General features: G+C 44.0%; 1 protein-coding gene and 1 long non-coding RNA gene across 2 annotated transcripts; both read left to right on the forward strand.

Moving 5' to 3' along the window:
- The first annotated feature begins 10168 nt into the window (after nt 1-10168).
- Nucleotides 10169-30760, forward strand: LOC119178375 (uncharacterized). Its single transcript, XM_037429578.2, has 2 exons — nt 10169-10459; nt 29368-30760. The coding sequence occupies exons 1-2, from the start codon at nt 10430-10432 to the stop codon at nt 30103-30105; spliced, it is 768 nt and encodes a 255-aa protein (XP_037285475.2). The 5' UTR covers nt 10169-10429; the 3' UTR covers nt 30106-30760.
- A 12082-nt stretch (nt 30761-42842) lies between these two features.
- LOC119178260 (uncharacterized) lies at nt 42843-47181 on the forward strand. The gene is made up of 3 exons (XR_005110670.2): nt 42843-43151; nt 43720-43782; nt 47018-47181. It is a non-coding gene; the product is annotated as an uncharacterized LOC119178260 (long non-coding RNA).
- Nucleotides 47182-72089: the final 24908 nt, after the last annotated feature.

Consider the following 72089-nt stretch of genomic DNA (forward strand, 5'->3'; position numbering starts at 1 on the left):
AGACGCCATAGTGGATGGCTCCAGAAATTTCGACCACATGGGTTCTTTCTTGGGCACATTAGCACAGAGACCTCAGTCATTTTTTACTGCATTGAAAATGCGGCCGCCGTGGCCGCGATTCAATCTCGCGACCTGCGGGTCAGCAACCAAGTGTCTGAGTGACTAGACTACCATGGCGGCTCCAGCACTTGGGAAAGAAAAGGGGAGAGTTACAATATTTATGTGATTTTGTGTACTGAAACCATGTTATGAGGCGCGCCGTATATAGTAGGCGCTCTATGTAATTTCAACCAGGGGCAGCAAAGTTTGAGAAGAGCCAAGAGAGGCCATCGCAAGGCCGGCGCCGTTGTAGAAGTTTTGTCACCGATGTCACACGCTGTCGAAAATATATTAGCCTTTAGAAATCACCGCTATGATTTCGTTGCTTTCAAGAACGTGACGCACAGTCTCATGATCTAAAAATATTATCGACTGTGAAGGCGTTTCCGTTTAGACAATTTAGAGCTGTACTGCAACGGATACAAAGGAGGGACAGTAGTGCGGGGCATGTTCGATAGTCTCCCAGAAAGCGCAATGGCGAAAAAGCTAAGGTACTCACTCTGGATTTAACGCGGGACATTGCGCTGATTCTGCTTTTTCTTGAAGGATGCAGGTGTGCTTCGATTCTTCAAGCTTCGACCATTCGGGACCTCTGTGCAAGCAACGGTTGTCGGGAAGAGAGCGGTTGAAGGCAGACTGCAATCTGCCTGCTCCTTAGCATACGATGGCTTGCTGATGATGATGATGGTCTTCTCCTCATCTTATGGCTCTTACCCAATGCAGGAGATCGGCCGAGTGTTAGGTGAATTTTTTTGTTTCTTCGCAATACTACTCGTATATGCTAGGGATAGGTTACACAAAAAATAATTACTGAATAATAATATATAAATGTTTAAAAAAATGAGGAATTTAGGTCTATATTCTTTTAGTCTGACTGATAAATTACTCTATGGCGTAGTAAACATCCCCGTGACTGTAGCCCAGAGTAGAGGCGCCGAATCATTGAACAACTGATTCGGATATTTCCAGACCCAAGTTTCGAAGAGGTGGTGCTATGAATCTTCTTCTCAATGACGTATACCGGCGTCAAGATAGAAGGTAATGACTGATTGTTTTCTCATCCTTACAGAAGATACACAGATGAGACAACACTTGACTTCCTCTATGCAGGTAAAAGTTGAGGGAGGTAACCCGGCAGCGAAGTTTGGTTATGGCCACTTCTATTAATCCCGACCGCGATAACTCACTGTTCCAAGGGAATAATAGGTGCTTATATCCTGGAGAAGCTGCCAAGATAGGATCTGTTAAGAATTTTTTGAAAGTTAAGGTGCAGAATCGCGCAATTGTAATGTATGTTGTCAGTGGAAGTACCGGAATGATTGGAAATCCAGAACCTTTGTGTCCTGGTACCCAAATTAAGTGGATACATTGTAGGTGCACGAGATTTAGTATTCTGAAAAGCTTAGAATTTTTCTACAGATACAGTGTACGGAGGAAAAAAGAAAAAAAAGACGGAACAGACATCCAGGTGACAATGGCCTAATGCGGCATCAATGTATTGTGCCCCGTTCTCGACTGGTCCTTTTCCAACCGCATTTCAGGTTTCACACCCATCTTCATTGCAGAATATTTAGCTGCAGGATTGGCCTTTCGAAAACTGGCAACATCATTAAATTCTGCCACAGTAATAACGGACTCGCGATAGTAGTTTTAGAGGGACCAGCTATCAATAATATTTTACAACAGCTTTTATAGTAGCGGATAGATTTCGGAGGCAAATTATGATGATAGAATTCTCTACACCATCTTTAAGAGATTCCCCAAATTTTATTATTCTAATGACACCCTCATAAACCTCCTCATGTCAAAGCAGAGGTCTCGTAGTTTTATTTACTATAGGTTACGCTGTCGTATTTCTCCAATTAATTTTCATTTATTCAGAGCAGGCTTGACTCTTTCTGTGCTTTGTTCTTTAAAGGAAAGAGAGAAAACGATAGAACACTTCTTTATCGTTTGTCCAAAGTTCTCAACATTAAGAAAGATATCCCTAGAAACGCCGTTACGAATGCTTGGAGCAGATTTAAATTTTCCACCCCTAAGTGCACGTACTCTTGGGCACAGCAACAGGAAAATATGCGAGGCCGTGCAAGATTTTATTGAACAGTCGAAGAGATTTACTGAATAAGCTCACTACTAAAGGTTTTCAGTTAACCGACGTATGCTACAGAACAATTCTTTTATATCATTCATTTATTTGCTATTCCTGTAAAAACTAATTTTTCTAATCTTTTAAGTAATCTACGAAGAAATCATTATTTGTGTTTTACTGAACGAGAAATTATTTTTTTTTGCTTGAATTGAAATATGCAATTACGATGATGATAAGTGGGGTTTAACATCCAAAACCACAAATGATTATGAGAGACGCCGTAGTGGAGGGCTCCGGAAATGTCGACCATCTGGGGTTCTTTAACGTGCACCCAAATCGGAGCACATGGGCCTGCAACATTTCTGCCTCCATCGGAAATGCAGCTGCCGCAGCCGGGTTTCGAACCCGCGACCTGCGGGTCAGCAGCCGAGTACCTTAGCTACTAGACCACCGGGGCGGGGAAATTAAGCATATAGGTTACTTTTTTAAGACTACCCGATTCTTGGTGACCCCCAGTGTGCGTGGTAGCCAAAGATTTAGGAACTGCCTCTACATCACGGTGTACGAAAAATAATTTAGGTGTGGACTCTCCATCCGACGGCGCGTTCAGATACTGCTCACCTCATTCCTCCTCTCGGCCCCATGTCACAGCGCCACCACTAAACCACGGCCGGCACACGTAGACAATCTGCGTGCGTTGCATCCGTAGTGACGTTGCTCCCTGGGAACCATAATGTTTCCTAAAATTAACCGGAGCAGACTCTGGTGCTGCGATCGTTCAGCGTAAAACTAAATGGAACGCAATTTAAACCATCCGAATTCTGGGGGCCCACTTCAATAGTTGGGCAACAACTAATTTGCTTTACATAAACTAAAAACGTCCTGCCTACAAATCTCTCGCATGATTCGTCGGGTGGCTAACCGACGACGAGGGATGAAAGAACACGACATAATGCGACTAGTCGCATTAACCTATAGCTTTCCTTACCTGAGGGTCTTGAAAGCAGACGAACACAAAATAGACAGAGTCATACGTGTGACTCTCAAGAAGTCTCTGAATCTTCCCCTGTGGACATTCACGGAACGTCTCCTTCGAATGGGGCTTTACAATACCGTATCAGAACTATTCCATGCACACCACACGAATCAAGTCATGCGCCTCACCATCACTAAAACAAGACGGAAAACACTACCAGAACTTGGCATCGGAGCCCTCATTGAGAAAAGGGGGAAATAACGTATCCCACATAAATGGAGGCAGGATTTAATCATCAAACCACTGCCACGCAACACGCATCCTCTATTCCGCGAACATCGACTACGGGCACGGGCAAAAGTTCACAACAACTACTCAGATACTGAGGGCGCCTCTTTCGTCGATGCAGCTGGACCAGTGAACGGCAAATATACAGCAAGCGTCATTCATTGTGGAAAACAGGTTGATTGTATATCAGCCCAGAAAACAGACACAACTAGTATGAAAGAAGCAGGAATCGCCCTCGCCCTACGATACCCAAGATCCACCTTCGTTCTAACAGATTCAAAAGCAGCCGACCAAATTTTTTGTTAAGTCTACATAGGGCCCATTGCGCAACGACTTCTTATACAACTCTCGTCCTCATGCTCAGAGTGTGTATGGAAACAGCTGATAGGGGTACCCGACCACTGTGGAGTTAGAGGCAATGAGCTCGCCCATGCCTCGGCCCGAGAAATGCTCATCCAGACCTCCGACCCCGACATATCGCACCCACCCTCAGCTGTGCGTATGGACCCGCTCCTAACATGGACAGATAACCTAGAACACCAAAGACTCGAAAGACAGAAACTTTCGCCCCCGGAAACAAAGCTCAGTAAAGAATCTCCGGTAGCGTGGCGTTGCCTGCAGACCTTGTCTTACTTCAATCTATACATACTGTCTAAGATAGATCCCGACACATACGCACCGCAGTGCAGGTTCTACGTCACTAAAGCAGCCACCCTGTACCACATGGTATGAGGATGCCCACACAATCCACCTCTACAACCCAGACCATAGCACAACAATGTAGGGTGGGAGGCAGCTCTGTCCAGCTCGGAGGCGAAGACCCAAGAGGCCCTCGTGAGACGAGCGAGGACAGCGGCCTGTGCCAATGGGATCCCGCACTAAGGATCCCACTCACCGACATTCCTTCCTCGATCGCAAATAAATGTTTTATTCTCTCTCTCTCTTTTTCTACCACGGGAATAATGGCTAGGACACTGATTTGTCAAGTCTTTGTACTTGCGGGCGGCGAATCACACTTGTGGCTCCGTTTATTGGTGTGTTTATTGCCGTTTATCACAGGCGAAGCTCCTCTTAGTCTAACCTTGTCAATGGTCACGCTTAACCGAGAGAAAAAGAGATGAAAAAAAAACACAAATAAAATAGATGACCATTTCTCGTCTCATTTCCTTGATGGCGATAATCTGCCACTGCTCCCTGAGTGGCTGCTGCGCGCGCTTTGCCTGAGTGCGTGGAAAACAAGTGCATCTCTCAGTCTCCTAGATAGTCGCCATACGTGGCGAATCATTGGTGGGGCATGGGCGAAGCAGAACGGCGGGTGCGTTGAAGACGCTTATTCTCGGCTTCCTTGGATCACGTCTCGTCGGTTTTACCCGCGCGCAGTCTGCATTCTCGAACGCGATAGCACGCATGCACGGAAGGATCGACAGACGAAAACTTCACCCCACTCATCATCATTCACTCCGTAGATATGCTGTTTTTTTTTGCTTTGATTGGCTGCTGCGCGGGCTGTTCCTGGGTGCGCGGAAAACGAGTGCCTCTCTCAGTCTTCTAGATCGTCACGGTGCGTGTTGTATCGTTGTTGGGGCATGGACTCTCCTGGATAATCGCCGTACGTGTCGGATCGTTGGTGAGGCTTTGACGAAGCGAATCGGCGGGTGTGATGGGCCGTGGCGGCTCGTGCTCGTTGACAGACAGACAGACAGACAGACAGACAGACAGACAGACAGACAGACAGACAGACAGACAGACAGACAGACAGACAGACAGACAGACTGATGGAAGGACGGGCACACGGACGTAAGCATGGACTGACGGACGGTCAGACGCACGGACGCACGCATGCACGGATGGATGCATGCACGTATGGACGGACGCATGAACAGACGGACGGATGCACGATGAATGAATGCACGATGGACGAACACACACACGGACGGATGGACGGATGGACGCTTCGCCTCTCTCATAATCATTAACCCCGTAGATATGCTGTGATATTTTATTACACCATGATCTACGTCTAATTCGAAGCATCCCAATGATCGAATACCTGAAATAAAAAAATCCAATCTATTTGAACTAAACACCACTTTAATAATGTTTTTCCGCAGTAGATTGGTGCCGTTGCACGATAAAATACTGGCCGATTGTTTCGTCCTTGTCGCAAAACAAACAACGAAAGGAAAGAGCTAGACCAGCGTACGCGACTGCGCAGGTAATCTGTAAACGTCATGATGAAGATGTTCGTGGTACTTGGCTTAAAAGCTGCAGTTTCTAAGACAACAACTGGAAAAAAAAGGTGACAGTAGACGCCATTGAATAGAGTCACAAGTAAGCACACTATCAATGAAAAGGGAAAACGAAGAAACGGTGCACATTTCATTCAAAAGAAGATAACATAAAAAACAGACTGCTGTAAGAAAAACGAAACAGTTTCTTCGTCGAGTTTCTACCGTATGGGCACGAGAAGGATGAATGAATGAAGGGGGGAACTTTATAGTCCGAGAAGGATTAACCAACGATACTTTGTTGGATTAACCAATGAGTAATGGTAGAACGTATTCCGTTGGAGATTGTATGTGGCGTATATCTGCATTTATGGCAGATCACAAGGTTCGAGCAACTTTGTAAAATTGGTCACTGAAGCAGTGTGTCAAGTTTTATGGCTTTTTTCTTTTGTTTTTCATAACACGATGAGACAAGATGACACAGCAGAGGCGTGTTTTACTCCTGCTTTATAGTGCACAATTTGGGATCATGACCACATTATTAGATCGTACTTTTCTCTCAAATAAGGGTGAGCTCCTTTTGCAATTTCGTATCTATGCTGGCGCCATGTATAATAACGCCCCGTTCAATTGTCCCGCAAAGTGGGTTTGCGTTATTTATGAAAGGGTCGTGATCGTCGTCCAAGATCATTGCCGTTATCACAAGAAACTTCAAATACTGATCGAGAGTAGTTTACGGTTTTTAGACGTAGTATAAAGAGAAGAATATATATATTTTTGGAGCTGTATTTTAGTGATGCCTGCTAAACATCACTTAGTTGGCTAAAAGTAGAGATATTGAGAAAAAATAGTCTGGATCTTTGGTTTTTGTCAATTTTGTGTAGCGCTTTGGGAAGCTGGATGCAAAACTTAACGACACAACGAGATAATCAGCGAAGATGTAGAGCGTAAACTTCACAAATATTTATGTAGTAACAATCACATAAATTACAGTGGACGAGAGGACACCCTATCCGTTCAAAGGGCCTGATTACACAACCATTAACTTCCGCGTGGGATGCCTTACCCGTTGCGCTGCTATATTTTTTACATTGTATGGAGGGAACACAGCTGGACAATTTCGTGTAAGGTGTATGGCTGTCGTGAGGCGAACTGACGCATTAATAACAATATAAAAAAGAATAAGACGAGCTACGACGGAGTGCATCTACCTGTACACTGTGTTGCATATTTCTGAGTATGTAACCAGTGAGCGTTAGCCAGTGCCAATTGTAGCCAGGACGCCACGTAACACGAGACCTTGACGAAACTGCAGCTGGTGAATAGGCCCTCCCTTTGGTTAACTGTCTGTTCGATTAATTTAAACGTGTCTAACAATGACCTCTCGGAAAATTTCTGAGTTTAGTTTTCAAACAAGGCTTGCCGGCCTGAAGATTTGAGAGCTTTGAGATGCATGCAAGCGTTATATGTCTGCGAAAAAAGACATGGATTTAAAGGCGACACACACACACACACACAAACACACACACACACACACACACACACACACACACACACACACACACACACACACACACACACACACACACACACACACACACACACACACACACACACACACACACACACACACACACACACACAAGGTTGCCACAGTGAACAAAAACGTAACATCCGATCGTTTATTCAAACAGTCCACTTCCCTCTAAAAATACGTGCGTTGCCTTCAAATCTTTGTCTTCTCACTTAGTTATTCGTTAATATAGGGGGGGGGGGAGTTATAGATGAAAAGCATCACGAGAGTTAAGTGGGCTTTGTTTCAAACGATTACATGCATGGTATACATTTAGCGTCACTGCAGAGCTCTTGTATTCCGCATGTTGAGGAACCGCCTTTTCTATGTGTGAGCACGTGAATAATTTTAACTGAGTTACCGCTGTACTGATCACCCATCGCTCAACCGCAAATGACGTTCTGGTCTCATCAGTCGCTTACGTACGCACAGTTAGCTCAGTTTGAATGTACGTCACCTTAGATTTGGCTCATGTTGAACAAGTGCAATGCACCTGTCAGACCGCTGTGCTTAAGTAGATTGATGTGCGCTTGCGAAGTAATTTCATTGTTCTCCGATGTACTTGGGACGATTATTGCAAGACACTCCAAATCGTACTTAATTTGCAGAGAGATTTTAGGTGGTTATTTATTTGATTGATATGTGGGGTGTAAAGTCCGAAAACTACCTTATGATTATGAGAGACGCCGTAGCGGAGGACTCCGGAAATTTCGACTACCTGGGGTTCTTTAACTTGCTCCCAAATTGGGTGACACGGGCCTACATCATTTTCGCCTCCATCGAAAATGCAGCCGCCACAGCCGGGATGCCATTCCGCGACCTGTGGGTCAGCAGCTCAGTGTCTTAGCCACTAGACCACCACGGTAATTCAGATTACCGAGCAATCTGAATTGTACTTATTGACAGGCAATGTCCTCTTTCATCAGAGTATATGCCAGATAACACAACACTTAAAAAGTATGGCCGAGTTACTTGAGAGTAGCATTTAGAACATGTTGAAGCTTGAGTTAAGGCTTACGATTACTATGAGGAGTGCCGTGTAACCTCGATGGTTTCTCAGCTCAGGTAAAAATAATGGATGAATATAATTATGCGTTTGGGTGCCATGGATGCGTCCCCTATATAATAGGACAGGAAACGCGCACGAGAAAATTAATAGTGATGTATAATTTCTTCTGTGCAGAAATCATCGACAGGGCTCATTCTGTCAGCTGAGTGAGACTCGTGGTACATTCGAAAGGGCAGTTTTTTATCGGTGTAATCGCATGTCATAGCGTAACCTGGTCAACTCGTCGCCCGAACATATCGCAGACGCGTTAAAACACTCTTTACTACTGCTTCTATTAACGCCATGCAAGGGCTACGCAAGCTTTACTAACACGTTTAATTCTTCGCTGTTTATGGTGGTTTTTGGGACGCCAAACCCCACATATCAATCAATCAATCTTCGCTGTTCAAGCGAAACAGCTTTCTTTTTTCATTCGCGCTTCAAAGAAAGGCGGCTGTTTTGACCAGAATTGATCCTGTCACTTCATGTAGAGAAGTGTGAAGCTCGGTGCGCTTCCGAAGAATTCCTTCGAATTCTATTCCTTGAAAGCTTCCCAGAAAAACACCCTCTGTAAACGGTGGTGTGAGGCTTTATATTATATCGCGCATAAATAACGTAATATGGCTCTGCTCGTCGCATACTATACAGTGTTCGATGTACACGCTGTCATCATTTGTCGTTTACACTTCACAATGTTTATCAATTTTATTAGCCTTAATGATTAGCTAGTCCTATATTTTATTATTAAGTAACATACATGAAATGCTGCAGTATTTTCGCTCAGATGCTGGTGAATTAAAATCACTTATACTTCGGTTTACCACGTGCATTCGCAATATACTAACCACCCCTATTGCTGGTACAATTGATGTTCCGCATAGTTGCTCGGGTCTTCTCATTCCTTTCTCTGGCGTTCCCGGTTTATCAGGGCTATGTGTTTATTTTTTCACATAAATAAAGCTGCTCGATCGTTTATGAAAAGGAATTGAAGAAAAAGCTAGCAGTCGTGTTGGCGAAACCCGCAGGCTGCACTGGTTTGCGTAACAAACCGCATACTCGATATTATAATTTGATACAGAGCAAACAGCATACGCTGCGCAGAACGTACGCCGATGCTCTGTGCTGCCTGCACACCCTCTCCCTCTGCTTGAGATCGTCCGCCGCGCTGACGACACCGTGCGACGGGAGCATCGCGCGACCATTGTCGCCAACGGCGCGGGGCAGCAATGGCGGCCACGCACCGCTGGTTTCACCGGGTGGCACAAGAAGAACGGCACGGCCTCCGCCACGCGCCTTCGTCATGCAGCCCTGGAGTCACGCTTGGGAACACCTTCCGTGCCAGCTGCCGCCTGTTGGTGCACTACCCCAGAAAGCCACACTGTACGAAAAGACGGCGAGCACTTTCACTTTTGAACTCAACTGCCGCTTGCTTGGAAGTTTTTATTCCCGCCTCATTGTTGCTCTGTATTCGGTTTGTAATTGCAGATGTGCTCGTCTTCTTTGTCCTGCAACTGGGACCTCTTCCCAATGCATCTAGCTTTGAATTGTTGGTGTAGTTTGTCGTGCTTGTTTTGAAAAAGACTTCATCCGCACGTGGAAATATTTGAAGCACAAGACGAGCTACGTCTGCCGCAGCGAGAGACGGGGAGAGGGCAAAGATGAGGGGTTTGCCGCTGTCGTGTCCGTGGTTGCTTGCGTGGACAAGTGCGACGCGTTGACGTCTATAGGCCGTAGCGTGCACGGTACGATGCTCGCGACCCCGCTCTTCTTTCGTGGGCATGTTTTTATTTCTCTGGTTTGCTTATGGCGGCTCCCCTGACTACCTGGGCTCCCCACCCGACGCTATTCATTACTTTGCGGCGCTCTCATCTTCTTACGCTTGTGGGGAGGGTATGGATGCACGTGACCGACTGGTATAAAGCGACGAATTGAAGGATTGGCTCGCTTTTTTGCTTGTCAAGTTGCGTGGTTATACCGTCGCGGAAGAGTCCAGAGAGGACATTGCGCGTGGTACATTGGTCATAACGGGCTGTTCTTTCGAGAGTGTCATTTTAAGCCGTGCGTCGTCGGGGCCTTCTTGCTGGCTAAAGTTTGGGACAGGTAGCCCACAGCCTGCCCCACCACTACAATGAGGCTGTGCAGGTTCGGATTATGGACGGTGAGTATTATGTGTTCTGGTAGGCATGGTTTCTCGCTTCTTCGTTGCCGTTTAGAATCCTGTCTGCTTACACTCCTTTATACTCGTTATACTGGTAAGAAAAGTTAAGCAGCAGCTTCCGAATGTATCATCACGTGACCACGGAGCATTGTTTTGAAGTGACTACAAGAAAAACCAAGGCTTCAATAGACACCTTTCTGCTCAGGAAGAATCAGTGAATAAATAGACGTGGGCACCGACCACAAAGAAAACCATGTATTGGCGATTCGGCATCAAGAATAGAAGCTTTGTTCAGAACAAAGAAAAATGTCATTCAGGGTGCTGAAGCGTCGGCTTTTCATCTTGTGGTCAGCGTGGTCATGTTTTTGTTTAGTGGCTACGAAACTACCATTTAGATAAACGGATGTTGCACTAAACAAATAGTTTATTCTTATGCAGTAGGATTTATTTTGTTGTGTATGTTTAAAAATATTCGTATTCCTAGTATCATAGAGAACTATGGGCAGGAATTCTAGTGACAATCGAATGGAGGAATCAATGTTATCATATTTAATTAGAGCTTTTCATGAGTTATTTTTTGCTACGCATTAGGATCATTTGCATCAGAGTTAGCTCTTAGTATTGTTTTCGAGTGGCACCAACGCATGCTTGCCCTTGGGCCTGGTAGTGCCTGTATTGATCGTTTTTAATAAGGTGTATATCTCGCACTTTCTTTGAAAAATAATGCTCTTCCGAAAAATAACATCGTCATCGAATAAAAACGAACAGCTTCCATACCACATTTGCGCTTAACATGTAATATACGTGTGTAATAGGAAACCGTTTATTGATTACTTCAGACAGCCTTATGTCATTGAGGTTGCTTATAAATCACGTGAAAAAATTTTCAATTTTTGTGAATAACATTCTGAAAATATATAGAATGAGAGGCGTAATAATTACTCCAGCAGTGTAAGTGTATTGAGCCGACTACGGTGTTTTGCTATGACGTGCTTAACGCAAGCTTTGTATAGGCACCTTACAGCACGACAAACTCTCGATAGTTGCTAACTCAGATAATTAAAACATTTTATTTATTAGAACAAAAACGTAAACTTTAGGTGGCATTTTGTGTAGTTTAGAGTGCTCCTTTGGCTTCATTAGGTGAATTCATACTGTTTTTTTCTTGACCGTTCCTGAAAATATCTACTGCTATTGGAGTTTCTTAATGAGCTCTTGTGTTTTATGGGACTAATGATTGCATATCAAGTCGACTGCTTACGAATAAGCCACCATTGCAAGCCATGTGCACGAACTGTCGATATTTCATGACAGGAGCGAGAGAGAGAAATAAACCTTTATTTCGAAATGATGTTCCGAGCGATGCCCAGTGTCACCCAAGATGGGAGGGCCGCTACAGTCCGGGAACCCTCTGGTGTCGACGGCTTTCGTGGCCCTGGCGACGAATTGTATGATCCTCCTAATTCTCGAGATCGAGCTTGGCCTCTCCCGTTTTTGAGAAGGCAAAAAAAAATCACTGTTTACGCAGAGTCACACAAGGCTGGAACACCACAGAGCTGGTCAACATTCGGCTCGCCCAGGCTTGAGTAGGCACACGTGAATTGACACCCTGATGCACGAAGCATTCGCGTAATGACACTGTATATCCCGAGTATTTGATAGGAATCAATAAGGTTCGAATTCTTCCTATTTCTTTCTTTCTCTCTACATATATTCCAAATTTATCTGGCATTCCCGCTCTCTGTATCATTTTCCCATTCGTTTTCTTGCTTTCCCTATTTCTTGTTTCTTGTTTCTTTTTACATCTCTATCTCTCGATAGTTTATTGTCTTTAGCACAAACCGGACAAACGGCGGGCATGACATTTCTGCTGTAAAAATGAGACAGTCATGCCATGGTTGACTACGTGTCAAACGATTCCAATATCCCAATACTGGTGTCACGGAAGAAAGCGCACTAATAATGTAAAGGGATCGCCGACTGTGACAGACTACAACATTTTGCCCTTTAATTGCACAAGCGTGTATGCGGTGTAAATAACAAGTGCTAGTACGATTGTCTATACTAAAAGCTTCACTGCCAACCATTCACAGCTATGTATTTTGACGCTGAGGCTCTAAGAAAGAAGGAACATTACAACGCAAGTTGGAACGATGCCTATAGTCACATTTATGATGAATTCTGATATTTCAGTTAAAACCAATTAGGCGCCCTGGAGGTTCAGTTATCCAGAGACTACAGTAACTCGGACGTTACGTTTATACGCTTTCAGGAACGTTTGAATCGTGCTGGCTTGGGATTTCTATTTTTCTAGCCATGCTGGGAATTCCCATTGTCAGGCATATACGGTGGGTACGTGTATACAGTTTAGCGCATCGTCTGGATAGATATACATGAAAAGCATACCTTGCCTGCTCATTTAATCTTGTGAGATAGCTTGATTTATTGGACGGGAACAATGTTTCGTGATATTTGCTATCTTCATGAATGTTTTTGCGTAACTTCTAAACTACTGCTGCATTTCGCAACTCCACATTGTCAATCGTCATTTTTGAAGTACTTCTTCCTGGGATAAATAATTTAATACACCATGAGAGAAAACTGTAGAGGCACTTTCCCTGTACGGCTCCATTTTTCCTGTGGTGTTTCAGCGTCTAAAATTTCCCCTTGTGATCTTTATTTTGACGTCACCATTGCACGCTTCAGATTGTCATCATCGTTCAAGAAAGTGACAAAAGAACACAATATAATGTCTTCAGCTTGCTTGACGCAGCCCCTCTTCCACAATAGAGATACGGAAGGATGCAGCATTGAATCTCAGCGTTGTTTGCTCACAGTGAGTCGTGGTCTGTTGACCCTGTGTCTTATAGTATGCTGCATGACCAATATGCAAGACGACCTGGATACTTGACATGAATTACGTCTACATGTTTTGTTACGGGTAGTAAGCACTACAGGGCAAGGCAGCGTGATAGTTTGATTTTGTTTTCTGCGATGGCGACTGACAGTGTTCACGCAGGACTTGTTGCATCAAGACGACCCGGTTTAGCTTCTAATCATGCATAATTGCAGGAAGAATAAATTTTAAACAAAGAAACAAGCAAATAACCACATATCAACGGCTCTTATTTCGACTGAACTTCATTGCATTAGATTCTGTTATAAGGGTGTAAAAATTGACAAAAAATGAGCAAACAACGCTTTGTGACAATCTAGCCACTCTGTAATTTTTGTCCAGCACGACTTGAAAACATCTATGCTTCTTTTCGTGAGCAATGTAGACGATAAACTGACATAATTTGAATAATTACGTTTTGTTTCAGCGGTCTGAACTATAAATATAGAGGCTGCCCTTTATTGCTCTACGCAACGCTTTTGTAAAAATAAGGAGCGCAGACATATTAAGGACTGGGTTGTTTAAGTTTAGGCCCTTGTAGAGTGTAAATTCATGAAAATCAGAAGGAAGGAACACACATCTTGCCTTGTATCCAGTTATTTTTATAAATGTTTGCTTTATTTTTACTCCTGTCAAAATAAAATTGTACCTTAAAATAAAGATCAATAACAACCACCGATTGATTGATTTGTGGGGTTTAACGTCCCAAAACCACCATTTGATTATGAGAGACGCCGTAGTGGAGGGCTCCGGAAATTTCGACCACCTGGGGTTCTTTAACGTGCGCCCAAATCTGAGCACACGGGCCTACAACATTTCCGCCTCCATAGGAAATGCAGCCGCCACAGCCGGGAATCGAACTCGCGACCTGCGGGTCAGCAGCCGAGTACCTTAGCCACTAGACCACCGCGGCGGGGCAATAACAACCACCGATTCCATAACTGTGTAACTGCGCTGTTCTATTGAGTCTTCTCTGTAAAAGGCCCCACCACGGTGGCCTAGTGGCTAAGGTATTCGGCTTCTAACCCGAAGGTCGCGGAATTGAAGCCTGGCTGCGGCTGCTGCACTTCCGATGAAGGCGGAAATGTTGTAGGCCCGTGTGCTCAGATTTGTGTGCACGTTAAAGAACCCCAGGTTGTCGAAATTTTCGGAGCCCTTCACTATGGCGTCTCTCATAATTATACGGTGGTTTTGGGATTTTAAACCCCACATATCAATCAAATCTCTGTAAATGATTGAGCAGCAGTTTTGCGATTGGAGCAATCACATGCAGGTGACCGGTAAGCGTTAAAGAAAATTCAGGCATTAAGAATATTCAGTGCGGTATACTTACCTGTCAAGTCATTCAGATATGCGTTTGAAAGGAAAATTTCACAGGGGGTCACTTCAAATGGGTATTCCTCCCCCAGCCTGAGTACAAGGCGGGCCAGGATCCTTATAAACCGCCCATGAATTGCTCCCCTATAGGCTCGTGTATTTCTAACTTAATATAACCGCGCCTTTAAAGTTGTGAACCTCGTTTATGATCACCCACTAGGACGTCTGAAGGCCACGTTGCCATCGTACAGCAAAGAAGCCTAAACTATGCAGCTAGCATGGTTAAAATACGAAGGTCTAGAAAAAAATTGCGTTTTGCATTCTCAACAAATCTGCATCAAGCCGCATCAAAATGCGTATAAGCAAAGATTTATTTTATTGATTTATACATACTGTCGATCCCAGAGATATTATAACAGGTGGACGATCTAAGGCAGTGATTAAGTACAGTCAATAGAAAGAAAAAAAGTAATAATAAAAATTAACAAAACAACAACAAAAAAGAAAACATATAAACACATTTGTCAAAGTATAATCATATTGGCACTTTACTTAGATAACAAGAAAGATCACATAGCACCATATTATGTTTGCGAGGCTATCAAGTCGCTTTCTACTAGTTTTGTGAAGGTGGCTAAGGATGTGCTACTGGTAATGGAGGGGGACAGGTTAATCCATTCTCTGATCGCAAGCGGGAAGAACGAGAATTTGAAGGCATCAATGTGAAATCTGTAAGGGGCAAGGGTATGAGAGTATTTGTAGCGGGTAGTTCTAGCTGCGGATAGCTTTATGTAGCGGGACTTGTCTATGTTTAGTTGACCATGTATCAGTTGGTACATCAGCTTTAGGCGCGCCAATATCGCCCGGTTTTTTATGGTTAGTAATCCAGCCTTTTTAAGCAGCTCCGTATGAATATGTTCGGTTAAATTTGTTAAAGATGACCCTAAGCGCTTTTCGTTGAACACCTTCGAGCTTGCTGGTTAGTTTTTTTGTGTACGGGAACCAGGCAGTGTTTGCGTACTCCAGGATGGGTCGTATAAGTGTATTGTAGGCCAGTAACTTTGTGTGTGGTGGTTCTTGCTGTAATCACCTTTTTATAAATAACAGTCTTTTCAGCGCAGATGATGTGATGTAATGAATATGAGCGTCCCACCGTAGGTCATGTGACAGAATGACCCCTAGATACTTATGTTTCGTGACTTTAGAAAGGGTAGCTGAATTGATGACGTTAATTGAAATTGGATGGATTCTTTTTTCTAGTTATAGATAAGAGCGCGGACTTTTTTTCGTTGATGTTCATTTGCCAATCACTGCACCAGGCTGAAACTGCGTCTAGCGCTGTGTTTAAGGCGATATGGTCATCGTGTGAGTGGATTTTTTTTGTACAGGATGCAGTCATCTGCAAACAATCTGCATCCAACATTTGGTTCATCAAAAATTAAGAATAATACCAGCGCCAAAACACTGCCTTGCGGTACTCCAGAGGTCACCGGTACGATTGAAGATTGGACATGGTTTAATTCCACGAACTGCGACCTGTCTGTTAGAAAGTTAGTAATCCAGTCAACAATTTGGCCCTTGCCTAGAAGAAGTTGGAGTTTCAAGATGAGTTTACTGTGCGACACCTGATCAAATGCTTTCGAGAAATCTAGCAAAATAAGATCAATTTGTTTTTGGCGATCGATGCTTAATGAGGCGTCATGGACCATTTCAATGAGTTGTGTTACAGTAGACATGCCCTGGCGGAAGCTGTGTTGAAAAGGGGACAGTATTTTGTGTTCTTTTAGGTGATTCGTTATGTGGTTTAAGATTATGTGTTCTAGCAGTTTACCAACCATACATGTTAATGAGATGGGCCGATAGTTGGAAGGTTCGTTTTTATTTCCGGACTTATGTATAAGAATCACTTTTGCTATTTTCCAATGCTTTGGTAGGGTACGCGACGACAATGATTGGTTAAAAAGCAGGCACAGGTATTTTGTTATCAATTCGGCATATCTTTTTAAAAATGCGTTAGGTATGTTGTCTGGCCCGCAACTTTTTTTGCCATCCAACTTCAATAGTAAGTAGAAAACTCCCTCTTCTGAAATGAATAATCGCTTAATATATGTCTCGTCTCTGATTTCTATGTGAGGCTGTTTTCCATCGTCAACTGTACAAATTGATTGGAAATAGCTATTTAATACGTTTGCAAAATAGGCACTTTCTTCAGGCGTTTCGTGGGTCATTTTAAGGACCTTGGAATTCATGTATTGCCAAAATTTTCTCGGGGAACTTTTTATGAACCGAGGTAGAGTTTTTTCAAAATAAGTAGACTTGGCCGCTTTTATTTTATTTTTCATGTCAGTTATACCAGCGCTCAGATTTTGTCGGCTATAAATATTTGGTTTCCCTTCTAGATTTTTCCTCAAATGCTTCACCTTTCTTTTAGCATGTATAACGACACGTGTGACCCATGGATTCATCTTTCTGGTCTTCTTTTTCTTCGAAGGAACGTGCTTTTGTAAGCAAAAAAGAACAATATAAGTTCAGCTAGGTAATAATGATCATTGCACTTATGTGATATTGTAACGAGTATTGATCGCGGTAGCCTAGCAAGTGACAAATAAAAAAGAATATAGTGGTCAAAGAGCCACTTCAATAAATAAAATAGACCAATAGAAATTGCTCCTACACACTAGGGAAAAGTGAACATACTTTAATTGGGAAGTTGCTTATGGTCGACGTTTTTCCGGAACTACCACCATAATAAAGCTCGTTGCTCATAGCAAGTATGTGCCACCGAATTCAAGCAAGCCCCATTGGTCCACTACTACAGATGAAGGTATACATAATTAGCGTAACGAGCATGTGCTTCGTAAACGTTTTTCAAGCAAATCACAAGCAGTCATAATTACTGATTCTATATCAGTATGTACTGTACCCTCTGCAGCAGCAAGGCTAACATTCATCGCAAAGTTTCGTAATTTATTACCAGCACACCTGAAAAAAATCGTGTGGCTATGGGTACGTGACCACAGCGAGATTTATCCGAATAAAATGGCAGACCCATTAGCCACACTATCTTTAAGCGTACCACTTTTCTCATTTCTACCTGATAGGGTTTACGTGAGGGCGAAAAAATTGGAAATGCTTGGTTGCACTAGGAAATGTGAATTATAATTCTAAAAAGTGAGAGGCTACATACGCCTGAGATTTTGCTTGAATAAATGGTGTAATCAAGCGTTTGACGAACCATCGTCTGGCAAGGAAACATAATTGTGCAATAAACTTACACTCGCCAAGGTAAATAAATAAAAGTAAACAAGCATTGACGTTTCGAAACCCCTACGGGTCCCTTGATCACAATGAGGATGTCAGCATGGGCATGCGGCTATTTATAGGTCAGGTGGCGCAGCGTGCTCGAGTATATCTCTTCGTCTTCTTTTAGAATCATTTTACATTCAGTAGACTAACCACACGATAAACAGGACAAACGGCTATCTACCAGAGGTATACGCCACACACTGCATGACCTGACCTATAAGTAGCCGCATGTCCATGCTGTACGGGACTCGTACGGGGCCAAAACGTCAATGCTTGTTTACTTTCATTTTTACCTTGGCGAATGTAAGTTTATTGCAAAATAAACAGGGATGTGTACGTAGGCAGTGGAAGTTACATTCACCAGATTACGATGTAGAATACCCACCTTTGAAATAAACTCTGTTATGTGACTTTCGCAACAAAATGAAAACAATGTACCCCTTCTTTTAACACGAAGGTATTTTATGCCGAGATCCACTACGGCTCTGCTCATGTACTTCCATCACGGAAGTGAAGTTGAAAGATGTATACGAGGAAATTACACAGGAAAAAAAAATGGTCCTGTACCTGCATGTTTCACTGCAAATGTCGAAAGGCGGAAGTTTTGCGTCTGGAGAGAGTAAACAAAACGTTTATTTGATGTCTTGAGCGAGGAAATTGGAGAATTGTATTCTGGAGGCCCTGCGTTAGAGTGCTTCAATCCGTGCAGTGAAGGCGAATGAGCACATCGGGGCACGTGAGACACGAGCGCTATCTGGCAGTTATCGTCTATCTATCTATCTATCTATCTATCTATCTATCTATCTATCTATCTATCTATCTATCTATCTATCTATCTATCTATCTATCTATCTATCTATCTATCTATCTATCTATCTATCTATCTATCTATCTATCTATCTATCTATCTATCTATCTATCTATCTATCTATCTATCTATCTATCTATCTATCTATCTATCTATCTGTCTATCTGTCTGTCTGTCTGTCTGTCTGTCTGTCTGTCTGTCTGTCTGTCTGTCTGTCTGTCTAGCCGCCTACGACTTTTAGTCCTCCTGGCTGTTTCAATAATGGTATCAATACCAAACTTTGTATGACATAACATGACTGTATGAAGTACATACTTTATTAGTCATAACATGAAAATCATGACGTGTGTGTCATGAATGTCATGACTTAAATTTCATGGTCCTGCAGCTCTGGCGGTGGTTCCGTTCACATGACATGTTGCAAAACTGGTATGATATGACATGATTACATGGCTAACACAAGCGACAGACCGTAACATGAAAATCATGACATGCCTGTCATGGAACAACATCACTACATGCCACACTCATGATGCGCTCGCGGCCGTTTCAGTAGCTTCACATACACTAAATTTGCTGTTACGGAACCTGAATGGAAGACGAAGGTATGATACTGGTGCAAACAAGATTAACATCAGATGCGTGTCATGCAACAACATGACTACACGCCACGCTCATGATGCGCTCATGGTCGTTTCGCTAGCTTCATATACACCAAAGTTGGTGTTGCGTGACACGAACAGACGACGAAGATAAACGAAGAATCAGAAGAATGGCTAGTTAGGCAAGTTGGTACTTATCCATAAGCACACACACAAAAAAAAAAAAACAGACGGAAACACGAAGTGTGTCCTTTCTTTCTCCTTCATGTTTCCGTCTGTTTTTGGCGCAGTGCACTTATGGATAGTAGATAAATGACACGCCCAAACATGATAGTTACGACATGCGTGTCATGTAAAAAATGACTACATGCTGCGCTCGTAGTACGCTTGCGGCTATTTCAGTAGCTTCGCATATGCCAAATTCTGCGTTACGTGACGTGAGTGGATGACTAAGCATTGTGACTGGCGCAGACATAATAATCATGATATGCGTGTCATGTAAGAACATGACTACATACCGCGTTCGTGTTGCTGTCGCGGCTGTTTCGCTAGCTTCACATGTGCCAGATTTGATATTACGTGACGTAAATGAACGGCGGGCACGAATACCAGGTGAAAACATGATAATGAAGACATAAACGTCATGTACGGCACAAATTACTTCCGCCATGGAAAGTTGTGCTGATTTTAATGTGACAATTCAACTTTCCTCATTCGTGCTTCGCATATCACAGATTCCCAGACTACGCGGGATATACCATTTTTTTTTCTGTCACCGATATTCTTACCAAGGAAAAGAATACCTTATCGATCAAGTTGAAAAGCTAGGATTAGCAATAAATGTTGCAGTAAGTTTATTCTAAGGAGGAATTCCAATAAGTTATATTCAGATGGATGTTTGCTCTGCTGTGTTGGCTTACATAACGAAAACAAATATATTACCTTGTAGTGTATTCTTATTTTTTACTATTTTTGACTCTTAACCAACCAGAGTGGCCGGCCGTTTGCTCGTGCAGCATTTTCATTCATTTACGATTTGAATTTTGAGACTTAATTTCTATAAAGTGTCTTTAGATTCATAATCCACAACTTAAATATCCTGCCACCCGAATCTCCGTTGGTCTTCCTTTGAGGGTGAATACCATGGTCGTCATAATCATCATTATGTGCCACAGAAGTACTGCAAACCCTAGAACTGATATCCAGCCGACTGAAAATGAAAGAGCTGTGCATAACGTCAGCCTGAACGTCCCGCTTACTGCGTACGAATGAATAAGAGCGAAATGCAGGCTATAGTAGGCCTCGACCTCGACCTCGTTTGTCTCCTGTCTTTGTCTTCAGTTCACGCTACAACACTCGTAATGACATACCAACCAGACCTAACCGCTAGCCTTCAAAGAGCCCAATAAGCGTTCGTTGGCCGGCACGAGTAAACATATATGATGCAGAAGCCCCGTTGTATTCGCAGAATTTTCTGTTGATCAACAACGTCGAGCGCTGTCGGCCAGAAGCTGCTCGTCGGTAACGTCAGCAGGAATTGGTGCATGAACGCATACGACGGCGTTGATTCGACCCAGAAGCCCGCACACGAGATGGCAACGCCAACCGCAAGCGGAGTAAAGAAGATCCACCGCATTGATGGAGAGAAGCTGGGTTTGGAGGAGAACGGCTTGCATCGGACGCTGATTTCTAATAGAGGCAAAACGCAGAGAAGGAGAACGCTTCGCCGTTTTATCACCATTCACAACAATAAGTCAGTGAATATGGGCTAGCATTTTGTATTTTGCACACAATAGGCACCAAAACGCATTGCGGAAGCTTTCAGAGCGTTCGTTTTCAGTGCACCAGAAGAGTGCGTAAAGGCAGGGAAGCTGGAGGAAAATCAACCAGTGGATCTAAGATTCAATTATTTAATATTAGTATTTCAAGAAAAGTAAATAAATGTAGGTGGTGCGAAAACTGATGACAGGGGACCGTCTGACCCGGATATTCTACAATAAACGTGTCGTGGCCTTTTGATTTTTTATACGCTTTAATTTCTGCTCACCCAATCAGTCCCACTTTTTGAATTAACAAATGTTGTCCGAGGCATCGCTGTCATTTCTTTCTAGCTATGACAGTAACTATAACAAATTTGCCTGGGACGTCAATTTACTTTTCTCGCATTGGCTTCACGAGCATCACACACTATGAAAGCACACGTGGAACGATGTTACGGCGGAATATCAGCAAGTTTTGTTTGCTGGTGCTTGATCGACCTAAGATGGGGAGGCAAATGTTTGGCGCCAAGTCTGTGGACGAGTCATATATTCGGCACATCCATCCGACATTGACGGAAGCAGACAGCTTGTGGTGGTTGGCGTTCTGCATACATCTTGGCCACTTACCCTGGATTCCTCTCATCCCTTAATATCCTTCCCTCAGTTCTGGATAGCAAACCGAGTATGTGCATGGTTTCATTCGGAACTGCGACAAAAATTTCAAAAGAAATCACGCATTTATTATGTTCTTTTTTTCTTATCGCATCCCGTGCGCCAGATAGTTGAGCGATTGCCAGTGCACCTCCTTTGCTTGTATGTTTGTGGGCCACTTGGGTTTAAACACAGCATGGTGGCGGTGGTGAAAAACATTTACTGAAACTATTTACATTTTAGAGAGAGGGACGACCTTAAGGGCCGACCCTTTACAAGCTCTAGGAGGAGTTCCAAGTCCGGTACCCCTGTGGCTTCTGCGGCGGCACGCGCCCTAGCCACGAGGGCTCTTTGGCCCGCCAAGGCCGAGCAGCCGAGCAGGATAGTGCAACGCACGGTGGTTTTACGCTGTTAAGCTCAAGGGTAGAGATTGGATTCCCAGTAGTGTTGGTTCAGTAGAGGCAAAATGCAAAAACACTCGTGGGTGTTTTTGATTGGGTGATTTTGTGTGCATGCAGTTAGGGGAGCGTCAAAGATTTGGTGGCGGTTGTAATTAATCCGAGTTTCCTATTTAGGTGAGCTTCATAATCGTATGATACTTTTGACCCGTTAAACATGTGTGAATAGGTATGTGAATTCATATGTGAAACTAATGTGAAGTAAGTTAGAGAGCTTTCTCTATAGCGTGGTAGTTCTTACGTCGAACAGACGGGACGATGATTTGATCAAAGCAACGAGAACATTAGTAGGCTTGCCAGCAGCTAGCAGGCAGAAGTATTTTAGCAGCGTATTAGAAAGTATTTATGCAGGAAACGTTTTTCTCGCCACTTTTGATTATCCGGTTGGAAGTTTGCGTTCGTTGCGGCCTGTACTGCCTTTTTTATTCATCCTGTGTCTGTGTTTACACAGCGCCTTTTCGAAGATGAAAAACTTGGCAGATCCAACGTACTGTGGGAATCGATGATATGTGAAGCACAAATGAGCAAGGTTGATATGTCACTTTAAAATCAGCATGGCGCTACCAAGCGGACGTAAATTATGCCGCACGTGACTTCCATGCCAAAATTATCATGTTTGGACGTGTAATTTGCCTTCGCCCTCTTACCCGATACCGAATCCGGTATATGTGGAGCTAGCAAAACGGCGACGAGCACGCTATGAACGAAGCATGTAATCATGTTTCACATGACACGCGTATCATGATTATCATGTTTAGATGTGTCATTTACCTTTGTCGTCTATTCACGTCACATGATACCAAATGCGGTATATGGGACGCTAGCGAAAGGGCCACGAGCGCCTCACGAGCGTGGTAGGTTGTCATCTTTTTACATGACACTCATTTCATGATTATCATGTTTGCACCAGTCATGTGCCACTGTCATCCATTCGCGTCCCGTTATACCGAACATGGCATATGTGAAGCTATATAGAGAAACGATCGCGAGCGCACCATGAGCGTGGCATGTAGTCATGACTAGTCATAACATGGGAATCATGACATGCTTAGGATCCGTCACTTATGTTTGCCGTGGAGAGGTGTCGTACAATACCAGTTCTGGAAAATGTCATGTGAACAAAACCACCGCAAGGGCAACAAGACCAGAAAATGTAGATCATGACATTCATGGCATATATCATGATTTTCCTGTTATGAGGAGTCAATTGTACTCGTCATACAGTCATGTTATGCCATACCGATTTTGGTATCGATGTCATTATCGAGACGGTCAGGAGAGCTAAATGTTGTAGGCAGCTAGCTAGCTAGCTAGATAGCTAGATAGATAGATAAATAGATAGATAGATAGATAGATAGATAGACAGATAGATAGATAGATAGATAGATAGATAGATAGATAGATAGATAGATAGATAGATAGATAGATACGCTCAAAGTCGCCGAAGTTCGCTAAAAAATGCTTCGCATTTAAACCCTATCTAAGCATTGTTTATTTGCAGTATAGTTCCTGAAATACATTATTGCACAGACGCATCCATCGAGGGAGCTTCACCGTTGCGTAGCTGTGGCAAGTTGACGTGTTGAAGGGGGGGGGGGTGCAGGAGCTTCCTCCGGAAATCTGGCGCAACGCGTCACGCCTGCTGGTCCCACGCATTCATGGCCGGCTGCGTGAAAAGAGACAAAAGAAGAAAAAAAAGGAAAGAACGGCCGCTTGGCGAGGCTTGATGCGCTTTGCGACAGAGAATTGAAATGCGCGTGTACGCGTCGTCTGCACGCTGTGCGGAGAGCAGTAGGGCACGGACTGACGTCGTCACGCAACCTTGCCGGGAACACCGGCGTTTATTTAATGAATGCAACGAAGGAGGGGATTCCGCTTCTTGCTATTTTTCGTTATTTACTGAAGACGGGTTTGGTGGTCAAAGTGTGTGAAGGCATACGTTCGTCGTCTGCATGCGAGCAAGATATAGAGTGTAACGGCTAAGCTCGGGAAGAGCTGGTGTCACCCAGAGACCTACTCAGGATTGAATGAACGATCTTTAAGTAGCTTGTACACTTGGGCTCGCTGGTGGTACGTGATCCCTTTGTTGTTCAAATGAGGGGATCCACAAGTGAGATAGAACTTAAGTTAAACACAGCGCAGCACAAAATGTAGTAATTTAGATGATCATGAATATCATAAAGAAAGGCCAAGATAAGTTAACCCAATAGGTTTGCGAAGATATTGTTGCGAAAAAGATAGACCCAGAAGGCACAGACTTGGGGGATTATATATATGTAGAGCTAGTTAGTTGAACAGAGCTGCCAATAGGAAGAGCTCGCGTCAGTCTATCTGCTGTCGTCCTCTTCCTTGTCTTGCTGATCGCTATGCCAATGGTACGTAGTGTGACCTGCGGTGGTGGAAGCACCGTCCAGAAGGTTTAGTGGTCGTCCTCAGAAGCATATTCATAGATCTTGAGCCGTGCACGTGAACAACATCACTTGACTGAACTAATGTGACGGAGAGGTGGGAACAAGTTAACCGAGTCACGCTACGTACCGGTGGCATAGCGGTCAGGCATTACCTGCCGTAATGGACGGTGAGGTATTGTGTAACGTCAGAAGAGCTTTTCAGATAGGCCCACCCGACGATTGGAAGACCAGAGTAACACAAGGGCACCAGGAGCGAAACGTGCGTCGCAATGAGAAGCATCCTAACGACGTCGTTGCTTTCTCTGTGACGCCGTCAGGCGAGCACAGGCGAGCTGATAGGCATGATTGGCCGTGAAATAGCTTCACGAGCATACTCGCTGGTGGACGACGTGCTTGAAATGATGGTGTCCAGGGGTAAAGTCGGCTTTCTTTCATACTGTAGGTAGAAAGGTGAAAAGCCTGCTGTGTCGGGCTAAGACGAGGTCTACGCGAACGTCACGTAGGGTAAAGCAAGATCCCAGTCTTGATGGTCCAGTGACACATACAATGCAAGCAGGTCTGTAAGAATACAATTAAATCATTCCGTGTGGCCGTTGGTTTGCGTGTGGTTAGCTGTGATTATTTCTGCTGCCTGGAACAGGAACGCAGAATGTCGGCGATGACTTGGGAGAGAAATCTACGGCCACAATCTGTGAGCAGCTGTTTTTTCACACCATGAATCAATATGACGTCACCTAACAGGAAGTAAGTAACGTCGGTCGCACAAATCGCTGGCAGAGTTCGAGTAATAGCTCAGCGTTGTCGTTTTCACCAGCGACATCTATCCACGTGTGGCCTACTGTTCATTAGGGAAAAGGAACAAGCAGGCCTAACCCGATGTGATGAAATGGTACCATGGGTATGTCGATTGGTTGTAGATGGCCAGCGGGTAGCAACACTGGTGTTTTGCGACGTTGACATCGCTCACACGTGGTGACGTATTGGCGTATACCGAGCGAGCAAGGCCTAGCCTGTTGAGAAGGCACCGCACGCACTCGTGCCTGCCAGATACGCCAAGGTGCCCTGCTCAGGGCGCATCATGGTGTTCAGCGAGGGCACTATGCCGTCAATTATTAGGCAGGAGAATAAGAAGGTCAGGCCCGTCAGGTTAAAAAATTACGGTGGTATAGGATGCCCGCTTGAAACACGAGGTGACGGACGGAGGCATCTGTTGGGGAAGACTCCATGCGGCTGATGATGTTGAGCAGCAGTCGATACTTTCTCTCTTCTTTTCTAATGTGAAGAAAGTCGGACACTGAGAAGATGGAGTGTACCGTGTTCGTGTCGGGGTAGGCAGGATCGTGGATGAAACACCGGGAGAGGCAATCAGCATCCTGGTGCAGGCGGCCAGATTTGTACACGACCGAGTTAGAAACTTCTTGCAGGTGCAAAGCCCCATGGCCAAGGGCCCTTAGGGATGTTTAAGAGGGTTCAACCACAGAGCTTGTGGTGGTCTGTAACTACCAAAAATGGTGTACCTATAGGTATGGCCGAAACTTGGCGACCGCACAAACGAGAACCAAGCACTCGTGCTCTTTGATAGAATAATTGCGTTCAGACGACCAATGACTGCGTATGTTCGTACAATGTTATGGGCATGTAAGCTGGAAGGGATTTTGCAAGGAGATGCATGATGCACAGCGAGATGTTCACTTCAATGCCGATATTTAGCAAAATAATTTCCGGTGTGCAGTAGGTGCCCGAAGCTTTCAGAATGGGAGCCTGCGCATGTCCATATCATCTGGTATGCGTTCCGTCTACAGACTAGTCAGTACACTTAACACATGCTGTTCAAGACTACGAGGTCCCCCTTGTGATACAAGCCAGTGTAAGGGACTGACTGACCCGAAGCCACATCAGCAAAAATTCATCCACCTTGCTAATCTGAAGAGAAACAGGCCAGACGCACCATAGAATGATGATGATAATAATGATGATGATGATGATGATGTTTGATGTTTGGTGGTGCAAGGGCCACTTCATGGCCAAAGAGTGCCAGTTCGTCTTACTTTAAAGATATGGACAATGGTTGTGATAAGCGGCGGTATAAGGACCATAAAATTCCTCGCGCTAAAGCTTGTAAAAACACAGAAGTAATAAAATCATGACCATGCCTTGAAAGGTGTGTGGTGTTAATGGATGACAGAAGTTTGTGATAATAAAACGATGGTGGGCATGTATGGCATTAACACAAGTGTCTCATTCGTTCATGCCCTTGCGTCCAAGGGCCGTGAGGCAAGTGCTTTGTTGAGTGTAGCCACCGCAGCGGAGACCTCTCTGGAGAGGTTGTGCTACGGAATGCCCGGGTATATTATATGAAAAGTGCGAAGTTCTCTTAAAAAAGCTATCAATGATTTATGTGTAAAAAGTGGTTCCCTACCGACAAACATTGCCGGATAGAGTGGTATCTATTGTCGGTAGGGCAACAGAAAGTGTTGTCTTGTCAGCGTGTCTAATTCTTTACACTGGATTAGAATGTGAAGTAGGGTGAGTTCTTCTCCGCACCTATTACACAAAGGGGGATCAGCCCCAGGCAAAAGAAATGAATATGTTGTGTGTATCTCCTGTTCTTAACCTTGTAAGGGTTACTTCTGTCTGGCATGATTTTGATACTGGTGGCCAAAGACCAAGTTGTGGCTCGATGACACGTAATTTATTACCCATGTGTGTGTCCGATGTGCCCTGCCAATAGCCCCTGTGCCTTCATTTTAGAAAAGGTTTCAAGTCGAGTGCAGGAACTGCTATGAATGTATTGGAAGTGGTTTTGTTGGCAGATCCAGCTAGCTGGTCCACCAGAACGTTGCCTTGAATTTCACGGTGTTCTGGCACCCAGAAGACTACAACATGCTGCTTAGTTGAGTAGACTGTGCTTAGGAGCGAATAAAGCGAGACAAGAACTGGTTTTTTTTTGCTTTTTAGGAGTTTTCAGAGCTTTTAGTACGCTGAGGAAATCTGTATACATTATTGCTTTCCGTAGTTTTATTTTTTTAATGTGTTTGATGGCCGCAAGTATCGCATAAGCATCGCAGTTGAAAATGCTTGAATCAGAGTACAGAACGCTGGCTTCCGAAAAGGATGGGCCGACGGCTGCGTACGAAATAGAAGTGTCGGACTTTGAAGCATCCGTGAAGAATTAGAACATGTGTATTTCTGTTGTAGTTCTAGGAAGTATGTCTGGATATGTGCAGTTGGTTCATGCTTCGTAACCTTCAAGAAAGACACGTCGCAATGTATTGTCTGCCATTGCCATGGTGACAGGCATACTGCGGGAGCCATCAAAGGGTGTTCAAGTGGCACACCAATTTCCTTCGCTAGGCCCCTCACACGGAGTGATTAGCGCTGTATCGTAGAAGGCCGTTTCTCAAACACAGCAGGGCTTGACATGTCATTAATTGTGTGATGTGATAGGTGATCATTGTCTTCATTTACATTAAGATAGTATTTAAAAGACGTAACATTTCGGCAGGTGCAGCGACTTATCGTTCGATTCCACGTACAGGCTTTTCATGGGGCTAGTGCGAAAAGCACCCGTAGAGAGACGGAAGCCTAGATGATGAACAGGGTCAAGATTTTAAGGGCAGTAGGAGACGCACCATAGATAAGAAGGCATGTGCTCTGCAGTGCAGGAAAGCGTGTGAAACCTTTTGGACATGTACGAAGAAGAACAATGGCAAAAGCGTGTAGAATTTTGAGAATTGTTCGGTTAAGACAACTGACTGATATTGCCTGGAATTAAATGTAAAGCGTATATGCCATATCTTCATTTGCTTTAGCTATCATCTGTATTGCTAGAGCTATTCCCATAGACGTGAGCACTGAAGGAGGGGGATGCGGGGTAGGAGGGTGCGCCCTCATAATCAAGTGTAGGAGACGGCAATCATGCCGAATACTTCCATTCAGTCAGACCTTTTACGTTATTTTTTAAATGGACAATGTTATGGCTACGGATACTTTCTTGACGGCAGTGGTGACCAGGTACTGCTGTTGTTGCAATGAAAGAACTGTTTGTTTCCCACATGACTTCGGAAAGCCAGAGACCAAAAGCATAGCTGCACGAGGAGCAAATAATCACTTTTTTGTTCAGCTTTGCATGCTTTGCGCAGATCGTTTTGTTTCGCACTCGAGAAATAGACAGAGGGGGGAGGAGGCTGCGGTAAAACTCCCCTCTCTTGCTTTATTGGAGAACATCGCACACGTTTATGACTTTTCATGTGTTTGCCAGACATGCTGCAGTGATGGTGATTTGGGATCGTGCTTGGAGGCGCTTATGTAGCTGGATGGCTGGGCGTAAAGTGCAATAATCGTCAAGCGAAGAATGAAACGTCGAGTAATGTTTGCTGTTACGACACATTATAAACGGACAAAGCTTTAACGCACAAGCACCATCCTAATATTTATCAATCCTTTGTAGAACTGTTGCCTTGAATATGTTGTTTTTAACAACAGTGCAAAAAAGCAAATTATTACTACAAAAAATTACCTATTCGCCGAGTATATACGACTCAAAATATTTTAGGCTAGTGACCCAGTGGTCAGTTTGCTTATTTTTGTGCAGTCCGCAAGTATTTTTTTGTATCCTGATAGTAAAAGTTTGCTGTACCTGTGTATATGTGTGACAGGTTCTGATTATTTGTCCTTTTGATCCTTTGACTTAAAACAGGTTTCACCGACAAGGGTGTGCCTTCTGCTATTCGCCTTCCTGGCAGTGCACTGTAGTACGTACCCGAAATCATCGACGTCATCGACAGCAGATTCAGTCACCTTAGGATCCGGCCGAGGGCTCCCATATCAAAGTTCGGCACGCCGGCATCGCCACGGACGCCGTTTAGACGCTGGACCAGCATTGCTGCCTCGAAGAGCCCATGTTGATTCGAGAGGTAGCACTCCTGTAGTTGCAGATTACGATGCTGAAGGTGAAGACTACCGGCCATACTACGACTACTGGCCCCCAAGTACTGAAAAACGCAAAGACAAAGCACTGGGTGGGTACCACCCTCATCGGCGCCACCACAGGCAAGGTAGGCGACGCTACGACGAATTCGACAGCGACTACTACTACGACGGTTACGTGGACAAACACGACTACAAGAACGAGTACGACATCGTGTTTCCCCTGCTGATCCTGATTATGGCACCACTGGCGGTGTCTGCTTTTCTGCTTCCGATCATTGCATCCATGATGACCAACACGTTTTTCCTCGTAAATGGGGCGACGTCGGCTGCTATTCAAGGACGTCGCAGGCGGAGTGTGCCTGAGCTGGTGCCATCAGTTGAAGAGCTCAACAAGCTGGAAGAGGTTCTGTTAAAGGCCATCGAGAAGTACACGGGCCTCGGAGGAATTCAGGATAAAAAAGACGTGGCTCAATCGTCGACACACTACCAAGCCATGAAGACCTGAAGAAAACGTGCGTGCTTAGAAAAGGACGACTTGCTGCTGTGCCTTGTGGCCAAGAAACTGGGAATAAGTGGACTCTTGAGGGCCCATTGTTCTTGCCTGTAGATGCGCTGGAATACAAGTGTTAGGGAAGGTATGCTCAGGTCTAAAATATGCTTCGTACTCGATTGCTGTTAAGGTTGTACCGGTATCAGCAACACATGTCGACACTTGAAATAATGTCAAAAAGTCTGACAAGTCCCGCTCGAAGTGCCTAGATATTTCTATTTTCTACAAATATGCAAAGGTTCTTAACAACTGAGTCACGCTGCCAAGCCTGTATTGTTGGCATAAATCCGAAGAAAGTTATCATCATAGCGGCATCATATATATTTAATGCTGCAGGATCAGTGCTTACAATTCGAAGTAGGATAAAATTGTTGCAATAAAAGAAGCCACCTTTGTGTTTCAAGCAAAAAACCAAAACTTGTTTGCGCCGTTACACCGGTCAGTTTCTGCGGCATTTCTGGGCGCAGAGCCTCTATGAACTAAAAGAAGGACTCCTGCAAAATCTCTGTTTAGGTTAACACAACAAAGCGATGATATCATGCGGAAGTGTTTAAAGTAGCTCGTGTTATGCGTTGTGTCAATAAAGCCAGTCATTTCGTGCTACCGAAAACGTCTCATTTTTCAGCTAGTCTAATTACATCCAGAGTGCTGTGAATGACGTAACGTATTTGATTTCTTTTTCTTTATAAGTTGTTATTCCCGATGTGTTTGTAGTACAACAAGTAAATGCGAGGGTTATGGAATTCCTAGCGATACAACAATGAAGAAAACTAGAGATCTTCAGAAAGTCTAGAGGAGTGGGTGGGGCCCGAGCTTACGTCACGCCTATACGGTCGAGTCGCATTATCTGGCATTGGTAACACACCTGGCCCCAAAATGTTGCTCTTACTTTTTACTCGTGGGTCCGGTACAAGCGTAATATATTTAAAACAGGCATACTTGTGTTTCAAATATTACCGACGACTATTAGACTCTCTAATGGAAAATGCATATGTCAAGGTGTGTGGAAAATTCGCTAGTGTTAGCGCGTAAAATTTCACTCCTGAGTGAGCGAGAACATAGCCTCTCGCATAGCTCTAGAACGCGATTGCGAGCGCAAAAAAGTTCTGCCCGTTAAGGGAGCAGCATTCAGTGAAAATTTAATGTCTCTCTGTATGTAGTACCTCATCTATATGGTGCCACACCCATCGCTGTAGCACCGATCAGTCACGAGAAGCTTGTGACAAATTTCCATACTACTGTACTGCAGCTCATTCTGATTATTAATGTTGAGCAGTTATGGTTAGACAGCTGCCCTCAACGAGAGCCGATAACATACAAAGTATATTCAAAGTGAAGCGTAAATTACAAGGACATGATACATCGATTGCCCGCCTCTTTGTATGTAGAACACAGAGAGTCAAAGTCAGGCCCAATTGAACTAATACTACACTCAGATCTGAAAGCTTCAGAGTGAACCTCACATGCCTGTAGCCAATGTAACTCCTGCGTTCGAATAAAAACACTTTATAAAGAGCCATAACAGCCTCCATGAGAAGTACGGCTGTTTGATTGAAATGTGTGAAACAACCAATAAAAGAAATACAACCAGTTCAGACATGTGTGGCCACCTTGTAAAAAGAAAGGAAGCGAGAAAGAATAAAGCGTTAGTTTACGCATGCCTGCAATACTGAAAAGGTAATCAAAAGCTTAAGGACGATTGTGACAGAATGAATTATATTATTGACCACCTGTGCTTTCGAGATAGCGAAATAATGAGAACTGTAAGTAAACTTTTTTTTTTCTCAGCAAACTTGTTTAGGTCTGTAGCAATATGTCTATGCATAAAATGATTTTTCCCTCACAACCAAAGTTGCCGACAGTGAAATTTCCATAAAATGAGCTCTTTACCGCTATCATGTTAAGAAACAATAAAGGGAAGGCAAATTTTTACCAAGCTTACACAGAATCGCATAATATTTGTGAAGCAACAATTTCGCACACATAAATTTTGCTCTGCTATGTATCACATGATTCAGGGACCCCGCTGGTACAACCATTTATTCAAAGTCCAGCCATTTTGGATTAGTGGCTGTGTCCATACTTCCGAGCATAGTAAATAAAAAAAAGCAAGTATAATGTATATTTGAGGCATGACATGAACTTGAATTTATTAGGTGGTGTGTTTTTACTATTAAGTACATAAATATCTAATTCCAAGGAACGTAGTATTTCTTTGGCTGCGCTGAAAGTGTCATGTTAGGAACAAAATACTACCGGCAGAATGCTATAGTCTTTTGCCGACATTGATGCAAAGCAAGCACATACATTGTCAGTGTTTTTTGATAAAGTCCAAGCTGTCATTAAACTAAGGGAATGGCAGAATGAAATAATAGGGTTTACGCTAATGCGTTAATATTTTCAATAGTATGCTTTGTACAATCTGTACAACATTTATTGAGGGCTTTCAGCATTTTAATGCCCATTCAATCGCAACTCGGCTGTTGAACAGAACTGTCACAACTAATTCCTAATGCACCCTGTATCACAAATGTTGGATGTACCACACTTAAACACCTATTTGGCAGAAAAATGGAAGTTGCCACTAATAAAGGACCCATGCAGCACACAACGTCGTGCGAAAATTGGTTTTAGGGTATCTTTGAATGGGCCAAGCACGCACCGATGTGGCCGGCGTGGCCCTGATATCGGAGGAGCCGTTGACATTCACCGGCCATTATGGGCCAGCTTTCAGACGATGTTGTGCTTTCAACGGCAACACTAGCCTGAATGTGCTGCCGTTATACGATACTTTCGCCAATATGGGCTTAGTCAATGTCTTTCACCAACGAAATTGCGCCTTACTGCCACCGTCTTCTGCCGATATTGTCTTAGCCTACGTCTTCCATCGGCAACATTGGACCGAGTTTGCGGTCATTCCTCCGTGCTTTCCCCGATACCGGTTTAGCTGATGAATTTAACTGGGAACCGGGCTTATCGTCAATCTGCCGTATGCCCGGATGGCTGTGTCTAAGAATCGTCCGCGGAAGGTTTCAAGAAGTAGTATGGTGCCTTTTTTCTGTGTTGTTTCAGCCCTTGAAGCGATGTTGGTGGCTGAATCAATTGTTGTATTTCATCGGCGATGCGGAAATACTTCCTTTCCTTACTTTACCCTGCTGTATTTTCCTATTGAGAAATTCAGAAGTCTTCGCAAGTGACACGGGTGAAATTTTTACGGATGAAATATTGCAAGCCATCTTGGAATAGTGGTAATAAAATCCGATCGAGACGGCTATTGCTTAAATTCTCTTCATTGATCTACGTACGCAGTGATGAAGTGTCGAGCATGGCATGCACGCGTTTCATTGCCGGAACATGTGTGCGCACCTACTGGTAGGCTAGTTACTCGTCGTGGTGGTCTAGCGGCTATGGTGTTGCACAGCTGACCCACAGATAATGGTATTCAATGCCAGCCATGGCAACCGCATTTACGATGGAGGAGAAAATGAGGCCCATGTAGTTAAGTTTAGGTGTACTTTGCACAACCCCACATTTCGAGAAGTTGGGGTGGTTTTTGTAAGCTAAAAAACCCTCATGAACAGATGTACACCTCGTAAATATTACGAGTAGCAATAATATTAGAGCAGATATCGTTATAGGGAACACGATATGATAGTGAGAGGGAGAATGAGGCACTTTAGTGCTTGTCACGTATAAGTTGCAGAAAACAGCTACATGAATTGCGCCAATGCTCCATAATTTTTCACACGGCGAAGTGAAATTGAGTGACTTATATCACTCGATTTGAAATCGAGCAAGGTGCCACAAACTGCACAAACTCTTTCCTATCTTTGTGTGTGCACTTGTTCACACACGCACGTGTAGTAGTTAAGTGTAAGAAGTGCATTTACTTCAGTGACGTAGCAATATTTTACCTGGTGGAAGTAGTAAAATTGTGTTTGAAGTAGTATTTGAAGTAGTAGTTTGAAGGAGTATCCGACATCAGGGCCACGCCGGCCACATCGGTGCGTGCTTGGCCCATTCAAAGCTACCCTAAAACCAATTTTCGCACGACGTTGTGTGCTGCATGGGTCCTTTATTAGTGGCAACTTCAATTTTTCTGCCAAATAGGTGTTTAAGTCTGAAGGCGCATCCTTGAGCTCATTTGTTCATCACTTCGGGAAACTAGCTATACGACGAAAAGGTTGGGTGAATCCAAACATGTTTATTTTTGTAAGAATGCTTTCATATCAACTAGGCTGCCCGCAATTTCTAACAAACTTACAGATATCTTTTTACCGCGTGCTTGTCAATTTGCGTTTTAATTTCGTCGACGCCCATTTGAAATTTAGTTCAATGATTTTTTGCGCATGATTGCAAAACAGTTACGCTTATTTGTATTATTAGACGGGAAATACGGTAGCAGAGAGAGAAATTTTTATTGATAAGCACAGAATTTTGCCGGTCTATGCAGATCGGCGACTTGCTACTTTGCGTGGGGAATGGGATTGGGGACTGAAAGAAAGAAGGAGAAAGAGAAAAAAATTTAAAACGTAAAACGTAAACAAAAAATTATTACACTGAAAGTTCTTTTTCTTTGGTAGAAATGTGTGCTGACAAAATGACTTATTGTGATTATGCAAGGCTCCAATACATCATGCTCTCGCACGAGGACATGATAATAAATATCAGTGGCTGCTTAGACATATCGGTATTACTGGAAATCAATTTGCCAATCTAGCTGGCCACTCAGCTCTTGAAGAAACGAGTATGGTTCCGATTTCTCTATGAAGGACTGATGAGGCAAGACAACTTTACATGATAGCTCGTGATTTTACAAGCACGTTCTGGTCATCTACCAGCTTCGAAAGGTGCGACTTATTTAAACTTGATCCTTCGCTCAAGCTACAGCTACCATCGCAACTTTCCCGCTCCGATACAACACTGTTAAGCGACCTTTGGTTGGGTGTTGCATTCAGAAAGGCGAACTCCTTTCGCATTGGTATAGCAGGCACCTCTACATGCGAATCCTGCGGAGCTGAAGAGACCATCGAATACGTCCTGTGCAGCTGCGCTTGCTACAACATCCAGTGATAGTTCTGAACCAACTGGGCTCTAGACCATTCTCTGTGCAGAAGATGCTGGGACCTTGGGCATGCGCTTCAATGGCGCAGAAAGCGAGTAAAGCGCTCCTACAGTACTTGAATACAATAAACCTGAGCGACCACCTGTAGTCTGCGTATGTTCCCCCGAGTGTGCTCGTGATTGTGTGTATCTTTCTTCCCTATCTCCTTTCTTCTTTCTCCCCTTCATCTCTTTCACCAGTGCAGGGTAGCAAACCGGATGTGCGTATGCTTAACCTCCCTGCCTTTCCTTGCATTTTCATCTCTCTCTCTCGCTCTCTCCACTACCATTTGTCGAGCGGACCACCATTGTCCAAATATGTGAATAAAATTTTCATTCCATATCTCTTGTTGTGAAGCAGGTTAAAGGGCTCAATTCATAGTCCGTCGATAAAGTTCTTTGGGCTAGTACAAACTTGTAATGTTCATAGAGCGCATGCTGATCGGCATACGCTCAGCACTCAAACTATGTTCTACAGTTCCGATAGAGCCACAGTTGTTGCAGTATGGACTTTGTGCTTGACTGAAGTGGTACCGTAAGCTGTTTCCATAGGCACTCTTCAGTCTGAGACGATGGTAGAGAGTTTGAAATGCGATAAAAATGTGGTGGCACCTTGCATACGCAATGTTTTTATGTAGCGACACGTTACATTAAGCGATGCACGTAAAGTTTTACGAAGAACTTTCTCGCAATGGCGTGCCCGTAGACGACTTTTTTTAGGGGGGGGGGAGTGGTGTCTGAGTCGTGCAACGCTGGTAATTAGCGAACCAGTTTGTACATATTTAACATCCAACAGCCAGCCTAGACGGGAAAAAATTACGAACAGGTCTAGGGGTGGAAAACCTGACTGTAAGTGCGTTTTCCTCTGCTGGTGGGGCAACGTCACGTATGTATTTTTTTCGCTTTGACTTTCTTTTTAGTGTCTCTGAACAATGCATTCAGATGTTAGTCAGCGCTGTGAACTTGTGTTTCCTGTAAGTGTTTTGTGTTTTTTGACCGATACTTCCTACCCCCCAACCCAAACCCTCTTCCTCTTGTTCGAGGTATAGCGCATCCAGGACGGGACAGAGAAGAAAACACAGAACACATACACGGCGCTAACTTTCAACATTGTTGAAAGTTAGCGCCGTGTATGTGTTCTGTGTTTTCTTCTCTGCCCCGTCCTGGATGCGCTATACCTCGAACAACATGAATAACCAACAAACCCGCCGTGCAACCTTGGTTGACCCTCTCCCTCGTTCAGCATCATTGTCGCGAAACTTGCTTGACCAATGGGCCCGATTGACCGGGGGGAAGGGTGATTTTTGTTGCTAGAGCAGGTGTTCTCGCTCCGGGCAGCAGAATTCTTGAAGAAGTGGCAGTGTGTGGACATGTGTTTGGGGGGATAAGTCAACATCGTGAGCGAGACGAATACGTGTCGGGATTCCGGCAATGTTTTCAGTAGAGATCATCGTAGCTAGCAGTCAGTGGCCCCGTGCTTCCATGATAGAGTTGCTCGCTTCTACGAAGCTGCGTGTTGACTTCTGTTTCGCCTGTAGGATCAGAGTTTTCTTCTTGTTATTGCCCGTTTGTTATTGACCTTCCCCTTTTCTGTATTACCTATCTATTGTATTTTTAAATTTTTTATTCGCTCGTGTTGTTACCGATCTAACGGGCGAGCAGGATAGATTTTCATACAATGTTTCTTTCCGTTGCGTTCTTGTTTTGAGACAGGCAATGCATGCGTGCCTGTCTACTCTGTTTAGAGGTAGAGTATGTAGGGTTTTGTGGCATTACTCGCAATGTTTATCAGATTAGACGCAGTAATTCATTCAAAGTTTCTGGCTCGTCAGCTGTCAATAAATGGTCATGATTTCTGGTTAAGCGTTAGGGGTTCTTTAATTTCCAGCTGTGTCTTACGATTGTTTTACGTTTGCGAACCAACTCAACGTTATGTTTGGTAAACTTGATAAACTTGTGGGAGGGGTTGGCTCCTCTGTCAGTAACTATGACACGCACATACATGTTCTTATAATCCAGCTTTCACTTTTAATCTCGCTTACCAGGCTAACGAACATGTTCTTTATTGTCGTGGGTCTATCTGTAATCTTGCTTCAACGTTCCTGTAGTTTACATAGCTAGTACGTTTTTCGTGATTAGCCACCGTCTTTGGGCAAAAGCCTGATATTATCAGTAAAATGCAAGTATAGCTAACATACTTTTCGTTGAACTTTATCTCTATTCTTCCTGGTTCTATCTTTTAATTATTTATTGTGAATGTGTCGGGAATAACAATGCAGAGATTGTAACTTTGTACCCTGACCCCATTCTTCGTGTTTTCGTGGTGTTCCTGAGTTAATTGCTTTAGATGATGGATGTGGTCTATAGAAATATATTGGTGATGTGAATAAATTTTGATGTGATGCGAATAAACATGTGAATAATTTTTAATTCAATGATTGTAACGGCGGCTGTCGGCCACCTGCTGATTCTTGATGCGAAGGCGGGCGAATTCATGAGCTTCTTCCGTGCGTTGTAGGTAGACGGTGACGTCGAGGTATTATTCATCAGCGACGTTTGGCAGCATGGCGTCGAGTGTCGTCCCCGGGCCCCTTCTGTAAATCAACTTGTACGGCGTCATCTGCGTCGTTTCTTGTACGGCGGTGTTGTATGCGAAGGTTATGTACGGATGGCATCCCACGTCTTGTGTTCGACGTCGATGTACACGGCCAGTATGTCAGCGATGGTCTTGTTTAGGCACCCGATGATACGATTGGTCTGTGGGTGGTACGCTGTTGTACGGCGGTGACTTGTCTGGCTGTATGCTAAAATCGTTTGGGTTATCTCAGCAGTAAATTCCGTACCTCTGTTGGTCATGAGGGCCTTCGGGGCGCCTTGTCACCGGACAATGTTTACGACAAAGAATTCGGCCACCTCAGATGGCCACCTTTCGGCAGGGATTTCGTCTCGGCGTAGCGGATAAGGTGGTCGGTAGCTACGACGATCCATTTGTTTCCGACAGCCGACGTCGGGAACGGCCCAAGTAAGTTCATACCGATTTGCTGGAACGGACGACGAGGTCGTTCGATGGGCTGCAAAAGCCCTACTGGCCTTGTCGGTGGTGTCTTGCATCGCTGGCAGTTCCGGAATGTCTTCACGTAATGAGCGACGTCAGCGGCAAGGCGTGGCCACTAGTACTTCTCTTGTGTTGACGTGAGTGTGCGGGAAAAACCAAGGTGGCCAGTCGTTGGGTCGTCGTACAGACCTGCATAATTTCTGGTCGCATTACGAAATGCACGACGATAAGGTAGCTAGCTCAGGCAGGAGAGAAGTTCTTAACGAGGACGTTGTCCTTCAAGAAAAATGACACCAGTCCTCGCCTGAAGACGTTTGCGGCGACACTGATTCAGCCTTCCTTATATTCCGCATGCCCTCTCAGCTCCGGGTCGCCTCACTGTCACTCACTCAAGTCGTCAGCACGTATGATTCCCAAGAAGTACTCATCATTCTGGTCGTCCCGTGGTGGTGGATCGACTGGGGAACGAGACAGGCAGTCGGCGTTGGAGTGTTTCCTTCCAGACTTGTACATGACGGTAAAGTCAAATTCTTGAACTCTTAGGCTCCACCATGCCAGGTGACCTGAAGGGTCTTTGAAGTTAGCTTTAGCTAGCCAACACAAGGCGGGGTGGTCGCTTCCTACTTTTAAATGCCTGTCATAGAGATAAGACGAAATTTTGACGCTGCCCAGATGATGGCAAGACACTTCTTTTCTGTCGTAGAATAGTTGGCCTCGGCCTTCGATAGCGACCGGCTAGCATAACTGATAACCCTTTCCAGGCCGTTGGTCTTTTGAACAAGGACGGCACCGAGTCCCACGCTGTTTGCATCAATGTGTACTTCTGCTTCGGCGTATTCGTCAAAATGCGCAAGTAACGGCGGTGTTGCAGACGTCGTTTGAGTGTCTGAAATGCTTTAATTTGCATTGTTTCCCATTTAAAAACGACGTTGGTCTTTGAGTTCTGCTAGTGACTCGGCAATCTGAAAAGTCTTTGACGAAGCGTCCGTTATAGGCGCACAAGCCGAGAAATCGGCGCGTGGCCTTCTTGTTGGCGGGTGGCGGGAAGGTGGCGATGGCAGCTGTTTTCTGCCGGTCTGGGCGCACTGCAGTCTTGATGATCTCGTGACCCGAAAGCAGGAGCTCCTTGTACACGAAGCGGTATTTTTCTGGCTTTAGGGTAAGTTCAGAGCTCCTGATTGCTTGAAGTACGTATTTGAGGCACTGAAGGTGTTCGTCGAAGCTCGACGAAAACACAACGACATTATCCAAGTAATTGAAGCAAGTCTGCCACTTTAAGCCAGCTAGGACTGTATCCATGCTTGTTGGAGAGTCGCAGGTGAAGAGCAGACACCAAAGGGCATGAGCTTGAACTTGAACAGGCCGCCCGGTGTTATGCAGGCAGTCTTTTCTCGGTCTCTCTCGTTGAATTCGATTTGCCAATAGCCGGTCTTGAGGTCCATCGAAGGAAAGTAGCTCGCATTGTGAAGGTGATCTAGGGCGTCGTCTGTCCGAGAGAGTGGGTACACGTCCGTCTTCGTGATTTTGTTCAGGTCGACGCAGAAGCATAGAGTTCTGTCCTTCTGCACTAACACCACCGGTGACGCCCATGGGCTCTTTGAAGGCTGAATGATGCCGTCTTGTAGCATTTCGTCGACTTGTTTCTTTGTGGTCTTGCGTTATCGCGTCGGCACTCTGTACGGACTCTGACGGAGTGACCTGGCACTTTCTTCTGTAACGATTTGATGTTTCGCGACGGGAGTCTATTGAATTCTTGACGATGACAAAAAGCAGTTGTATTTCAGGAGCAAGTTTTGAGCTGTTCTTGTTCATGATTTGTAAAGCACGGATTAACGCCGAAAGGCGGTTGAAGTGTCTGAATCGTTATAGTGCATTCGGCAGAATCAATGGCGGTGAAAACGTTGCTGACTTGCAGTATTTCTTCGATGCAAGCAACTGTCGTACCTTTGCTCACGTGCTTGTACTCGTTGCGGAAGTTCGTGAGCATCAATTTTGCGTTACCTCCCCGCAGCTTGTCTATTCCTCTGGCGACGCGAATTTCGGAGTTGATCAACAGGTGCTGGTCATCCTCAATGACGCCTTGCATATCTGTGGACTCTTGAGTGCCAACGGGAATGCTGACGCTGGATCGAGGAGCAACGGTGACTTGGTCTTCCAGCACTTTCAAAACGTGCCTTCCTGACGGCGCGTGCGATTGCAGTGCTTTTTCTGTGGATAGCGTTATTGCCTCAGATCTTAGGTAGATGATGGCGCCGTGTTGACTATTCCAAGTATGTCGCAAGTATCACATACATGGAGCAGTGCTGTAGAATTAGAAAGCTGGCGGAATAAGTCCAGTTTTTGATGGTGGTTCTTGTTGTGCAAACACCAGCTGGCGCTATTACTTGACCCCTAGCGGTCCTGATTTCAGAGACTTGCCATGCAGTCTTCACTTTTTTTAACTTTGTCATGAAAAGCCAACTGACAATGGAATATTCGGCCCCAGTGTCGACGAGAGTGGTGACGTTGTGGCTGTCGAACATTACGTCCAGGCCGCTGGTTCGTCATATGACCGCCATGCCCGCCAACGTGGTGGTCATTGTGCTCGCTGTAGTGGTGGCGGACTTAGGCTCGCGAATGTTATCGATTAGTGCCCGTACTCTGAATGTAGCCCTCGCTGCCTGCGGCTAGCTCGCTGATCGAGGTTGGCTTCAACGTCCTCTTCACGATGTGAACTTCGCTCACGGCTATAGGGGGGCGTTCGGTACATGGGCCGCTAAGCACCTCTGCCAGATGTCATGGGGTCGTGACGTGGATGAAGGGAACTGACTGCAGGTGGAATAATAAACTGTTTATCCGGGCCGAACTTGTGACCACGTAAAAAAAGTGAGATTACAGTAGCTGCCTTGCACTAATAGTAGTGAACGGAGCGTCGGCCGTCGATCAACTGACAAGCGGTGAAGCATGTCAGCATTTATACAATTGTCATCGAATGTTCTAGCGTTATCGCTAGCGGTGACGTAGGGTGCAGATTAATCTGTAATGTTCATGAAGTGGGCGTAATCTTAACAAAACGGTCTACACACAGCCTCGAAATTTTCAAACATCATGGACGTGGTTTGTGCTAAACATAGTGTACCATGAATGATAACAAAACTTGATGAAAGGAATGTGGCAGTAAAGATTTTTATTTTCGGCATCTCACAAGTCTGAATGTACGCAAACCCTAATGCAGTTGTCGTTGTGTTAGGAACATCTTCCAAATACGGTGCCAACGGTCACCGATCAATACCATTTGGCCACGTGTAGGCCTTTTTAGCGCTGCTGCCCAAAGACTGCACACAGCCGTTTTACTTTATATTACTTAATTAGCCTTTAATAATTAGCTTTTATAATTAGGTTACTGTAAGCACCGAGCAATTACCAATGCTGTACCAATCTATAATAGCTACGTCAATAACACAACGGTTCAGTATTACCTTACCTACTACATGATAACCCACTATATTAACGGGTGTAAGCGGTCATACCGGTTACTTCAACGTCGGCGAGGTCAATTACACGCCAGCGTGGGCCAGCTTAAGCACGCCTAATAACGTCTAGCTGTCATCGGCCGAACGCCGGGAAGTCCTCATCGGCCCGAAGCAAGCAAGCCGTCAGTGGTTAAATGACGGCTAACCCTATAGTTCTCATCGGGCCACAGCAGGCATGCTCTCATTGACCCAACGTGGGAAAGAACTCATCGGCCTAACACCGCCTTGCGGACATGGCACCAATGTAAGTGGAATTAGCGCGAGCGTGATGTGCCTACATGGGGTCAATATTACTGCTCACTTTGGCCTTCGTTGGCCGAGATTGGTCCAATGCCGGTGTACTGCCTGGAAATTGTCCACAATGAACTCAAATCAACATACATTTACCCTTCAGTAAAATATATTAAAACGCGCTAGCGAAGATTCGACGAAGAGGAGGAAGAGACTCGACTGGCTCGCGAGCCAGTCGAGTCTCTTCCTCCTCTTCGTCGAATTTTGCTAGCGCGTTTCAATATCAATATTCATATGTGGTCTTTCACTAAACTCTGAATATAAAGATTATACGGTCTTCCCAAAGACCAGGTTATGTTGGGCTGGCGGTCATAACAGCAATGATGACGGTTATCGAATACTTCTACATGTATATTACGCGGAAAAAATGGTTTGGATATGTAATAGTTTCTGCGAAATGCCTATATGTCATCGTTGACGAAAATGACCATCTGTTTTTCAAAATCACTGCGTGGCAATGCACGTTGAAGTTTGAGTGATCAGCCTCATTTGCAGTAAACTTATTTTGACGGGTCTGACATCCTAATTTCAATTGACCGTACAAGCACAGAAGAACAATGCGCGCCTGTTGTTTTCTCAACACATGTGATAGACGTATTTAAAAAAAATGTAAACCACCTGTATCGCCACTGTACCTAACGCAACCTAATATCATTCCACTCACTATGACAGGTATTCATTTTGTGTTTGAATGATAAAGGCTTGTATTGCTGGTGGTTGTATATGCAGGACTTAGGTTGAAAACTCCTATTTTATTTTTACTTTTAATTTTGGAATTTATTCATACCATTAAATGCCAGAAAACTAAACGCTCTGATAGTTACTACCACTCTATTTGTCAGGCTACTCATGCAACCTATGCAGCTGCGGTGTGTGTAATCATGCAAATGGAAAGAACGCCATGCCGTTTTAGTAAATAATTAGATTGTCTGGCTAACGTAGTTACACGACGTGTTCAAGGCACTAGGACTAATATTTAAAAAGGGTGCAAAGTGCTCTCATTTACAATTCACATTCCCAAGAAGTTCTGATCGCCACCGGTAAGTCTCTCAGGGTAACCTGTCGTATTAGCCGATCCTTGTTGCATTATGCGTAAAACACACAGACATAGGAGCAAGCCTATGTAATCTACAAAAGAGTACATGACAAAAAAAAGATTGTTTCATTGTTTTTGTTAGAAGACCTCGAACTTGCAATGGCAGTCGGATCCTGTCATGACACTTTCTACAAATAAAAACAAATCCCGCCTAAAGACAACGCATCTACTGCATCGGCCAGAGGACATGTTTTCTAGTTCAAACTAATAGGACACTATAATCCCTTCTTCAGGTTTTAATGCTACCAGCTATCTCAAGTAATTTTTCAAGGCAAAATATTCAGGTGACATGGGAAAGTGATTGAATAATACTGCTTGCTTGTGAATATACGAGGTTCTGTTATCGCAGACAGAACAACTCTTTTGTATCTGGTATTTGGGGAACTCATATTGGATGTGCATAGTGAATTTGCAAGAATTCGACAAGCCAGCTATTTCCTTGCCGTGTGCGGAAACATCACGTATTTTTTTGCAGAATAATGTATCAAAATCAAGCAATGTGTCTTTTTCAGGTCAATACAACATGATGGCTAGCGTAGGAAGAAGCCTTGTTTATGTAGTGGCTGCCATAATAGGTGAGTAATGCTTCACACCATAGGGAGAACAAGTGCTCATTGATCCTTGAGATGCTCATAAGGTGGTAAACAGCGATGCTCGACGAACACCTAGTAATTGTCTTTGGAGGTGGTTCTCCTACATACGAAGGTGCGGTAAGGTACAGTGAAAATATCGCACATACAGCGAAAAAGACTCAACAGCAATGAGCCATATGTCAATAAAGCTTACTAGCCGTCTTTGTATTGAGCAATCAGTGGTATATGCATTGCTGTTTGACTATTGAGCAATCAGTGGTATATTCATTGCTGCTTGACTGTCCATTTTTACGAAGATGAGAGAGAGCACTTAGGATGGAAAATCATTTATGTCTTGGTGGGGGCGATACACTCAATGTTTGGCAGAAAAACGACAGTGCCTTCTAAACTTCGGTGCTAAGCCTGTACTTGGGTGACAATCGCTTGAGCTTCTCCGACTGGTGACGCTGAGCGTGTCTTGTTGCGGTTTGAGTAGCGGCATAAGCAGACTAATTCTTTTTCTTCAGTTTGTAGTGCGACTAAAAGTCAGCAGTCCATTAAGAAAAGGTAGGATAATCTTAACGTATCACGAAAACCCTACAAACACCCTAGTAATGACTGTACGACTGTTTACTGCGTATGGTTTTGGCTAAGTGGCACATTACGCTTGGTGTTGTCGCTTTTTATACACCACTGCAGGTGTAGTAGTTAGCTGCCCTGGCGGCTCGGTGGGGCTTTAGGAACATTTTGAGGTCAGCCAGACTTGACACCGTTGCTGGATATTCATAAAAAAAGATTGAACGCATTTTATAAGGTTATAAAGACAACGCAAAATCGGGCTCTCCCTTGTGATAATTCGTGGCGCGGCGCATTACTGTGACTCTACGACTCGTTTCGCCAGAGTGGCTTAAGACAAACAGCATCTTGTGAAGCGCTGTCTAACTTGAAGTGATACGCAGAATTAACTCCCCCCCCCCCCCAAAAAAAAAGGGAAATTTCAAGGGCTCAATTTTTGTTGTAACACACAATATCACTCAAAAGTAGCAGACAAGGCATTCACCTCTGTCCTTGCCTTTCATGTCTGTTGGATGACATAGGTAAGAGAAATTTCAAACATTTAGGCATTATATACGAAGCACAACATAAAATAATTCTGCTGAAGCGTGTAGACTCGACATTCAGCGGTACGAAAGCGCGAATCAAAATCACACGGAATTTCATAGCGACCATATCACCGCCATTGACAGCACAAGCATCAAAAGAAGCAGAAGCCCTATATAAACGAAATACTCAACTTCCATTTCCTGCATTTTAAAAACAAAGGAGCCATGAAAAAACTATATTGTGCCGACTTCAGAAGCCCATCACCCCCATACAAAGATTGCAGTTGCGTTTTACGTACAAATTGAAAGAGGTGCATGGTTATCGAGAATATATCACTTGGAAACATCTGTTTTTTAACAACAGTAGTGCTTTAAATGGCGCAAACGTTATTCATAAATGTTAACTCTCTTTCTCGTAGAAGTTGCAGCACTATATAGTTCATGCAAAAAAAAAAACAGAGTAAAACGTGGTGATGTACACTGAACGAAAAGGAAAGGCAACGTATGACACAAGTTTTGCACTAAAGAGTAGAAACACCCGGTCGATGCCAGCAAGTCTCGCTTTTTGGCCTCTCTTTACTTTGTTTTCATATACAGGTAAACAATCTGAATTGAGCAATTTTACTCCTAATATAAAACTTTAAAATTGGCTCTTCGTTTCTTGTGATGAAAAATCGGAAATTGACAACTGGTGAACATGTGTAAACTTGGTGACCTACAGGCAATTACAATCAGCAGTAAGAAATCCATCAACTTCTTTTTCTTTTGATGTATGTTAGATGGGCTGAAAATGTTCACTCGAAATGGTACAGAATGAAGTAATTACCAGAAGAAAAAGAAACTTTAAGTAAATAGTTTAAGTAAATAGTTTTCTCTGTGTGGGAAGAAGGTGTTTGAGGCGAAACACTGCTCCTTTTATGCAAAAAAAACCTTCTTGGATTACCCCATGACATGGTTATCACATGACATATATCTGCAGAAAATAAAACGCCTAGGCAATTGATGGTATCAAAACATCTAATGCTGGGAACATTGCAAACAATATCCTTCTATGAAGGTGGGTCTCCTGTCTCCGGCCTGATAAAGCAGAATTTAATAGACATCAAATAATTTTCTCGCCTTTCAACGCAGTTAGTATTTGTAATGTGATAATGAAGACAACATGGGACCATGTATGTTGTTTCCATTAAAAAATCTTTGTGTATTTGACAAGTGCAATTAGCTTCGTGCAACGATAAGTATGCACATTATCAATACTACAAGAAGTGAAGAGCGGGCCTTTATGTGTCTCCTTTGTTACTACGATGAGTAGCATCCTAGCCTATGACATTACATAATCTACTGCGACTAATTGTGGTCTATTTCTTCGGTTTTGGTGGTTGTTGTTTACCCAAAGTCCTTTAAATTGCTTCTAATAAAATTGGGATTACAAAAACTTATCTTTTAATTCATACATGGCTGTGTGTTTAAGGCTATTAGATCACAACGCGTCTTTAAAACTCAACTGTACAGCCCTCCAAGGCGTAAAAACGAGCTCTATATTATAGAGAGTGCGATGCTAACAGTTTTAAGGACTTGGTGTATTGAGCAAATACCAGAGTCCTCATAGATTTCTTTTCTAAGTTTGTTAAGATATGTTCTTGTGGATACAGTCCTGGTTCTGGGCTTGTTTTTTTTGTACAAAAACCGACTTGGCACTCAGTGGGCAGTTCGCGTGCAAAAAATACACAAATCAAGAACAAGCAGGTAATTTCCTAATTTATTTTGATCACTGTCCTTACACAAATATGCTTTGGTAACTTGCATTTTACTTAAAAACGCGTCAATATACAAGCAAGGAAAGATGATATCTTTTAAACAAGAATAAGCAACAAAAATCTGCAATGAATTTCCCTCGTCATATGTGTAGACCACCCATTGTGTACTAATAAAATTCCTCATGCTTCATTTACATTTACACAATTGTTGCATTCGACGAGAACAACCATTATATTTCTGTATTACCAAAATAGGTCTTGCCCAGGCTGGTCTAATATTGCGAAATTATGTTTACTTTTACACGATGTTTTAACTGTCACGATCAGTAGGCGCTGACGGTGTAGTGTGCGTTCTTTTTATTGTCGTTCCTTTTACAGCGACTTTGATGGTGCGCCCCGCTGAAACTGAAGAGGATGCTTTTGGGGGAAGAAAAATGTTAAACACTTCTCTGGAGGAAGTGTTTACCTCTCTCCGTGAAGCTCAATAAACTTACATGGTTACTTTAAGAGATGTACCTGCCGAATAAAAAAAAAAAAGGTTTCAAAGATTGTTGTTTTGCTACGTAAAAAAATTATTATTTTCACAGAATATTTCATTACTACATTCAAGTGTACTTTTGACTACGGAGACCCCAAAAAGTTGTTTTGTGTAACTCTGGTTTCAAGCATGCTTTGCTATACGGTGGTCAACTGAGATGTCTGTTCTTACTGCAGCCCGTATGTGTGTGCGGTGCAATGTAGTGGGTACATGGGGCAGGCGTTGGAATAATGTAGACTAGTAGAGAGAGCATTTGATAGAAGCAGAAGTGTCGTCGTTTGAAAGTGCGAGGGCCGACGATAGACTAGATTACACATGGGTGTCTGGTGATTACAGACTGCATATATCCCTTGGGTAAGTATTCCGGTTATCACCACAGCGTCCACCAGAATGACCAAAGCAAGGCGAAAGGCCGATATGTTTCCGAAGTGGAGTTTCTTTAACTGCATGGCTGCACCATGGCACGTTCATCTCAGCGTGCATGATTTGATTGATATGTGGGTTTTAACGTCCTAAAGCATCCATATGTTTAAGAGAGACGCCGTAGTGGAGGGCTTCGGAAATTTCGACCACTTAGAGTTTTTTTAACGTGCACCCAAATCTGAGCACATGGGCCCACAGAATTTCCGCTTCCATCGAAAATGTACCCACCGCAGCTGGGATATCGGAACAAGTTGGGTGTAGTATTTCAGCACGTATTTATTTTGAATGAGCGCCACAAGACTAATTTGTGATGGCGAGAGTGTACCTGCTTTTAAGTATGTTTAATAAAAGACTTGAAGTCGTGGTGACTCGGCTGCAGAGTTAGTTCATGTTTCACTTAAGTATGTATTTGAAAGGTTGCCTCCTTCCTGTTCTTGATTGATTGATTGATTGATATGTGGGGTTTAACGTTCCAAAACCATTATCTGATTATGAGAGACGCAGTAGTGGAGGGCTCCGGTAATTTCAACCACCTGGGGCTCTTTAACGTGCACCCAACTCTGAAAACATCGGCCTAAAGCATTTCCGCCTCCATCGGAAATGTAGCCGTCGCAACCGGGATTTGATCTCGCGACCTGCGGGTGAGCAGCCGAGTACCTTAGCCACTAGACCACACCTGTAGGGCCCCTTCCTGTTTTGGGCAATACATATAGCCCGGTAGAAACTTTTTGGGCTTTTGGTTCTAATACTGTCAAAAAATACAAAATGCAAAAATTTCAAAAATTGTTAATTGGTTTAAAGAACAGCAGCGTTAGTCAAGTGGCTAGAAAACGTGCAAGAGAAAACGAACACATTTCGCTTACATGTCAAATGAAGAAAGGGAGCTCATGTGGCAACCCAGCTCCCTTTTGTTCGCAGCCTTTCCATCTTTTTGCTAACCTCACCAGTGACAACTTCAAAGAAATGTTTCATTTGATAATTATTTGTATTAGGATACCCGGCAGCCGCTTGTGGTGGAAGCGGTACTGCCACAGCGTATAACAACAAGAAACCGCGTTCTATGGAAGTTATAGAGACGTTCCGCCCCCTGTCTGCATCTTTGCTTCTCTTTACGCGTGGTGTTATCTCTTAAAGCCCGTTCCGGTGTGCGAGATGGGGCGGTGCGAATGACGGTGAAAGTTCGAAGAAACTGTTTATCATTTTTGCTTTGTTTTCTGCGAAGCTTACTCCCGTAAACGATGCGGCGAACGGTTGCTGCTAACTGCGTCGTGCACATCTTAGAAGTTATGCACTCGTTTTACGCACGCATGTCGACAGCTTCCGAGTGTATTTTTAATTGATTGATACGTGGGGTTTAACGTCCCAAAACCACCACATGATTATGAGAGACGCCGTAGTGGAGGGCTTCGGAAATTTCGACCACCTGGGGTTCCTTAACGTGCACGCAAATCTGAGCGCACGGGCCTACAACATTTCCACCTCCATAGGAAATGCAGCCGCCACAGCCGGGATGCGAACGCGCGACCTGCGGGTCAGCAGCCGAGTACCATTGCCACTAGCCCTTTCGACCCTGGAATTTTTTTGTCAAACCTGCAATTTTTTGGTGTGATATTCTGCTTCTTTACACCATGAAACAGTGGTGTTTATTTAAAAAATTTGCGCGGTTAGCTTAACTTTAAGTTTAGAACCATGTCCTCAAATGAGGACAACAGGGTCCAATGGGTGCAGTCGAGGCAAAAGTGAATGTTAGTGTAACGGTTTATTTTCCATTTTATACACCTACTTTGGTGCAGTAAAATAGTTTCTAGCAACGCGTGTAATGTTCAGTGACAGACATGAAATTCTTTGAAGCAGTTTCTCCCATTTATGAGGCAGAGGTGGACATTGCACTTTTCACACTTGATTCTTGGCTTGCCCTTGCAGCCTTCTAGCATGCAGCGCTGTTGTTCTTCTTTCGCAACAGGCCAGTGACCGGTTTGGTCATACCTGACATCTTCCACTGGCCTTCGATTGCCACACTGAAGCTTTTTCAATGGCTGCATCGGGGAAGTAGACGGTCTCCCACGCTTTCGAGACGAAACAGCCACACCAGCTTTTGCTAGGGCATCCATAACTTGCAGCGTGAAATCAAGAAGGTCCATCTGATCGTTCACGCGTAGTCCTTGTTGCTCAGCATCGTGTCGATATTCCAGCCAGGAGTTCGTCACAGCCAAGTTCATGAAGTGTGCAATAACGGGAAGTGTCTATTTTCTAGAACGAATGTTGGTGCAGTATAGTGACACAAGAAAGTCGGTCTTGTCAACTCCTCCCATGCTCTGATTGTATTCTTGCACTACAGCAGGCCGTTTCACTTCAATGAAAGCACCATCTGTCTTACTCCATTGGGAGACACAATCTTCAACAGCTAGGAAGTTGGATGCCATGTTCACCGCGCGGTTATCCAACCACCGCTTTATGGCAATCTTTCCATCACTGCTTACTAAACTGTCATGGGAGCCTCTTTCAGCTTTTTTCAATTCTTTCTCCGATTTCAGTGGACACTTTTGCATCCGGTTGATGCGTATAGCGCCGGCAGCATATATCTTCTTCTTGTCGAGTTCTCGAATCACAGGCAAAGAAGTAAAGAAATCGTCAAAAAACATTTTGTGTCCAAGTCCATCCGGAATCCTTGACGTGAAGTGAAGAACCAAAGCACCCGTGACGCCAAATTCCTTCTTTTGGTCTGGATTCAGGCAAGTCGTTGAACCTTGATAAATAAGAAAATCGTATATGATGCTGGAAGCTCCGCACAACATATACACCTTGACGCCCCACGGCTTTGGTTTACCCTTGACGTATTGTTTTATGTCGAGTTTACCTTTGAATGGTATGATCTGCTCGTCAATGCATAATCGTTCCTCCAACGTAATATTGTGGCACCTTTGTTTGAAGTAAGTCAGCAACGGCCTCACTTTCTAAAGGCGGTCACTGGAAATATTCTCTTTGGTCACGTCGACAATGTGGAGGCAGTTGCGCAGTTTTTCAAAGCAGTTCCTTGACATATCCGCCATCGCGAACAGTTCTGTTTTCAGAACAGGCTTCCCAGTATAAACGCAGACGGGGGTATTTGACAACGCCCATCAGCAAATGCAAAGACATAAGTTTCTTTATTTCTTCTTCAGTTGTTAGGACCGATTTGTCTTCTTTGAATATGGAATACATGTTCGTTTTGTCAGCCAGTTCAACAAAACGCTCTTGGGCACGTAACGTAAGAAATATTTGTATGGCGTTGGCAGCTCACCTTGAAGAGGTTCATTTTCATCGCAAACTCCCCTGAAATCGGCTGACGGCTTCTGAAAGGCTTTCCGGCACCACGATGTTTCTTGACATGCCTGTTCCTCGTCTGACTCGTCCGACTCATCTGACGCTTCCCGCGTTTCAAGGACGCCGTCATTGCTCCCAGTCTCTTCAAAAACGAAGTCATCGTCTCCTTCATCTTCAGTATCGCCGACATCCGATAGGTTGCCATTGTCCAACTGAGCGAACATTTCATCCGCGTCTTCGAGCGGCATAAATCGGGGCCTACGGGCTCTCGTTGCTGAGTAGAAGAATTGAGGTACCATTCCGGCCCCTGAAAAATAAGCAAAAGCAGCTGTACGGCCACGAGACGCCACACCATCACCTGCGAAACGTGGCAACCACCGAGCCCTCGTGTACTCAAATGAGGACAAATGCTCTTATGCACACGATCACTGAAATACGCATTTGCCGAGAGTGTCTTGGGTGACATTCATCTTCTATATAGAGTTAAAAATTTTGTGCTAAATTCTTATCGCGACAGCAACAGTGGTTTACGGGTAAAAAAATACAAAAATCCGCACTTACTTGGCCCAGCGCCCCGTTCGTCAACTTCCATCTTTGTTGTTTCTCGCTGCTGCTCTGGTGAACGTGAGGGCGCGAGAACTGATGTCAATGCCACTGGAGATGTTTTGCGAGCGATACAATTTCGGTTTCAGTTTCGTTTTTCTTGGTAAAAGCGCCAGAAACACCTTTTTAGGACTTGTTCTCGTTTGAGGACACCAGGGCCCAAAGGGCTAAACTACCGCGGCGGGGCAGTGTATTTTTTATTAGCGAAGCATTTGTTAGCGGACTTCGGTGACTGTGAGCGTATCTATCTATCTATCTATCTATCTATCTATCTATCTATCTATCTATCTATCTATCTATCTATCTATCTATCTATCTATCTATCTATCTATCTATCTATCTATCTATCTATCTATCTATCTATCTATCTATCTATCTATGACTTCTAGCTCTACTGGCCGTTTCGATAATGGTATTGATACCAAACTTGGTATGGCATAACATGACTGCATGAAGAACATGTTTGACTAGTCATAACTTGAAAATCATGTCATGTATGTCATGAATGTCATGATTTACATTTCCCGGTCCTGCAGCTCTTGCGGTGCATTCGTTCGCATGACATGTTGAAAAACTGGTATGGTATGACATGATTGCATGGCGAACACAAGCAACAGACTCTAACATGAAAATCATGGCATGCGTGACTGTCACAGAACGAGCGCTAAAAATGAGCGCGCCGCCAAATTCTTGCGACAACGGGCGGGAGAAACGCCGCGAGGTCAAAAGAAGAAAAAAAGAAAACAAACATCCAAGGCTCCCGGGCGCGCACTCTCCCCGCAGAAGCATGGCTTCGCAGACGAACCTCCTCACCCCGCATCGGCGGCCCAGCAAGCCCGCGATTTTTCTAGAACGAACGGGGCGTGGTCAAACCGAGTTGAATCATCCTCCGGGGAGGGCAGTCGAACCGTCTCGCACCTCTCCCCAGCCTTCGTTGCGTATCACGCCGACGAAATGACGAGAATTTTCTGGAAGGTGGCGCGGAAGGTATTTAATCGAGCGGCCGAGGCGAGAAGGCAGGAGGAGACGGAAGTTAACGCCAGAGCGCGTAGGGATTCCGCCGTGTAGTCGGCGAAGGTTTTGGTCCGTAGGGACGAAGCCGGAGATGAAGAGGATTTCCACCTGAGGGGTGAAGGCTCGGGCTACAGGCAAGAGCGTGTGTTTACCGCTATTGAGCGAGGACGCGTGGCAACAGCTGCGGGTGTGAAGCCGACGTGTTCCGGCGAAGAAGTTGAAGTTTGAAGAGTAGCCAATTGAAGACGGGAGGTTTCCTGGAAGAGAAACTTCGAGGGCTGCGGAACGACAACAACGCTGGACTTTGAGTGAGTGATTCTCGGAAGAGTATCATTCAGACTTTTGTTCCAAGGACTTTGGACTGAATAGGTTTTATATCTCTTTAGTCCTTAAGTGTCTTGGTTGTTCAATGCATGCGACTGCATTGTAGTGCGTATTGTTGTCTGTGTCCGTTGTTTCAAGTGTGGTTGATTGTACTGTGCAGTACGTTGTTTGTTTGGTGACGTATTGTATGTAACTATTGTGGAGTGTGCATTCTTGTGTATTGTTTTCGATCTGCCATTTTTGAGAATATAGTATTTGCTTTGTTTATCAACTCTCGGCTCTGACTTGTTCTTTGGGCCACAGCCGGCGTCCGCTGGCGCGCCAAAAAAGGATCACTTCTAAATTGTCCACGCTTTCGTGGTGCGGTTCGGAGGGCCAATACTTCGGCCCTTGGAATTAGCCCGGCGATCGCCTTCCCTCATTATCGGGACTGGTGCGACAGTGACATGTAACAATATGACTACATGGCACGCTCATGATGCGCTCGCGGCCGTTTAGCTAGTGTCTCTTATACCAAATTTGGTATTACAGGACGTGAATGGATGATGAAGGTATGATGCTGGTGCAGACATGATAAACAAGAGATTCGTGTCATGTAACAACATGACTGTATGCTACGCTCATGATGGTGGTGAAAAACTTTATTCATCAGAAGGCCAAAAAGTAAGATAATATATAAAAATTGAAAAGCAACGTTGTGGACGGCCTTCCGGCTGCTGGTTGGGGCGTCCAGGCAGTGCCTAGCCGTGACGTCCTCTACCCAAGTCACCAGCCGAAGTTCCTAGTCCGGCCTGATGCTGGACAAAGCAGCCTCCCACTGTTGCGGACTTCTGAGGTGCTAAAAGGCAAGGGGCAAGTGTGCCGGACAGGAGTAAAATATGTGCTCATAGTTGGCGATGGAGCTGCTTATAAGTGGCAGGCCGGCGAGTACGTTTCGTGGTGGAAGAGGGCAAGACGTGCAGGAGTAAGGAAGGTGCGGGCCTGAAGTTGGCACCACAGGTGTTGTTGGTGCTGGGAAAGAGATTGGTGTGGTGGGGGGAAGGTGAAACGGGAGAAGCGGTAGTGCAATGTGATGTCGTAGCACGACGCTCATGATGTACTCGCGGCCGTTTTGCTAGCTTCACATGTACCAAACTCGGTATTACGCGACGTGAACTGACGGCATAGGTAAACGACAGATCCAAACATGATAATCACGAGATGCGTGTCATGTAACATGACTCCATGTCACACTCATGATGCACTCGCGGCCCTTTCGCTAGCTTCACGTGTGCCAAACGTGGTTTTACGTCGCGCCAATAGATGATGAAGATATGTGACTGGTGCAACCATGATAATCATGAGATGCGCGTCATGTGAGAATATGACTACATGACACAGTCAAGGCGCCAATGAATTTCGACGTGACGCGGTGCGCGTGCTCGCTGGCGTTCATTTCGTCGCGTCACGCCAGCGTTGCTAAGCTAGGCACCTGCGCGTTTCAGCGCATGCGCATTTCTGCGCGTCCGGCATCCCTCCGTAACAAAAAAGATAGAGACGCAGTGTTTTCTGGGTAACGCATCGGCGCGAAAGGCAGCATTTTGCGCCGGTTGCCGTCGGGCAACGCCATGGACGCTGGTAGCGCCTGGCGTCAGACTATAGAGTGCTCGCGTTTTGGTAACGTAGCCTTACTGTGCCCAGAAGCTTGTGCATCGACCATACATTGGAGTATATTGGCCCTTTCATGATCTGATCGTGCCCGTTTTGCTAGCTCTACATATAGAAAATTTGGTGTTACGTCACGTCAATGGATGATGAAATATATGGCTGGTGTAAATATGATAATCCTGACACGCGTGTCATGTAAAAACATGACAACACACCACTCTCATAGCGTGCTCACGGCCGTTTCACTAGAGGCACATATACTAAAATCGGTATCACGTGACGTGAATTAGGAACGAAGGTAAACGACACATCGAAATATGATAATCATGATATGGAAGTCATGTACGGAATCATTTACTTCCACCTCGTAACGTTGTGCTGATTTTAAAGTGACATATCAAAATTTCTCATTCGTGCTTCGCATATGTTTTATTGCCACTGTACTGTCGTGAGCAATATGACCTCAAACACATGAACGCTTGTCGAATAGCCTCGAACCCTACATCGGCTGATTTGCAGCGTCCGCTGAGGGAAAGAAAGTGGAAAGGGCGGCGCGTTTACGCTTGCTGTTGACACTCCTTCCTCAATATTGTCTGCAAAACGCAGATTGTAGTGTGTCAGCTGCTAGTGGCTGCTGTCGGTGGTATGAATTCACATCAACGCGCACATCCACAGCCCGTTGACCAAGGAGGTTAAGAAGCTACAGAGACATCGGCTGTGACGTAGCCGGCCGCAATGCACGGACTGTGCTTTTATTACATCTGTGTTTAGACAAAGTGGTTAACGATTTTGAGTACTTGGTACTCTACTATAGGAGAGCTTAAAGCCGTCCCGGCGGCCTCGCAGGGATAGAGAAGAACATGTAATCTAGGTGATGTTCGCTGAACATTTTGATACGCATCCTTGTTTTCGGTGAATTTTTCATTTTCGTGTTATCATTGCTAGTGGCCGAAGGCACCCGATAAACCACCGTTTAGCAGCAACGATGATGCGGGTATGGTGACTAGGTAGTGCCAACAGTCGCCGGAAGAGCGCCTTTCTTTCCCCTGCAGTTACGGCAGCGCCATCTTCGTATCACGTTGTCTTTATTTTGGGGCTCTTGGCCCCACACTCGCGCTTTCGAACTCACATTGTTCATGATAGTACGGGGAATCTGCCAATTATTTGCACACGAGAACTGTGTACATGCCAGCATATACGACTTCAGGTATGATGCATTGCACGCTGTTGGGCTAGTTAGTTAATAGATTTTGAAGACGTATTTAAACTGCGTGAAGACGACATGTTGACACATAGAACGATCAAACGCAAAGAACAGTGTGCATGATCGTTTTCTGTGTTGGCTTTTTCGCGCACTTTAAATATGTCTTCAAAATTTTTGAGTATTATCGTTGTGTGTAAAACTTTACTGTCAATCATTCAAATCTGGTCAATTCATGATATTGATACGGTCATGCAAGACAATGATACGGAGGCCGGGTTTCTTCAGGTATTTACGATGCAGTTTATTCATTCGATTCATCATTGTAGCTTCCCCAGAATCAGAGAAAGTCAACACATATTCATGTTGGCTATGCCATAAATAAAGTAAGCAAATTAACTGGTGTTGTAGGTTGTTCACGCTGCATTTTCCTCAGATGTATAAAAATGTTCTATGTAACTCACTTTTTCAATAATATTTATATTATTATAAAATAGTTTAGGGAAACACAACACACACCAATCTCGAGTTTATTGTCTGTTGCAAAACAAGTATCTCATGCCGTGTATATAGCGCTTCCTACACAGCATTAACAATAAAAAACTTTATTGGACAATTCTGGCGTGATTGCCACGCATAATCTGTGTAAATATCGCTGGGGTAATTTATAAAGACAAGAAAAATCTCAAATTATTATCAATATACGTGATATCAGTCAAATACAAAAAAAGTTTAAATAACAGTAAAAACCACTAAAAGGATTGACTAGTACCAACGCTGTGTTGAAAGTACGGAAAACAAATACATCAGCACACAATACCTGCACTTTGTAAACAACTATAAATCCACACAGTTTTGATGTTTTTTATAGCCTTCTTCAAAAAATAAAAAAGATGCACGAGGTTTTGTTATCGATCCGTCAAGTAACGTGTCTACGTCGTTTTAATATTGAAATAACAATATCTGTGGTTTAACATCCCGAAACTACGATATGATTATGAGAGACAAATTATCGCGTGCAAAGTGTTTCTTGAGTAAGTTTCGCCGTTGTACTACCATGTAAAGCGAAAAAGCAGACTAAGTTTCCGTACATTCGTTCATTTCGTTGTCTTAGAAGTATACAACTGGGAACAATTCTAACGCGAAAGCATTTTTTCTGCAAGGGTACACCAAGAGTTCCGTACTATATTACAGTCACGGAAATGAAGTTGAAAAAAGGGACACTATCAGATGACAAAGAAAATTGTTCCGTCAACGAGAGTCGAACTCCTGACCTCGGGGTCTGTGACAACAGATGCTTGCACTCTATTTATTGGGACCCGGCTACACTCACTGGGGGCCTAACACACGCGCTTATTGTATATACCACTTTACTCTAGCATTGCTCTTGTTCAGTGGGTGTTTTCTACGTTTGAGATAGGGTTACGTAATGCATCGTGGCCGTGGCATGCGCGATTTGAACCCTCAAGACGTCATTGCAAAGAGTCCATCTCATTTTGTGCGTATGAAGTTGGGGAAGCGAAATGTTGGTGATGCCTTAACACACCGCAAGGTGGCTACCTTAGCCCAAGCATCAGCCTCGCTCGTGGCATTCATTCATATCCATATAGCTCTGGGACGCGCACATGCCTTGTGTTGCTGTAAAATTCATGGTAACAGCATTCCCATCCCCGATAAAAATAACAGCCAGGTTACTGTGGATACACGAAGCGCGTTTCTGGTCACTTATACACAGCTGTCTATTATACTCGAAATTGTAGAATTTCGTAAAAGTGTTAGCTGTCATTGCGATCTTTTCTCTCACTGTAAATCGTTGACTTCTCGTATTTTATTAGGCATTTTTGTAGTTATCATTGCCATGTTACGGTAAGAAGTCTTGAACAATCCCCCATATTAGGTATGTGCCATCATATTTAGGGTAGAAAAATTAAAGAAACGAAAAATCACCCAGCTGAGCCCGATTGACTGCTTTGCAGATTGGCTACTTTGTACTAGAGAATAGCAAGTGAGATAACACACTGCCTGCTGCTGCCCATACTTTGCAGTGGATGCGGGAACTCAAGCCAGTCATCCAGCGAACCCCCATGCTTTACGACATCTGGTCTGTTAATTCGGGAGCAGAAGACAAGAAAGAAGAGGAACACACGATGAATAACGTCGTATCAGGGCTTGCGGCACCGCGAAATAGTTATCTGTTGAAGACGCGCGAGAGTTCCAAGTCAAAGGACAGCAGCGAACGCCGACAGCAAAAGTCTCAGGAGGAAGTGACACCACGAGCAGCAGCGGGAGTTAGAGCATCGCTGGTGGCCTCAGCTGAAGCAGTCGTTCCTGCAAGCACTCTAATTTTTTCAAGCCCGAACAGCGCACCTGAGCACAAAGCCAACATCACTATGACAGGGAGACACAAAGTCATTCCGAGTAAACAACACCGAGGACCTCCGCCACTCGATCAGCAGAACAAGTCCCCTAGCACCACTCAGGTAAGAAACGCAATGCACAAGCTCAGGATTTATTTTTAAGTTAGTAAAAAATGCGCAAGCTCAGGATTTATTTTTAAGTTAGTAAGGAGATCAATGAAAGCAGTGAGAATAAACTGCTACGTCTTCAAGGGCACCGTCAAACGGTTTCCGGAAAATTTCAACTACGCGCGTACTCAGAATCTCGGCTCTTCATTCAATACTATATGTGACGTCCTTTCATCATTGGGGCACATTTAATAGTCACAAAAAGCAATACCGATTCGCAAGCTCACATTTCCTTGAATTACATATCTGAGGTCACATCATGTTAGCCGATAAAATGTTACTGCCGTCAAGAAAACATCGTGACCAATCATTGTTTTCCAAGCCATAGTTGACTAAGGTTCGTAGCATCATACTAAACGTTGTTTTTGCTTTGATAATTTAAGTGGCACTGTCTCATGGCGCACATGGTTAGCATAGTAAAGACTAAGCTACCCAAAGCTTGCCATAAACCGCGTCGTACCACAACCAGTAAAGACGAAAAAATGGCAGATCCCACGTACGGTGGGAATCGTTGATATCCGAAGCACGAAAGAGAAAAGTTGATATGCCACTTTAGAATCAGCACAACGTCATGATATGGAGGTAAATGATGCCATACATGACTTCCGTGTCGTGATTAGCATGTTTGAATGTGTCGTTTACCTTCGTTATCTATTAATGTCACGTGATAGCAAATTTTATATATGTGGAGCTAGCGAAACGGCCGCGAGCACGCTATGAGCATGGTTTGTTGTCATATTCTTACACGACACGCGTGTCAGGATTATCATGTTTGCACGAGTCATAAATTTTGTCATTCATTTACGTCACGTAACACCAACTTTGGTATATGTGGAGCTAGTGTAACGGCCGCAAGCGCATCACGAAGGCCCAATATACTCAAATGTAGCGTTGACGCGCGCGCACGCTGGGAACAGCGACGCTACGTTAGCGAAACACGAGCACTCTATAGTCTGACGCCAGGCGCGACCAGCGTTTGTCAGCGCGGCGCGATGGCAACCGGTGCGAAATGCGAGATGCTGCATTTCGCACCGATGCGTTACCCAGACAACACTGCGTCTCCCTCTTTTCGTGACGAAGGGACGCTGGACGAGCTGGAACACGCATGCGTCAAAGCTACGCAGCGCGGCGCGCGCCTGCGAGGAACGGCACCTGGCAGGGCAACGCCGGCGAGACGCGACGAAATGAACGCCGGTGAGCATGCGCACCGGGTCACGTCGAAATGTATTGGCGCCTTGACTGTGACATGTGGTCATGTTCTCACATGACACGTATCTTATGATTAACATGTTTGCACCTGTCACATAGCTTTTTCATGCATCAGCGTCACGTAATACCAAATTTGGCATATCACAAGCTAGCGAAACAGCCATGAGCGCGTCATCAGTGTGACATAAAATCATGTTACATGACACGCATGTCGCGATTATCTTATTGGATGTGTCATTTACCTTCGTCATCCATTCACGTCCCGTAATACCAAACTTGGTATAAGTGAAGCTAGCGAAACGGCCGCCAGCGCATCATGAGTGTGGCGTGTAGTCATGTTGTTACACGACACGCACCTTATGTTTATCATGTTTGCACCAGTCACGTACGTTCGTCATCTATTCACGTACTGTTATACCACATTTAGTATATGTAACGCTAGCGAAACAGCCGCAAGCTCATCATGAGTGTGGCATGTAGTCATGTTGGTACATGACACGCATGCCATGATTTTCATGTTAGCGTCGGTCGCTTGTGTTCGCCATGCAATCATGCCATACCACACAAGTTATGCAACATGCCATGTGAACTAAACCACCACAAGAGCTGCAGGAGCATGAAAAGTAAACTATGACATTCATGACATCCATATCATGATTTTCATGTTACGACTAGTCAAATGTGTTTTTCATACAGTCATGCTATGCCATACCAAGTTTGGTATCGATATCATAATTGAAATGGGCAGGACAGATAACAGTCGTAGGCGGCTAGATAGATAGATAGATAGAAAGATAGATAGATAGATAGATAGATAGATAGAATGATAGATAGATAGATAGATACGCTCAAAGTCGCCGAAGTTCGCTAAGAAATACTTCGCATTTAAAAGCTAGAACAGTACACTAAGCGAGCGCAAACAACCGGGAAGGCAAGAATGAACATGTGGTGGAGCCAGGATGTACTTGAAACCGGGATGAAGCAGATCACTGTACTTGCGTATAGAACGCGCCGTGCAAAATTGCTGCCAATTTCCTCCTAGGCTTCTGTGTATTTTTTTAGCGAAAAAAAAACTGCCCCTCTGTTGCGATCTAGTGGCTAAGGAACTCATCTGCTGACCCGCAGGTAGCGGGATCGAATACCAGCTGCGGCGGCTGCATTCTTGATGGAGGTAAAATGCTGTAGGCACTTGTGTTCAGATTTGGGTTCAGGTTAAAGAAATCGAGGTGGTCAAAATTTCCTGAGCCCTTCACTGCAAGGTCTATCATAATGATATGGTGGTTTTGGACGTCAAACCCCACATATCAACAAATACATTAATAGATAAATAAATTGTCTAACTAAATATTCAATTAACCGAAAAATAAAGCTAAGGTCGTGCTCATAACTTCTATTAGCATGACGTTACAGTTTTATGTCACACGTCATACTGCCTATAGCAGTCGATGATTCTGCATGGTCGCTTAAAAGCCCAAGAGAACTGCTATTGCAAACGGGTGTCCTCACAAATAAATACTTCGTGATATTATTTCGAAATCAGCATATGTGATACTTACTGTAGCAGGGAATTTACAACTGGGCAAGCATACTATTTGTGATAGTCTGGGATGGGTTACGGCACCTTGTCAGGCATTAATTTGCCTTTTTGCCAACCCTGCCCCTTACTTGTGTCTACTGTATTTGTGTACTGTACTTTGTATAATAAATGTTTGTATTTGTATTTGTATTTGTGATGTACACTGCATATTTCGAGCTGTTTGTCGTTCCTAACGTGACTTACCTATTTGTTGTTGCTTGTAAAACAATGCACAAGAGACACTAATTTATCTCTGGAAAGACACCTTTCACTTTCGTGTTATTTCTATTTACAATGGAGGGTTCAGCCACGTTTTTTAACGACGACAGTCTTTCTTGGGAACCTTCGACGCAAAAATTTTGACCTGTCTGTCTGTACATATGTCTGTTTGAGTGTCCTTAACGGTACCCAAAACGACACCAAACGATACCCCAAACGGTGGACCCCATCCGAAGCGCCAACCAATATTCCTGAAGGATTAGCGTTTATACGCGTGCGATTATGAATAAAAAATTGACATCTCACGAACAGTGGGAATTGATTATATGCGAAGGACAAATGAGGAAGGTTGATATGCCACTCTGAAATCAGCACAATGATACGAGGTGAAGGTAAGTGATGCCGTACATCACTTACGTGTAATGATTATCATGTTTGGATGTGTCGTTTGCCTTCGTTACCTATTCACGTCACATGATACCAAATTTAGTATATGTGGGGCTAGTGAAACAGCAGCGAGCACGCTATGAGCGTGGTATGTTGTCATTTTCTTGAATGACAGGCTTGTCAGCATTATCAAGTTTGCACTAGTCATATACTTTGCCATCCATCGAAGTCGCGTAACACCAAACTTGGTATATATGGAGTTAGCCAAATGGCCACGAGAGCATCATGAAGGGCCTAATATAATGCAAAGTGGAGTTGACGCGCGTGCACGCTGGGCAAAGCGGCGCTACGTTTGCAAAACGCGAGCACTCTATAGTCTGCGTTCGTTAGCGCAGCCCGACGGCAACCGGTGCGAAATGCGACATGCTGTATTTTGCACCGACGCGTTACCCAGACAACACTGAGTCTCCCACTTTTTGTGACGTAGGGACGCCGGACACGCTTAAACACGCATGCGTCAAAGCAACGCAGCGCTCGCCAGCGAGTATATGGCAAAACCAGCGCCTGGTGTGGCAACGCCGGCGTGACGCGACGAAATGAATGCCGGCGAGCAGGCCCACAAGGTCACGTCGAAATGTATTGGCGCCTTCACTGTGGTATAGGCACCCGGCAATGCAGTTTACAAGATTTGATGGCAGCGCCAGAACACACAGCCTAGCGAGTAGACGCAGCAAAACCGAAATTGCACGTGTCTATTTTTTTCTTTTTTAGTAGTGAGCACATTACTCCGATATCTCAGAACTTTGTCCAGACTGCCAGAATCGCAGTGATTTTAACCACATGCTCTGGAGGTGCCCCTCTTTACAAAGAAAAAATGAAGAATTTTCTGAGAACTCCTTTCATTTAATGCTCATGAGTCCGGTTCTCATACAACAACTCAAGGCTGTCCAGAAGGCCCACGATGCGGCGGTGAGGCTGGGCCTCCCCGTCCCAACGTGGGAGCGGCCCGCGATTCTACCCCTATAAAACCGGGGTGGAATCCTTCAGGACCCCAATAAAAGTTTTTCCTCCATCCATTAGTAGTGAGCAGGGGGGTCACAGCTGAATAAGTAGGCGCCTAGGAAGCGTTCTTTGAGAATGTGCCTAAAAGAGCACTGACACTTCAGCGTGTCACTGTGTTCGGCTAGCATTCCATTTTCTTACTATCCCTGGCGGTCGGTGCCAACAATGCTGAGGCGGTCCAAAAAGCTTCATCGCACACTCTGGTCCACTGTCGGGTGCCTATGTAGTCATGTTCTCACATGACCCGCATCTCATGATTATCATGTTTTCACGAGTCACATACATTCGTCATCCATTTACGTCACGTAATACAAAATTATGCATATGTGGAGCTAGTGAAACGACCGCGAGCGCATCGTGAGTGTGGCATGTAGTAATGTAGTTACAGCACACGCATGTCATGATTATCATGTTTGGGTGTGTCATTTACCTGTGTCGTCCATTTGCGTCGCGCAATGCCGAGTTTGGTACATGTGAAGCTAGCGAAACGGCCGCTAGTGCATCATGAGCGTGAAATGTAGTCATGTTGGTACATGACACGCATTCCGTTATTACTATGTTTGCACCAGTCACATACCTTCGTCATCCATTCACGTACCGTAATACCAAATTTGGTACATGTGACGCTTGCGAAACAGCCACGAGTGCATGAAGAGCGTGGCATGTAGTGATGTTGTTACACGACACGCGTGTGATGATTTTCGTGTTAGGGTTGGTCGCTTATGTTCGGCATGCAATCATGTCATACCACACCAGTTTTGCAACATGTCATGTTAACGCAACCACCACAAGAGCTGCAGGACCATGAAATGTTCGTTATTACATCCATGACATACGTGTCATGATTTTCATGTTATGACTAGTCAAGTATCTTCCCCATACAATCACGTTATGCCATACCAAGTTTGGTACCGATACCATTATGGAAATGGCTAGAAGAGCTAGAAGTCATAGGCGGCCAGATAGATAGATAGATAGATAGATAGATAGATAGATAGATAGATAGATAGATAGATAGACAGACAGATAGATAAATAGATAGATAGATAGATAGATAGATAGATAGATAGATAGATAGATAGATAGATAGACATGCCGAAAGCCGCCGCAGTTCGCTAAAAAATGCTTTGCATTTAAAACGGACACGTCCTATGCTACCCTGGATTGGTTAATAGAAATAAACTAGGTGCAGCAGTTATTATACACAAGAATTTCGTTGGCAACAGGGGTGAATATATTAGCAGTAAACTAAAAAATGAAATATACTTCATTCTGCATGCACAACGAGACATTTTAAAGCATGTAGAAGTAGTAAGATGATCCGATAAAGTGACCAGGTTTAAAAAATCAAAGCAATAAAGCGATATGAACGAAACCAATTATTGAGCTAGCAGTAAGAGGAAAAAAAAAGAACTCAGAGTGCTGCTTCAGAAGAGATTCGCTGCTCTAATTTGAGCAGTCATCGTTAGCATTGACGCCATGAAGTATAATCTTTATTAGTATCATCAAAGAGTGTGCAGTGGAGATTCGACGTACAGTCACTAGACAGCACACGCACACGGACAAACTATCTCAGGAGACGAAAATAGTGAAAGCATCAAATGAAACTGTGAAAGCCTCAAAGAAAAAAATCTGAGAGCCTCAAACCGTGAAAGCCCCAAACGCAAAAAATATCCAAAAAGTGTCATGTAATTAAAAAAGTGTAAGATAGCCGACATCAAGAGGTATGAATTGGAAACGATTGAGTAGACTGTGAAAAGCAGGAAAAGCCTAAAAGCTGTGGAGGGAAACTTGAGCATAGGCAAATATTAGACGTTTTCATTATATAGAAGGGAGGCAGTGCCATAACCATATGGATAGGAAAGTCGAGGTGGCACAGCAGTTCTATAGAAAGCTGCAGAAAAGCGGAAGCAACCAGGATGATATCGTTAGAAGCCATAATAGTACAGAAGATTTCAAAATCCTACTAGTAACGGCAAGGAAGGTAAAAAAAGTGAGAAAACGCATACAGGCAAAACAACTGGTGAGGATAAAGTCACAACGAATAACTTAACTATAGCGGGGAAATTGTGTTAGGAATACTGGTAACTTTACGAAGTGTCTCTTAATAGGAAGGGTACCAGTATCTTGAAAGAACGCCAACATCTTCTTGATTCATCACAAAGGAGACGAAGAAGACCAAATACATTTCAGGCCAATCATTTTAGCGTCCGTTCTTTATAAACTATTTTTTTACAAAAAATGATAGCAAATAGAATGAAGGCAACAGTATATATAGTTGAAACACGGGACTAAGGAGGATTTTGTACAGGTTACTTCACAATAGACCGTATTGATACTATCAATCAGGCGATATAAAAAACGCGCGGAATACCACCAACTTTCATACGAAGACTTCAGAGATTACGAGAAAGCGTTTGACTGTATCGAGACATCAGCAGTGTTGGAGGCACTACGGAATCATGGCATCGACGAACTCTACATAAACACACCGGAAGAAATCTACAGCAGATTCCACAGTTCCATAGTTTTCCATATTGAAAGCGACAGAGTCCCAATAAATAATGGTGCAAGACAGGGAGACATGACCTCTTCCATACTATTCACAGCTTCTCTACAGGAGGCTTTCAGGGCCATATAAAGGAAAGAGTTTGAAATATGAGTTAGTAGCAAGTACTTCTGTAACCTGCGATTCCCTGATGACATAGCTTTCGTGAGTAATTCAGGGGACAAATGACAGCTCACTATTATCGAACTGAACATGGAAAGCGGAAGAGTGGGTCTGAATATATTATCCAGGAAACTATAGTAATGTGCAACAGTCATGACAGAAAACAGCGTTTTGCGATCAGTGGGGAGACGCTGGCAGATGTAAACAAATATGTATGCTTTGGACAGGTATTAACCACGAAGTCGAACCATGACAGTGAAATAACTAGAAGAATAAGGATAGGTAAATACTATTCGGTAAGAATTCTCAAATCCCGAACGGTAATCTTCCGCTATTCTTCAAGAAGAAGGTATAAAACAGCTAGATCTTGCCGGTACTTACCTCAGAATGGAAACCTGGAGGCTTACAAATAAGGTTGAGCCTAAATTGAGGACGAGGCAGTAAGCGATGAAAAGGAAAAGGGTTGGTGTAACCTTGAGAGACAAGAAGAGAGCAGAGTGAGTCAAGAAAGAAACTGGGGTTAGGGATATGATAGCTGAAATGAAGAAGAAATGAACATGGGCTGGGCACGTATAGCGTAGATAGGATGATAGGATAACCACTGTTCATTAAGGGTAACTGTCCGGATTTCCAGAGAAGCCAAGCGTGTGAGAGGGAGATATCAAGTTAGGTGGGCCAATCAGATTTAAAAGTGCGCAGGTATGACGGGGCAGCACAAGACCTGGTTGCTTGGCAAGACATGGGGAGCCAATATATATATATATATATATATATATATATATATATATATATATATATATATATATATATATATATATATATATATATATATATATATATATATATATATATATATATATATATATATATATATATATATATATATATATATATATATATATATATATATATATACATGACAAAGGGTCATGGTAAATTTTCTGCAATTAATTTCAATTTGCCCTATAAGATCCGATCTTGCAGGGCGTTTTCACCGTTGAAAGAGCATTTTCATAGGAACTGGGTATTGTAAATCGAAACACAAGTAGGTTAGCGAGCGGCAGCAGCCAGGTGAAGTTTGCTTGCACCTATTACAACAAGAAGCAATAGGTTTGTGTTACAAAGAATCGTAGGTGTTTTTTATCCAGGTATTCGCCTATATATATATGTATATATATATATATATATATATATATATATATCCGTGTTTTGACACAGTATTGATAAGATCCAACAGACAATAGTGCCAAGAAATGTATACGGAAAGGTATTAGAACCAACGCAAAGTAAATAAGGAGAAAGAAAAGTGGGTGAAAAAATAACTTGCCGTGAGCAGGAATGGAACCTACGGCCTCCGAATAACGAGTTTGATGTTCTACCACTGAGCTATCATGGCGGTTGTTCCCCCAGCCACTTTATTGTGTTTTATATGTGAATTCTTTAAACGTGGGAGTGTCAGTCAGTATTGGCACCAAGTCTGACAGTATGAGACCCTCGATAATGAATAAGGGAAAAGTTAATACAATGATGAGATCTGTTCTGTTCTGTTCTGTTCTGTTTGAACTGTTTTGCTGTGGAGAGGTTGAGGAGCCTATTGCCTCGGCTACTCCATATCACAAAGTTCTGCAGCGGAAAATAAAATAATAATACATAATGGTACCCAAAAATTAACAATACGGAAAAAAAGAAAACACATAATAGCACACTGAAACCAGTTCAAATAACATGCCAACACACAGTTTTCTTCACGCAGTTCACACAGTCATAAACTATTTACACGCACATCTTGCTTCTCTAATGCCAGTATATGCATGACCACATTTTACATAATACCCATCTCTGGCTGTCAGTCATAGGCGCTTGTCCAGTCCGGTCTCCACTAAAAAGTCTGTCAGGAATATTATTGCCTTTTTCTGAAGATGCATCTCAGGCCATGGTCCAAGTAGTTTCTTTATTGTGAGGGGCCGTTTGTCCAAACTTGCTAATTTGTTCTTTAATTTTTCTCTTTCCTTCGCGTATTTAACGCACTCCAAAAGAATATGGCAAACATTTTCTTCTGCATGGCCACAATGGCATTCCGGTGAGTTGGATCGATGTATCTTGTGCAGGAAGCTGTTTGTGTAGCTACTTCCAATCTAAGTCGGTGGATCAATGTCTCTAGGTGTCGTGGGAGGTCTGTCGCTATGGAAAATTTTCTGTGCGGATCAACTTCATAAAGTACCGTTTCCTTTGATTTAGGGCTCTCAAACCACTTCTCCATCGAACAATGGTTAGCTCCTTGCGATATAAAATTTCGAATATCCATCCCAGATATAGGGATTGTGCAATCCCGTCCTTCCTTCAATGCTTTCTTCGCGAGACTATCAGCATCTTCATTTCCCTTTATTTCAATGTGGCTGGTTATCCATTGGAATACGATGTTGTGACCCTGCGATGAGGCATATTCCACAGTTTCTGCGATACATTGTACTATTTCACCATTTCTGTAAGGCGATCTCCCATTTCTGATTAGCTGAAGAGCAGGTTTGCTATCAGTGCATATCACCCATTTTCGTGGCTCGGGATTCTCGCAGATAAGCTTAACTGCTTCAAAGATAGCCACCAATTCTGCTGTCGTTTTTGTGCGATAATTTGTGCGATAATTTGTGCGATAATTTGTACATCCTCTTTTTCTGAATTTCGGGTATAAAGACCGCACAGGCTGACGCTTCTTCTGTGCATGATCCATCTGTATATATCTTCGTTTTTTCATTATGCATTACATCAAGCTGATGAAGTACCAACTGTGCCGCTACTAGAGGTGCCATGTCTGATTTCTTCTCTATGCCGTCTATTTCACGGATAACGTTGAGAAGTGGCAGCGTCCAAGGTGGTTTTGAAGGTTTCCATTGTTTAAATTCTGGTACCACTGCTTGAAATGATGACATAGTATCCTGTAGTCTCGTTGCCGTTCTTTGTGTTAGTGCACCAGATAAAAAATGACTTTCATGTTGCGTGAAAATTCTAAATAAATTTCGAGATGGTTCTTTAGTTCGGAGTACTGCCAAAGGTGGCTCTCGAGCCTCCGCATACACTAAAGCACTGGAAGTTGACCGTGGTAAACCCAGACATACCCTCAAGCTCCTTGCCAATAACAAGTGAAGTCTCCTTTCGGTGAAGGCTGGGAGTTCGTGCAGCAGGGGCAGTGAGTAAGTTACGATGGGGCGTATCCAGGCAACATGTAGGGCTAATAACGACTCTGTAGTACCACCCCATTTGGCCCCGCAGAGATACCGGAGGATTCGAATGGCCTGATTCACTTTTTTGTTCCAGGGACTGGACATGAGGCGACCTTGTTAGTCTCCGGTCTAAAATTACTCCCAAGAATTTATGAGTTTTCACCATTTTAGTAGGCTGATTTTGCAGAATAATCTGGAAATTTCCAGGTCTTTTTAATGTAAACGGAAGTATGGCTGTTTTGGCCAGACTCAGTGCCATACCTCTTTTTTTAGAAAGTGGTCTACATAATCCAATCCTTCTTGTAGAGTTTGTTGTATATCCAAAAACGATGGACCAGACGTCCATATACTTATATCATCAGCATATACTGAACATCTGATGTTGGGTGGAAGATTATACGGGAGCTGCACCATGACTGCATTAAAGAGAGTAGGGCTTAGTACGCTGCCCCATGGCACTCCTTGGTTGACGACATGTTCTGACGTTGGGCCCTCCTGCGTAACTACAAAAATTTTCCGGTGCTTCAGGAAGTCAGCGATCGAACGCAGTATCTTGCCCTTGAATCCCTGTAACGCTAGGCCTTCCAGAACGTTGTGTCGTATGCTCGATGAACATCAAGGAATACAGCGACAGTGATGTTTCCTTGCGTTCGTTGGTTTTCCACATCCGTGACCAAATCCAGAATGCAGTCCATTGTGCATCTACCTCTTCTGAAGCCGGCTATGCTTTCTGGTAGTAATTTTTTCATGTCTTGCCACCATTAAATTCGTTCATTGATCATTTTATCTATCACTTTTGAAAAACAACTTGTCAAACTAACCGGCCTAAACGAGTCCAACTGCATAGGGCTCTTTCCTGGCTTTAGCAACGGTACTACATTTGATATCTTCCAACTTTCTGGAACTTTTTGTTCTTGCCAACTCTTAATATAGATGTCTAACAGGTGTAATTTTCCTTTTTTTGCACAAATTAGCAAGAGCAGCGTATGTAACTCTATCTGTTCCTGGTGAAATTGTTTGTTTTACTGAAGACAACACATATTGGAGCTCCTCTGGTGTGAGGCTGTCATCCAGATCTGATGAACTGATCGCAGAGAACTTTGTCAAAACCACCGAAGCTGATTCTGCTGAAGATTTATATTCGCTAGTTTGGGCGGTCTCTCCATTTCTCAGTATAAGATCGCAAAATTCTTCGGCCATCACACGTTCACTAACTCCTCGAGACAGCGCTAGAGCCTGTAGTGGTCTCGAGTGGACTACTGGCTGTCGGAGGGCGCGTACCATGTTCCACAGTTGAGGCGCTGAGGTAAATGGAGAAAGTGAGGCACATAAATCTTGCCACCTTTTGGTTGAAAGCGTCTCCAGTTGGTTACGCATTGCAGTATGTTTCTGTGCAACCTTGAAATCTTCTAAATTACCCGACCTGCGATATCTTCTTTCAGATCGGCGTCGTATTGCCCGAAGCCTCTCATATACAGCGTCAACACCCGAATACCCATCTGGAGTGGGTACTGTACGAGTTGCTTTTGTTAGAATTTTTTTTATCTTCGATGCATACGTTTCTGCGTCAGAACAGGGTTCAAGATTTTGTCTCTGTAGTTCTCGAAAAATTGCCCAGTTTGTAATTCTTGTTGTGCGATTATTTCTCGTTTTCTTCAACTTTGGGTGATATATGAATACTGGCAAGTGGTCACTTCCTCTTGTGTCAGCGTCTGCAGTCCAGTCTGCTCCAGCCGCTAATTCAGAGGAGCACACAGTAATGTCTAGTACGCTGCAGTAGTTATGCCCCCGTAGAAACGTTGGAGAACCATCATTTAGTATAGTGTAACCATAATCTTCGCATATTTTTGCTATAGCAGATCTCCTTACACTACAACGCTCACTACCCCACAATTCATGGTGCGCGTTAAAATCACCACACATAATTATGGGATCATGGTCAGATCTACACACCGCAGCCAACTCTGCGTATGAAACGTTTGCTTGAGGGTGCACGTAAACACTAACTACAGTTACAGTAACGTTACCAAACTTCACTTTGCATCTAACAAATTCCGGCGCATCTGTTTTTGAAGTAGCCACAGGTGTCGACGGAATATCGCGTCTCACACACAAAATCACTCTGCTTTTTGCAGCAGGACGGTCTGCTTGGTACACCACATAATTGGACAAGCGAAAGTTAGTGGATACTCTTGTTTCGGAAATACACAAAATCGGAAACCCGTGCTGAGCGACGAATTTCCGAAAGTCTCCACTCTTATTCTGCAAACCGTTGCAGTTCCACTGGATTATTGCACTTCTTTTATACCCGTTAGATAGTCCGGTAGCCATGATTACGACAAGAGAAGATGCTCAACATCTAGCAGCAATTTCACTTCTGGTAGAGAACCTGCTTGTGGCAGGGATCGTAGAATTGCTTTGAGAGCCACAAAGATTATTGGCAAAATGACTTGCTCGTTTCCGGCTGTCTCCGCCAAGATCGCATTTCTCGAAGAAGTTTTCCTCAGCAAGCTGCTATGACCCTTCCCTTTGGTAGTCAGTGGCTCCTTGGCTTTGTCTGGCCCGGCAGAAAGTTCCACTTCAGCATGTTCCTGGGCCCGGACTTCTTTGCCAACGCGATGTTTTGGTGCTGAGCGCTTCAATACTTCCGAGTAAGAGTCGTGGTGCCACTGTTTTGCACTTCTTTGTGCCGCAGGAACATCTTCGACTATATCCGCATTGGGTGCTGGACCTTTTTGTATCTTATGGTACCCTTTTACAATTCTCTCTCTTTGGGCCGCTGATGCCAAATGGTTTCGAGAGCAGCCTGAGGACGACGCCTGATGTGGTCCAGCACAGTTGGCACACTTAGGTTGACGCTTCGAGGTGCATTCTTTGTAATCATGTGCGCCCGCACATACCTTGCATCTCTTGGTTCCCCTGCAAGTCTTAGCCTTATGCCCATATCTAAGGCAGTTGTAACACCTTACCGCCGGCTCAATGTATTCCTCGACAGTGTGAACCGTAAAGCCGAGAGCAACTCTTTTTGGCAATGGCATGTCATGTCTAAACTGGAGTATTACATTACGTATGGGCTGCATTGTGGCACTTCCATCTTCATTTCTTACCCATCTCTTTTGTCGTGTGACCGACATTACTCCAGCATCTTTAAGATAATCCAGTAGGTCATAATCACTGTATTCGAGTGGAACATCTCTAATCTTTGCTAGGGTCTTCATGTAAGACTGAGGTATCATCACATGTACAGGCAATCCAGCCAGACTCTTGATCAGCAGCAACTTGTTTGCCGAGTACAAAGACCGTACTCCAACACAAAAACTTCTGTCTCTGTTGATTTTTGATGATGTCACTTTCTCATTGATAGCAGAGATTATCTCAGATGCTATGCGATTGGGATTCACCTTCCAGAAGGAGTCCTTGGCAGCGATTGGTCTGAATACCACCGGTATCCCCGTAGCTCGGTTCTTGTGATGGGTGACCACCGTGTAAGCTCCCTCGTCTTCCTTGGGTGCTTCTGTATCCATCTGTGT

The sequence above is a fragment of the Rhipicephalus microplus genome, chromosome 1 (assembly GCF_043290135.1).
Source record: "Rhipicephalus microplus isolate Deutch F79 chromosome 1, USDA_Rmic, whole genome shotgun sequence".
Taxonomy (NCBI): Eukaryota; Metazoa; Arthropoda; class Arachnida; order Ixodida; family Ixodidae; genus Rhipicephalus; species Rhipicephalus microplus.

Bases quoted from the DNA above. Each gene is read 5' to 3' on its own strand.
- LOC119178375 (XM_037429578.2), top strand. From the start codon at position 10,430: ATGAGGCTGTGCAGGTTCGGATTATGGACG. The intron at 10,460-29,367 runs GTGAGTATTATG...GACTTAAAACAG, and splicing joins GCAGGTTCGGATTATGGACG to GTTTCACCGACAAGGGTGTG.